At 47.0% G+C, this 71,553-nt stretch overlaps 1 protein-coding gene across 49 annotated transcripts; it reads left to right on the top strand.

Moving 5' to 3' along the window:
* The first annotated feature begins 29,423 nt into the window (after positions 1-29,423).
* Positions 29,424-60,293, top strand: LOC142906447 (uncharacterized). Of its 49 annotated transcripts, none has more exons than XR_012930276.1 (12): positions 31,840-31,917; positions 32,445-33,557; positions 35,016-35,118; positions 35,825-35,982; positions 50,883-51,014; positions 54,009-54,061; positions 54,719-54,792; positions 55,367-55,428; positions 55,668-56,274; positions 57,165-57,319; positions 58,365-58,484; positions 59,148-59,182. XR_012930276.1 is itself a non-coding variant. In XM_076054188.1 (11 exons), the coding sequence occupies exons 2-11, from the start codon at positions 31,849-31,851 to the stop codon at positions 59,318-59,320; spliced, it is 1,011 nt and encodes a 336-aa protein (XP_075910303.1). In that variant the 5' UTR covers positions 29,424-29,852; positions 31,840-31,848; the 3' UTR covers positions 59,321-60,293. The 49 variants fall into 49 exon arrangements, 17 of the variants coding, with proteins under 17 accessions (XP_075910303.1, XP_075910302.1, XP_075910305.1 ...); XR_012930275.1 differs by having other exon boundaries at positions 55,324-55,428; XR_012930260.1 differs by lacking the exons at positions 54,009-54,061; positions 55,367-55,428 and adding an exon at positions 53,669-53,745 and having other exon boundaries at positions 55,668-55,885; positions 56,202-56,274; positions 57,174-57,319.
* The last annotated feature ends 11,260 nt before the right edge of the window (positions 60,294-71,553 follow it).

The following is a 71,553-nucleotide window of genomic DNA, read 5'->3' as shown; positions in this document are numbered from 1 at the left end:
CCTGTTGCTCTCGTTCCCGATTGGAACTGCTCCTGAGCCGACCCACTGGTCGAACTCCCCGCATTCCGACCCCTCCGAGTCGAACTCCCCGAGTTCCGACCCCCCTGGTCGTACTCCCCGAGTTCCGACCCCCCCTGGTCGAACTCCCTCGAGTTGAACTCCTCCGAGTCGAACTGTCTCCCGAGAGTCGACCCCCCGGTCGAACTCTGGTGAGCCGACCCCCTCCGGTCGAACTCTGGTGAGCCGACCCCCTCCTGTCGAACTGTTCCGAGTTGCTCCTCCGAGTCGAACTGTCTCCCGAGAGTCGACCCCCCGGTCGAACTCTGGTGAGCCGACCCCCCCCCCCCCGGTCGAACTGAGGTTTCAATGCTCAGGATCCTCTTTTTATGCCCAAAAATCCATTCACTCGGATCCTGCCCACAAGGCGGGGTTTCTTTCGATTTTTGCTGTGTCAGGATTTGTCCGTATGTATCTGCGTCCATGTGTGTCCGTACATGTGTCAGTGTGTGTCATTGTGTGCATCACCCACGGTATATTCCGTTGTCATACTCCTACCATAAAACCCACAAGTAAAACAATCAAATGTTATAAATTGTCTCGAAGGCGCCTCTCTGTCTGGGTGCACAACCTGGAGGGAGGGGCGATATTCCCTCCGACTTTCACCGACGCACAAAGAAATGGTTAAAAAGTTTTAAGTTAACATTTCATTTAATCAGAGTTCCACAGTTATGATTCTGTATTAATCCAAGGTCTGGGTCAGCTTCCCGTTGTGGTGTTTGACTCGTGTTTCCCCGAGCGTATACACACTCCTACCCCGCGCTGCGGGGATACAAAGACGGCCGGGATCTTCCTTTCTCTCCGACCCTGGGTTTAACATCGCCCTTTGCTTACGTTGCAGTTTTGCTGTGCGCGTGCATTTCTTTTCCTCTCTTACTTTAACCCGGCTAATTATTTGCGTATGGGTGGATTAGAGCATTCATGTTGACTTAGGAAAACCTGATTGTTAGGCTTCGGGTCAAGTCGTATAGAAATTATTCAAATATGTAAATACATTTCATATTAAATTAATAGACGGGTGATGGTTACATTGACGTAGCTTGTGGCAGGGTTCAATTGAAGTGGGTGTGAAGATCAATAACTTTAGCCTACCCTGTCGTTAAATTCCGACTTTAAGTTACTTTAATAGTAATGCAGAACCAATTTAGCTTTTTTGACTTAACTAGATCTAGGCTAACGCAAACTCCCAGTGACCCTGGCTTTGTGTTTACGTCAGCCCCTTGCAATCCGCTGTGCTCTGCTCTCTATCTGCTCCCTCTGACCCTGGGAGGGCTCTGAATGTCAAAATTGTGTTAGTGGTTCAAGGTAAATATGACCTCCACATGCCATGCTGAGGCCTGGTTTGGTGTTTTTATTCATTATTAAAAGTAAAAGAAACAATGGAAATATGAATATATGTTTTGAAAAATTACATGTTAATATTAAGATGGAAAGGGGGGCATATACAACATCCACCCTTTTAAAAATGATCGGGGGTCATTTGGCCACAGGTCATTTTTAAAATAAAGAATATATGCACTTTTCCATAATGAATCATCAATATTACTCAAGTAATTTTTCCTTACAACGCGTGCACGTCACAACTTATGATTACATTTGAAATAAGAAAAGAAATACTAAAAGGAAGGTAAAACAAGGGAAAATTCTTTTACTGGCTACATGTTATAGGAGATGTCGTTATTCCATGTACCCACGTTCAATACTATCCGCAATCGGAATACATTTTCGGGTTTGACCAGTGGGAAATTCAACAAAAATGCCAGCTGTCTGGTCTGGGAGTCCCCATGTATGGGTGTGACTGTACCCATTTTAAAGGCAATTTGTGCCTGTGTTGTACTGATTGTTTCCAGGGATGCTGATGGTAGCACATTTTTTTTAGTGTTGGAGCTACCAGATATGAAGGAATTTGTCCTTGGAGAAGATCACTGATGCTGCCGCTGGTGCAATGCAACAAGTCTTTGGATCAACCATTGAATTGGCTGTCGAGTATTCTCTTCTTCGTACAGATCTCGGATTGCGAAACCCAATTCTTGGATTGTTAAGTTAACCATGGCGGAGTGCAGGTTAACGAGAACCACGGTGTCTCTCTGTCTTTCTCATGTTACCTCTCTGCCACCTTTGTACCAAGTCATTGATAACCTGACTGACTCTTTTAGTCACGAGTGTATCGTACCTCTCATGGCCAGGTATCTTAGAGTTACCTATGACCCTTCCATGCAACATCATCACATCGTCCTGGCTCATCGTCGTGATGGCTTTGGCCAAATGAGCACGGCTCACTGGTTCGTATCGGTAATTTCTTTTATCACTCCCTTTCCATGTGAGATTGTGTGGCGTGAAGTTATGCTGTGCGTAACCAGGATCAACATACACCACGAGTTTCCGTGCTCGACTGTTGGGGTCATTTGCATTCTCCGCAGCCCTGTGCACATCTGCTGCCTCTGGGAGTCGATTTGACTCTGGGCCACGATTCCCTTCTGTGCCACGATTCGATTCCGTGCCACGATTCGATTCTGGGTCACGATTCGATTCCGTGCTTTTGAGTGTGCTGTGTTTCAATACAATTCCCGATCCGTCACGGATATTCTTCTCCTCCACTTCAACACTCTGATCTCCATCCCTCCTTAGTGTGCCCGAGCACAATTTATCATCCAAAGGCTGATGTCTGCATTCATCTGCCTCTTCCACAGTACACTCACGCACTTCCGCGACACAAGGAGTGGCATTTCTATTTACCAGACAATCCTTCCCCTCCCTGCGGTTGGTTATCATCTCCTGTCGGATCACACTTTAATGCAGTTATGTTTCCCTGCTCGATAGGTGTGTCAATTACGGGATCAACACTTGCGCTCTCCACCACATCAGAACTGGTGCCCGACGCATTTATTTTTTCACAATCATTGGGACCCTCCTGGTTTACCTTGTCAACAGCAGCCTGCTTAATTTTTTTAACGGGTCCGTGATTTCCCTGCAGCTCCGCGGACACCGTTCTCACTGAAAGCTCCCTCTCAACCAATGTGATTGATTCATCACGTGCCCGTGTCATTTTTTGTGTCTCAGCCAAGCTCACGCCTGTCTCCCTATTTCTCATGCCTCTGCTCTCTCCTGGTAAAATTGGTGGGGGAATCGATCGGAAGTGGGCCGATTGTGTTGGATCCCTCGTGTGTCGTGGCATTGGGACCCGGCATGATTCTGCTCTTGGTCTACACACACCGCGATCCTCGCAAATATGCGTCCCTGCACGCTGCGATCACTCCCAGCCTGCGGGCCATTGCCTCGCTGGTGGTGCTGTGTTTCTGCTCACGTGATTTTTATTTCCCTCTGAAACGCTGGTTACATCATCCCTCTCCCTGGGTGTCGTAGAACTATTGTCTTTAGCTCTGTACAGCCAAGCTCTGTGCGCCTTATCCTCTATATGGTGTAAGGAGGCTGTTTCTGGATTCAAAACCATTCCCACAATTTCTGTAATCTCTGGACTCAAAGACACAAAAAACATAACTTTGAACCTTTTGTCACCTTCATGATACTGATCCACATCACCCGCGTAGTACGCTCTTTTAAACCGTAGGAGGTAATCTCGCGGATCCTCGTCTGTGCACTGGGTCATAGATTTTGCAGCGTTAAATCCCTCAGACCATGTTAAATATTCTCCAAACTTCCGAATCACTGCCAGGCTCAGCTTTTTGAAATCGTTCCGAATCTTGCATGATAGCGACTTTACCCATGGTATAGACTGCTCGTGCAAGCTTCGTCTCAGTAAACTGGCTTTCTCATTCGTTTTCCTCAAACCCCTGATCACTGCTTCTGCTCCTACCGTTGCGATGTGAGCGTGTATGTCTCTGTTCCTATCGTGTGGATCGAAGTAGGGAATTCTGACGAGAGCCTTGTCCATCAATTTCAGAGTTTTACTACTGAATGAGTATTCGGACAGTTGATCATCGTCAGAGGCGTCTGTTCCTGAGGAGTGCTCACTCGAGCTGTCACCATCACGGTGGCGCTGCTCAACATAACTTTTGTAGTGCCTCTTGCACCTGTAACGTGAGTCAACTTTGCTCGGTGACTCCTGCTTATCCCATGGCTCATGCTTGGGTGATGTGCATCTTCCTGGAAAGTAATCTCTGCCATAGGTTCCACGTCGGTCGTGCTTGCGTGGAATGTGTCTACCAAGTGAGCTGTCTCTGTCATGTCGCTCGTCTCGCCCCAGCTCCGCCCTTTTTTGCTCTATCAGTACAGAATATCCTGCTGACTTAGTGTTAATTTTTTTCCTCTCTACCCTCGAAGTTGTCAGTCCCATGTTTCCCTGTTTTCATCCGTATCTCTCCCTCCCCTCTCTCGAGTCGCGAGGGGCAATCTCTGTCAAAACCACTTTGATTGGTAGCCACACCTCCTGTGTGACCTGTCTCTGGTTTACGTCCGCGTGGCTCGGAGTGTGGTAAACTGTTACTCCCGTATGTGTTATATGTATCAACATCTGGGGGTTTCGCTGGTGCAGTTAGTGCTGACTCTTTCTCTCTCACGAGGGTGTGCAGACGCTCTACCTCCTCTATTAGGGGCAGTTTCTCCTTTCTTTCCCTTTCAAATTTTACCTCATTCCATAATCTTTCTCTGTATGTCTGTGTGAGGAGATATGAGTCTAACCTTACTATTTCTGCAATTTTTACATCACGTTCGGCTTTGTTACATGTCATCACGTCCTTAAGTAGTTTCCTCCTATGTGCCTTAACATCTTCTATATGTCTCCCCTCCCATACGTCTCTCTGCTCTGTCTGCTGTCTAGCAGTCCGTCCAGTACATTTTAACACAAATTCACGATATTGTTTTTCCATAGATTACATCTCCTCCTAGGAGGTCCCCTCTATATCGGTGTTATGCGTTGGGGTGTCAAACTCAGAATGTTGCGGGTCATGCCGTTCTCTATTATGTAGTGTAGTTAATAGACTTAAGAGTGTATCTTAATTCTAACATCTCATGTGCGGCGTGAGTTACTCTGGAATTCCACTTCAGAACACATATAAAAACATTTGTATCACAGGATGTCTTGGTTCAACTCGAGCAAATAATCTTACCCCCACTGTCTTTGTTATCCACTCCTACTCTGGTATTTTCCTTCAGAGTGCGTTTATTTGTTTGTTTTACATCGTTTACAGTCACAGGGCAATGTTAGTTCACAAAACCTTGATTAATACAACAGTGATTCGTTCCTTAATTTAAGCATAAACTGTCTGCGAGAGATCCCGGACTAGCCCCCAATTTGTTGAATATGTGGGTGTGTGAGAATTGATGAAAAATATTGAAAATTAAATGAAATTCGAAATTTGCATAATTAATCCGAAATTATGTTAATTCGTGTAATTATGCGTATAACTATGCTAATTAGAGAGGTAATCGTATTAATTTATACGAGTGGGTGTGGTTGTGTTAATGATAGCCTTTATGATAATCAGGCCCCGCCTCATTGACGAGGTGGGGTTATCAATCAGGATAACACAATCAATCGTGTGCAGTTACGCTAGTGTCAATTCGGCCTCGTTGTCTAACTTCGTATTATTGATCAGCATAATACAATGATTCTGACTTTAACACTCCCCGAGTGTTAATATTTTAGGTCCCAAGTTCATATCATTCGCTTTAGTTTAATGAGTGTGGATTGGTGTGTTTATATTTTAGGTTCCCGAGTTCATATCTCATCGCAGGATACAGGTCTTATGGAAAAATTTCAGGAAAGAATCCCATGACCACTTCTGTATTAATCAATTTATTTTCTAATTAAACCTTAACTATAATATGTATGTGAACTCTCAATCTCGGAACTTCAACACAGTATCCACACGGTATCAAGACAGTATCATCAACGACTGTACGTTTTCACTTTGATAACACATGGACCCCGCATAAAGCGATTGCTGTTAGTGAGAGAGAGAGTCAGAACATGCCAATGCTATGCTACACAAAAGCTTATACATTATAATATGAACGATCATTATGCTTGAAATGGTCAGCACATTATCACAGGCGATTGATTAACATGCAACAGTATTCATATAAAAAGACAATCAAACAGTTATTATTTCCAAAGGCATAAATGTAACAACAGATCCACCGGACAGACTATAAGATTACCGAAATGGCTTATGTGTGAGGGTGTGCGGCGGAACGTGTTATCTCACGGGAGATTAATTAATTCGTGAATAAGATTGTATGATCAGAAAATCGGTTTAGCACGATTCCTCCCCGGGAGCGTAGCTCCGTGGCGAAGGTGCCAAGGGTTAATTCGTACTGATGGATCGGTTGGTAACTTATGCGATTAGAAGTACAGTTCAAAACAAAATATCAAAGAGGAAAATTACGAATATACTTATAAACGACGGACTGTTATCACACGATCGATGCTTCCACAGCCAGATGGTTCACGGACTTGAGTGTTCGCTTCTGGTTAAGGACCCGTGTATGTTTGAGTGATATGAATTGTTTTGAATAGTCAGTGTTTGGAATTAATTCTTTGCGTTAACATACGCAGAAGTTGGCATCACTTGTAGGAGAAATAGACTTGCTCCCTTTAGAGCGGTGAGGTGTGTAGGAGTGCATCATACGTATCACCGCCCTCCTCCACGCGGCAGCCAGCCTCTGTCCACGGGGGAGAGTTGCTTAATCGCTCTTAGTGCTGCTCAGTGGACACCTCTCTCCACTGCTGGATGAGCTGCGCGATCACGCTCGTGCTGGTTCGCTGACAGCAGTTTCTCTCCGCTGCTGGATGAGCTACATCAGCACGCTCCCTCTCTCTGTGTGGAGAACTCGAAAGTACTCGTTGCTGGTTTGCTGAAAGCAGGTTTTTCTCCACTCCTGGATGACTCAAGTCGCACGTACTCTTGCTCTTGCTTGGTGCGTCGGTCGATCTGCAGCTGGACTCAATGTAAATTAAACTTTCAGCAATACTCTGTCTTTCAGCTCTTGGAAATCACACTCGGTGACGCCTCACTACCCTGCGAGTCTTGCCAACGTCTGTGAGTAGCGACGGGGCCACTTTGGCCTCTGCTCGCCGCCCCCTGCTCTGCAGCTCGCCGGCTGGCGACCTGTTGCTCTCGTTTCCAGTTTGAACTGCTGATGAGTCGAGCCGACTGGCCGAATTCCCCCGACTTCCAACCCCCTGGTCGAACTCCCCGAGTTCCGACCCCCCTGGTCGAACTCTCTCGAGGTGAACTCCTCCGAGTCGAACTCCCCGAGTTCCGACCCGCTGGTCGAACTCCCCGAGTTCCGACCTCCTCCGGGTCGAACTGTCTCCCGAGAGTCGACCCCCCGGTCGAACTCTGGTGAGCCGACCCCCCCCCCGGTCGAACTCTGGTGAGCCGACCCCCTCCTGTCGATCTGAGGTTTCAATGCTCAGGATCCTCTTTTTATGCCCAAAAATCCCTTCACTCGGATCCTGCCCACAAGGCGGGGTTTCTATCGATTTTTGCTGTCAGGATTTGTCCGTATGTATCTGCGTCCGTGTGTGTGTCCGTACATGTGTCAGTGTGTGTGGATCACCCACGGTATATTCCGTTGTCATACTCCTACCATAAAACCCACAAGTAAAACAATATAATGTTATGAATTGTCTTGAAGGCGCCTCTCTGTCTGGGTGCACAACCTGGAGGGAGGGGTGATATTCCCTCCGACTTTCACCGACGCACAAAGAAATGGTTAAAAAGTTTTAAGTTAACATTTCATTTCATCAGAGTTCCACAGTTATGATTCTGTATTTATCCAAGGTCTGGGTCAGCTTCCCGTTGTGGTCTTTGACTTGTGTTTCCCCAAGCGTATACACACTCCTACCCCGCGATGCGGGGATACAAAGACGGCCGGGATCTCCCTTTCTCTCCGACCCTGGGTTTAACATCGCCCTTTGCTTACGTTGCAGTTTTGCTGTGCGCTTGCATTTCTTTTCCTCTCTACTCTTACTTTAACCCGGCTTATTATTTGCGTATGGGTGGATTAGAGCATTCATGTTGACTTAGGAAAACCTGATTGTTAGGCTTCGGGTCAAGTCGTATAGAAATTATTAAAATATGTAAATACGTTTCATATTAAATTAATAGACGGGTGATGGTTACATTAACGTAGCTTGTGGCAGGGTTCAATTGAAGTGGGTGTGAAGATCAATAACTTTAGCCTACCCTGTCATTAAATTCCGACTTTAAGTTACTTTAATAGTAATGCAGAACCAATTAGCTTTTTTGACTTAACAAGATCTAGGCTAACGCAAACTCCCAGTGACCCTGGCTTTGTGTTTACGTCAGCCCCTTGCAATCCGCTGCGCTCTGCTCTCTATCTGCTCCCTCTGACCCTGGGAGGGCTCTGAACGTCAAAATCGTGTTAGTGGGTCAAGGTAAATATGACCTCCACATGCCATGCTGAGGCCTGGTTTGGTGTTTTTATTCATTATTAAAATTAAAAGAAACAATAGAAAAATGTATCTATATGTATTGAAAAATTACTTGTTAATATTAAGATGGATAGGGGGGCATATACAACAGTTAGTAGAATAATACATAGTGTAAATGGACTCGTCCGTCTGAACAAAGCTCGTCGCTCTCCGTGGTACTTATCCCTCACACCAACATCATGCTAATCCCCCAGTTACATGCTAATGTATATGTAAACTCCTCTCCCCCCTCCTCCGGTCCGAGCTCGTCGCTCTCCATGGTGCTCATCCCTCACACCAACATCATGCTAATCCCCCAGTTACATGCTAATGTATATGTAAAACTCCTTTGTCAAGGCGCTCTGTTCCTCCCACACAGCTTAAAAGACGCTTCCAAGCTTGGCAGGGTTCACTCAAGCACTGTCTTCCGGACAGTCCAGTTTCTTCACCTAAGGAAGGCTACTTGTGTTGTGGCCAAAACGTCGTGAGAATATGATTCTGTTATTATTATTTTTATTATTTTATCTCCATTCCACGTGACTTTACCGAAAGAACCCAGAAGATGAATCTCTGCAGTCACGAATGCTTTAAATAGAAATTTAAGCTCTAGCACTGGCTAGCGGGATGAGGGAAGACTGGTGAAACTTGCTGATGACTGGTCCAAGTGAGGCAGACTTGCACAGCTCTTCACTGGCTGCTGACACAGTCAGAATCAGAATATTAATGTATCCTGGAGGAATCCAATGATCTATAAAGTTCTTCACAGATGTCCAAAAGTGATGTGCACGCACAGCATTCAACCTTTTACTCTTAAATCACTGTGTATTATTTCTGAAGATATTTTTTTCATTTTTTTTGCAAAAATAGGAGGGCAGAAGGGGCCCTGCACGGTTGACTTCATTATAACGGAATTAGTTTCCCAGATGATTTGTTGACAGAGGTATCACTGTGTATCAATTGTAGTGTTGTATTTTAAAACTGTTTAAACCGATTACATTGTTGTATGTCTCAAGGTGGCTGCTTTTTTTGTTTCCACAGATATCCAGACTACTCCTTCTACCCCTCGGTCTGCTGTTGTTCCTTGTCCTTGTAGTTTACAATATTTCCATTGCCATTATAAACAAGGTGAATATTTTTCTCCATGTTTCATTTTTGTAACTATTTGACCAGATGGTGTCAGTAAATACAAGTGATAGCAAGGAACTCGCATAAAAAGGCAGATTTAGCCACTTCACAGAGCTTCATATAGGGAAAAAATACACCGCATTCCCATATTTATTTAATAGTGGACTGACCTATGTTTGGGAACTGGAAAAGTGGGTCAAGTCGGGGTTCCCACGGCAGTGGGGCACGAGGTCAAGAAAGCTGTGATCGGGCCACTCGACCTGCTTTAGCTAGGATGGAAACAGTGCTGACTTCATAGTAAACATTTTCAAAACATTGACAAACCAAACATAAGTTCTTTATATATTTTTTGTATGGATTGTTGCCTTCCAGCCATGCAGGGGATGGCAGGGAAGGGGTTTAATCCAAGTCAATCTTGGGAGAAGAACCAAGCCAATCAATTCCAGGAACAGCGCAGCTTGCGTCTCGTTTGTAATCGCAGAGACGTAGCATCAGTTTGCTTTTAGGACAGCGGTGAGGAACTTACGGCCTGTGGGCAACATATTGACCACAAATTAATTTTATATGGCTAGCAGCCACATGATGCTGACCACTTCAAAACTACCCACAAATCATACTTATCCATAACGGCAAGCATCTTAGCCTCACTTATCCGGTGCTGCAGGGGAATATTTTTGACCGGGAAACACTTTCTAATTCTAGCACACTCAATCAGTGCAGTCTTTGTTATGCTTGGTCAGCGTGCACTTTGTTTTCCCTGTTATTTTATATAGCTAAGGTGTGTGCTGATGTGTAGCCAGCCAAAGTTATTTGAGAGCTCTTAATTGGTGTTTCATAAAGAAAAGGTTCAATATGAAATCCAAATGTAGACCTTCAGGGTCGATATCAAGGCTTTTAATCTGTTTCTGGTCTATAACCAATTGCCTTGGATGCATCTGATCTCAGAAGCGAAGTAGTGTTGAGCCTGGTGGATAGTGCTTGAAAGAGCACCCACCACAGCAGGTTCTTTAGAAGAAGCTGGAGTGCTGCGTGATTTGCAGCAGAGGGCAGTGCAGCAACATCCATTTCCACGCTCCCACATCTATATACTGGAAGCCTTCACTAACCTGCACCGACTAGCCTGGTGAAGTATGGCCAATTAACTCACACGACCCCCACTTTGTGTGGAGGTCCTCATCCAGCAGAAAATATTGGAAAGGGTTACAAATCTATATTCATATTTTGTTGTATCCATGTTTATTACATGATAGTGCGTGCCCCATTCATGTTCAAACTGCATACTTTGGTAAACATGCAAATAAATGTGTTTCATCGCACAATTAATTCCATTGAGCAATGGCCATTTCACATCGGTAATTAAAAACTGTCCCGAATGTACCTTATTTAATACATACAGTACCTCATGGCTTTCAATGTGAACCGTTACAGGAAGAGCGCTTATGAAATGGATGAGAATTGTGATGAAATTCAGTCTTCAGCTACGTGCCAGAGCAACGATCTAAATTAGACCAATTTAATGAATGGCTGCAACTCTTTAAGGTAAGTTTATATCACTCCACGGGTCTCTTCTGACATAACTGTGGTGTTTATGAGCAGGGTGGTGTGTAAAGTTTTCGCATTTGGCTCATCCATTTCTCTGCATAAGCAACCACCCTTCTGTGGAGGGAGTCATATTTCATTCCCAATTGTGATGTTCACCTTTTATCCATACTTACATGTATTAAGCCAATCCACAGTTTCTGAATGAATGTATTTCTGTGGTTAATGACCAGCAAGGGTGCTTTCTTAATACTACGAGGGGAAGCTCCTATCTTTTACTGTTTTGGTATTCAAATTTGAACATCATAATGCGTCCGAAATATGTAAAAAACAATAAAAGATGAAACAATGGTTCTCGATTAAATGTTATTTGATGTTTAATGCTCTATCAAACGAAAAAAACCGCAATCTTATATTTTGAACGGTTTCTGAATGACAAACATTTTTAGGGGGTACTTTTATGGGGCCTTCAAATGAAAAATCTCAGATTCTCATATTTCCTGTCATTTGTCCTCAAAGCTACCTTTGTGCCTAATTTCAGATTTTTACCATGTCGAGAAGTACCCTCGAGGTTTTTGAGACAAGCAGATTAAGGTCTTTATATAGATATTTTAGTGCAATCATTGATCTCTAGGTTGCGACCATAAACTCACTACCTTGAGAACCTAGATTTAGTTAAAGGCATTAAAACCCAGGATCTGAGTGGTGTTAACTCAACACTAACATCTGAGTCATCTCGTTTTCTAATTTAATTTGTAAATTTCCTGAACATGATCCTTAATATCTACTCAGGAATGGTGCTCTGTAGCCATATATCTATCCATTTTCAATGAAGAGCATTACCAACATTGCTGTTGGATGCTCACGTTTTTCTTAAAGTAAAACATTGACAATTACTATGATTAGTTTTAGCACGTGCATTATTTTGCATGTCTTTAACGGTGCACTTAATATTTTATACCACAATTCACATTTCAAAGACCATTAATGAGTAAATAAAAAAAATGTTCTTTGCTTAGGTCCTTGGTTACCTTGAACACCTATGATCTGCTCGAAAGAATACTGCATGGTCTGGATACATCCTTAAGGGCAAAGCAACAATAACGTTGAGCAACGTTCAGAAGAATGAAAGTGGGGAATATATTTTCCAAATAACACTTCCAAAACCTTGCAGTGGTGAAAGATAATATAATTCTTGATGTAAATCCCAGAGGTGAGCAAAAACTCCTGCTTTATGACATAGGGGCTATTGTTATGTGCAGACTGTTGGGGAGAAGTTTTAATCATATGCAGTGGATTTATGAAAAAAACTGAATAGATGCAGAAATATTGGCATATAAACGGTACTTAATGTTTTAAAAAACTACACTGATTGTTAGTTTATAATTGTGATGGATAGTTTGTTGATGATCTTTAAAAAATGTGTCACTTTGGTATAAACGTTTTATTTCACATAAATGTATTTCGTCAACATTTGTCATCCAAACCTCCTCCAACTGCCCACGATGCCTCCCGGATACCCCTCAAACATACAGGCATGCCTTTTGGGAATGTCCAGACATTAACAAGTTTTTTCAAATCAACACTTGCTACTTTAACCACATTCACAAAACGAGCGTCTCACCCTCACCAGACACATCCCTATTGAGGTTGAAACCTCAAGGCCTTTCCAGGGGGGCAAATACATTACTGTGTATTCCAAATGTTCAATGTTATGGCAAAACGCACCATTACAGCCAACTGGAAAGAGCATGCTCCCCCAACAGTGCAGGAATGGGCCAATAAACTTTCAAAATTTGCCACTAGAGCATCTAAGTGCCAAACTAAGAAGCTTACCACCAACCATGGAACCCTTTCACGACCTCTCCTCCAGTAGGCATTGATTCTTAAGAGTATTCATTAGGACATTTAGGCACTTCCCCCCCTCCCTTTTTTTCCTACAGGGGTATCAGAGCTTAGGAAGACTGGGGTTGTCGATTTTATTTCAACATGCAGTTTAGACAGGTTTCCATTGAACTGTAATTCGTAACGTGTGTTTGTACTGGTGTCAACCCCCTTTCACATCCTCTGTACCTGATATCGTTTTGTTGATTAAATACTTTTGGGGGAAAAAAAATCGAGCCATCTACGCTCCTTCATACTGGGGTCAACAAGGGTCCCTGGCACAATCGGCAAATACGAAATCCACAAACTCTGAGGCATAAGACAAATAGGGTTTGATTTGTACTACGACAACTGCTCATTTTGTTTTATGTTACCCTACATTAACCCAACCATGGAGCGGGAAGTATTTATTTAAATGTAAAATATGATTAATGTGTTTTTAGTGTAATCTCTAGTGCTGTACTGTACACGCTAAAGTAAATATGAAAATTAAGATGAGGTTAATAACATGTACTTTTTTTTGCAGTTTAAAACATGAACTAAAAATACTTTTACATACTATGAAAGATGATTTCATGTGGTTTTCATGGTCTCATCATCGGGAGCAGTGCAGTTAGAGTATAGTACTTATTTATGATGCATAAAGGAATCTCATGGTCAACTGTGGATGGTCAAGCCGCAGGGGCACGATGGGCAAGCTATACCTCAATAAATTTGGCAACGGTCAAATCCGCGAAGGCTGAAATTAGAGTGGGCAAAGTAGCTCTTCGTTGGTGATGGAGCAATGCCTGTCATGTTGTACGCTTGCTGGCGAAATTTAATTCTTAATTTTATAGAGGGCCGAAGGCCCTGCAATCGAATCTGTATTTGTTAAACCATGCTATTGGATTTCAATAATTAAAATTTGGAGTCTTCCTTAAAGAAAACTATAGCTACTCTACAGTTCTCATCAAACTATTGACTACACTATCGATAGTTAAAATTTCTACTCATCGCATGTGTTTTGGTCATATTAAAATAGGATTTAAGAACTCCTTCCCTAGGGAGTCTTAAGATTGGCAAATAAAAGAAATCGGAGAGCTAAAACTTACCTGTGTGCATGCAACTTATAATCTGTTAATACATAGTGTGTGTATAGTAATACCTCGGTTAACGAAGTAAATGCATTCCATGACGTCACTTTGTTATCAGAAACGTCGTTACCAGAGTTAGGTATAACATCTGAGGCATAGGGGATGCGTTTCCGGACTTCAGAGAAGGGGTACAATAGCAAAACATTGCTGCACAGTCGCCTTCACTTCGTCTGCTTGGTTTAAAATGGTCCTGAAGGTGCACGGCACCAACCCCAACGAATGTGTCACTTCACTTTTCATCTTTCCCGCCTCTACCCCTCCTCTTTATGATCTGCATTTTCCTTTACAAATATGAATAACACAATTCATATGGCAATATATAGTTATCGTAATTGTATAGTGAATATACAGCAGTGTGGCATATAGTGGGGTTGATAAAATAAGACAGTGTAAAATTACAAGTCTAATATTTTATAGTCTAAAGTATAGGGCAGTGTAGAGTAACGCATTGTATAATTCAAAGGTGAATTTTTTGTCTATGGATATGATATTATACCATGTAGTTTAGATTGAAGGTATAATATTACATTGTATAGTAGTCCAGTTTATAGCATAGTTATTAACGCAATACAGGACAGAGCAGCGCACCTATCCTATTCCTTTTTTCTTTCCGTTTTTCTGTGTACCCGCCGCCACCCTCCCCCGATCTGGTGGTGCTGGTACTGGTAACATGCTAATTCATATGTTAATTCGGCCCACACAGCTTAAAAAGACGCGATCCAGGCTTTGCAATGTTCACTCGAGCGCTGTCTTCTGGACAGTCCTGTTTATTCACCTGAAGAAGGCTACTTGTTTCATGGCCGAAACGTCGTGAGAATCTTTTTTATTGTTTTATTTTTATTATTTTATTTCCATTCCAAATCCACCCATTTTTTCGCCATATAGCATTGTGATATATAACGACTTATTGTTGGTAGCTTAGCTGATTGGAGAATATAGAGTTTATTGATAACATTAAGGTAATTTATATTTTAGTTTTTTTATTGGTTCACTATATAGTACTGTGAATAGCTCAGATGTGTAGGCCTTGACTCAACATAGTCATTTCTGTGACCAGTCACTAGCTAATCACTCAGTTATTTCAATGCTAAATTCGCCTAGTTATTTCAATGCTAAATTCTCCTGTTTGATTTGTACTAAGTGCCTCGGTGAATGTGTATGCTCTGACTTTAACGTAGCTATTCCTGTGAGCAGTTACAAGCTAATCACTCAGCTATTTCAATGCTAAATTCTATGCTAATTCCATTGTCAAGGGGTGCCTCTGCGGATGTGTATGCTTTAACTTAGCTATTTCAATGCTAAATTCTATGCTAATCCCTTTAACAATGGGTGCCTCTGCGGGTGTGTATGCTTTAACTTTTAACATAGCTATTTCTGTGACCAGTCACAAGCTAATCATTCAGCCATTTCAATGCTAAATTATATGCTAATTCCTTTGTCAAGGCGCTTTGTTCCTCTCACACAGCTTAAAGGCCGTATCTGAACGTAGCTCTTTCACCCCAGCGCTGTCCTACCAGACAGTCTCGTCCCTTCACCTGATGAAGGCCGCTTGTGTTGTGGCCGAAACGTCGTGAGAATATTATTGTGTTATTTTATTTTATCAATTTATTATTTTATTCTCATTCTACGTGACTTTACCGAAAGAACCAAAGAAGGATGTGTGAGTGTTTGGGAACGTGTAGGCTTAGGTGTGAGTGTCGGGATAAAGGGGTCATCCTGTAACATTGTGAGCGCACCGTGTTGTCCCAGAGATACGCTACTGCGTGACAACTGGCAGGGTGGCTTGTCTAAAAATTTAAGACAGACCAACCCTATTGAATCGCCTCAGGTGAATGGGCACGACTGTTCTCACTAGACTTGACCCACAATACACAGGAGTGACTTGGCTTACCGAAAATATAATAGTAACACCGATAAAGGTGAGCCTGGAACAGCAGGCAAGAGACTAGGTGCCACACCTAATGCTGCGTATAATCAAAAATCCCTCACTGTCCACAAGACGGTATGCTTCTAGTCTATAATTAAGTTTCGGTGCCTCTAGCCGGTCAAGGATAGGGGTGTGCAGAGTGATCAAAGTTCTTGTCTGGGGTTTTGGTGATGGCATCCCACTAATCTGTCGGTTCCTTAAGAAATGCGACCAGGGGATGTTATAACTTGCCTGTACTTGCTCAAAGGATAACAACCCTACTTTTTCCACTCCTGCCACTTTCCAGCTGGGCCATTTGATGCCCTTACCCCTTATTCTCAACGAAGTGTTTACCCCATAGCGGGGATCATTACATCAGCCATACGAAAGAAGATGATATTACTGGTTTTTAAAAATCCAAAAAATGTATTTTTATTATTTTACGAGTGTTTTTAAGTCTGTACGCTCTCCCGTTTTATGTACGTTAACGAGAACGTACTCAACTTATTTATACCCTATCCCATTTTACGTACTGTGGCACGTTGCGATAACATACTCGAGATTTACGAACTTTACCATTTAGACCCAACATTGTTTACGCTGTTTAGCGACATTTACGTGCCAGGTGGCGCCGAAGCGTTCGCGTCCCTGACTGATCCACCATCCCATCTCTTTACTTCGATAAAATTTCTGGTTTTTAGGGATGCATCCTGGGCGTAAATCGGGGAATGTCTGTTTGTAAAAGTATGGTCTTAATTTTGCCGAAGTGCCTTAAACTTTGTGGATGACATGTGCTCGACAATAAAGATTTTAAAAATGTCGGACTTGTGTATTCACCCATTACTTAAAGGATACACAATACTGCATTACTTTGGCTGTTGAAAATCACTTGTTTTTCTTGTAAAGGATGATGGCCTATTTAGGTTGTTTTTCATGGAGTAGAGGGTAGCCCTGGCCTTTCTCCACTCTACTTACTGGTTGTTATTCCACCATTAGTGTCACCCTTGCTATGTTGCCCACCCTCAACAATCACCAGACATCATGGGACCTCCCTTGCCAGTATCAAAATATAAGAATAGGTTTTACCCTTTCTGGCAATAAAACAGGTGTTAAGATTTTGATTTAAAGCTTTCGTGACTACAGGAATTCATATAATAAAAGGTGTTAAGATGTTAAAACACCAAACTGAAACATTTTGCAAGCATCCATGTCTGCATCAAGCACATATACTTGTGGTGAGCATGCAAACAAACACGTGCTTTGATAGTATATGCATTGTCTTTGAAACGGATTGATCCACACCAGAGATCGCTTTCTTTAAAGCTAAGTCTCAAACAGTGTTAGACCAGAAGAAGCCAAAGGGCGAACAGCACAGAGACAATCAAAATATAAGAATTTGTTTTATTGCCAGAAAGGGTCAAACCTATTCTTATATTTTGATACTAGCAAGGGAGGTCCCATGATGTAGCTGCTCACCCCGAGCTCTCACTGTCCTCATAGTGGCATTGTCTTTGTGCTGTTCGCCTTTTTGCGTCCTCTGGTCTATCACTGAGATTTTGGTCTCCACTTCCATGCTGGGGCAGACATGTTGGAAGAGGTGGGAGTACCTCTCAGAAGCCAAATGGCACGGGGGCTTCCACAAACTCCTAACATTTCTGTCAGGCTGCGCCTATACAGCTGTGCAGTAAACTATAAAATTTCACATAATACCACCAGATTTGGGCATACATCACAATGCCTGACCACTTCCTACACAGTATACACTTTTATTATATGATACACTAGCTTTACTACCCGGCTTCGCTCGGGACTTGGATTCACCATGCCTGGCCGCCGTTGTCTCCCTACACCAGTAACTCGTTTGAGGCTGAGTCGACCTAGGGGAGGCCTAGGATCGGTTCAAATAATCGTCACCGGTGGTGGCCATGAACGGGAATTGAACTCAGGTCGCCGGGTTCGTAGCGCAGCGCGCTAACCATAGGTACACATAGACGCGCTTGCTGCAGACACACAACTTTCAGGGTGCATTCGGCAGTAAACGACTGAAATAATAAAGCAATGCTGCGCGAAGAACGCCTTAGACCTGCAACACATTTGGATTTCACTTCAGCCGCGATCAGCAGGCACACTCCGTTTCGCTTCCGCAGACGGGTCACATGACAGATGTGACATCACAGCTCACTTGCCGTGCAAAAAATATATGCATTATTGAGCCCCCCCCCCCCCCAAAATACAAAAGTCTGTTTTATACTTTTTGCATGGTGTACAGTCTGGAAAGTACCCACATGGCAAATTTAAAGTTTGTTGCATGTTGGGAAGTACACTAAACATTTTGAACAAACACACAATCACAAATTTCCCTTTTATATATATGGAGATTACAGCACTTAGGGTGAAGCAATACACAATCACAGTGCAAACTGGAGAAAAATACCAAGCTGGAACTAATGCCAAAGTTTCCAATTAAATAAACGGCAGCGACAGCAAGGCCATTTTCAATCCAGAAAAACGCATGTCAAAAATGTTATAAATTGATTTGCATTTTAATGAGGGAAATAAGTATTTGACTCCTCTGCAAAAGATGACTTAAAACATGAGTAATTGGTGACAAAACCCTTGTTGGCAATCACAGAGGTCAGACGTTTCTTGTAGATGGCCACCAGGTTTGCACAGATCTCAGGAGGGATTTTGTCCCACTCCTCTTTGCAGATCTTCTCCAAGTCATTAAGGTTTCGAGGCTGACGTTTGGCAACTCGAACCTTCAACTCCCTCCACAGATTTTCTATGGGATTAAGGTCTGGAGACTGGCTAGGCCACTCCAGGACCTTAATGTGCTTCTTGAGCCACTCTTTTGTTGCCTTGGCCGTGTGTTTTGGGTCATTGTCATGCTGGAATACCCATCCACGACCCATTTTCAATGCCCTGGCTGAGAGAAGGAGGTTTTCACCCAAGATTTGACGGTACATGGCCCCGTCCACGGCCCCATTGATGCGGTGAAGTTGTCCTGTCCCCTTAGCAGAAAAACACCCCCAAAGTATAATGTTTCCACCTCCATGTTTGACGGTGGGGATGGTGTTCTTGGGGTCATAGGCAGCATTCCTCCTCCTCCAAACACGGCGAGTTGACTTGATGCCAAAGAGCTCCATTTTGGTCTCATCTGACCACAACACTTTCACCCAGTTGTCCTCTGAATCATTCAGATGTTCACTGGCAAACTTCAGACGGGCATGTATATGTGCTTTCTTGAGCATGGGGACCTTGCGGGCGCTGCAGGAGTTCAGTCCTTCACGGCGTAGTGTGTTACCAATTGTTTTCTTGGTGACTATGGTTCCAGCTGCCTTGAGATCATTGACAAGATACTCCCGTGTAGTTCTGGGCTGACTCCTCACCGTTCTCATGATCATTGCAACTCCACGAGGTGAGATCTTGCATGGAGCCCAAGGCCGAGGGAGATTGACAGTTCTTTTGTGTTTCTTCCATTTGCGAATAATCGCACCAACTGTTGTCACCTTCTCACCAAGCTGCTTGGCAATGGTCTTGTAGCCCATTCCAGCCTTGTGTAGGTCTACAATCTTGTCCCTGACATCTTTCTGATTGAGAAGGGGTCAAATACTTATTTCCCTCATTAAAATGCAAATCAATTTATAACATTTTTGACATGCGTTTTTCTGGATTTTGTTGTTGTTATTCTGTCTCTCACTGTTCAATTAAACCTACCATTAAAATTATAGACTGATAATTTATTTGTCAGCGGGCAAACGTACAAAATCAGCAGGGGATCAAATACTTTTTTCCCTCACTTTTTTTCCCTTACTCGTTCAGCACACCGGTTGTGTGTTGGAGAGTAAACCCACACCATTAAAAAGTCGAGTACGACGTTTCGACAGTAATTACAACCATCCTTATCAGGTGACAGCCAGAATTGGCTGTGTTTTGTAAATAACATCGCATCAGTTCATCTTATATGATAAGTCATCTCGCCAGGTAGCAGAGCACCCATCCCACAACAGGCAGATAGATCATATGCTAGTCGGAAGTTGACTCAACCCATCGTCCATTCTGGGGTAAGACAAGTAAGGAGCACTTGGATAAGAATGAGTATCAGTGGCCCTTTGGAGAGACTATGTGGTGCCACAACAGCGAAGCCTCTCCGTCGGAGCCGTTCCTGCAACGCCACCACGGGAGAGCGTCCGGGCCGACACTGCTTCTCCCTCACCACCCCCCAAATGAGCACACACAACACCCACACCCCCACGTAGGACCTCGTGGGGAAGTCACCTGGCCTCCAGGTTTTCACCCAGGGGCCCTCTTTGTAGGGACATCCCCCACGGTTTCCTGGGGCCAGGGAATTGGACGACTTCCCCCAGGTTGAATTACACCGCGGAGCCATGAATTGACGTGCAATTGCATGGTCACGACGAGGCTACTCAGTTACCGCGGTTAGGTCCACACGAGCACCAGGGGAAGCATCCGATTGGCCGGAAAAGTATGTTTGCACGCCGTGGCCAATGGCAACGACCCAACGGCGGCCCCTGTTGATGGGTAGAGAGGGAAGCGGATGTCTGTGAAGGCACCGAGACGGGCACACCAGTGGCGGTGGGGTATCGTGGGTTAGCCGGGCAGACCTTTGATGTAGAGAAGGATACGCCTCACCAAAGAGAAGCAGTTCCAGCCATCACATTAGGGGGCGAGTTAATTAAATGTTTGACCAAATATAACAGGCTAATTTTAAGTTGATAATTTTGTATGGCCTGCGAATGATGTTATAAATATACAAATGGCCCTTGGCAGATAAAAGGTAACCCACCCCTGCCTTAGGTGAACGCAAATAGTGAGTGTGGAGTGAGTTGGAACCTTGCCTCATATAAATTAGCTCGAGTAGGATTTGCAGTTCCATTTATAAGGTGCTTGCCTCAGAAACTCGCATCTTCCATCTCATCTCAATCATTCCAATACTTAACTTTATTTTTAGCCCAGGGGAGCCCCTGATGGCAGCTGTCCCCATATGGCACAAGGTGAACACAGCCCCAGGCTGCAAGTAGGTAGCAGTTTGCCAGTTGCCCGAAATGTTTCAATGGGTTTTATCAATTGGGTAATCTGCAAATATTTGTATTTATTTGAACCATGACCCTAGTGCACGTGGCCTACTCTTTTTCCTAATCGCGTCACGGGATTTGTCACATCCACTGTGGAGCATACGGCATATATTTTCTGGTAATACACCCACAGCATTAACCAGGGTGGCCACGGGGATGAATCGTGAACCTTGCCAACGAGCGGCAATGCCACCGCCAACAACAACTTCTGTTGCTTCCACCGTTGCTGATCGGGGTGTGGATCATTCGTTGTCTTTGCTGTGCAGGTGTCCCAGTGCAGGAGCTGCAACAGGAAGTACCAGCCAGTGCCACGGGACAGGGAGTGGGGGAGTGGAGCGCTCTTCAACTGCACAACCTGCGATAACACCTTCAGGTTGACGGCGATAAAAGGGACAGCTTGTATGTGTGTATTGATGCATTGATTCGCAAAGTTTACGCGAGTTGTGCGCGAGTGCGCATGAGATACGGTGTTTTATAAATAAAAATGTATATCGTAATACGAGAGGAGCAAACCATTTAAAAGGATGTCGCCACTCAAATACATTTGCATAGTGATGTAGAGTATAAAGTGGGGGGTGTGAAAGCAAACTGAGAGCAAATCCTCTGGAACCACAAAAGCCGTGTTGAGGACAGATAGTGGCAGCAGGCAAGGAATGAAACGCATCTCAGAGAGTGTCCACTGCGGAGATGGAGCGACGACATCGGCTCGCGCACAGGTGCTCGTGTTCGGTGGATTATTAAATTGTTTGGGGGAGGCCTTCATCCGGCAGTGGATTGAACATTGCTGCTGATGATGAGAACGAAAATCATTGAAAATAATTAGCGCAATGTATTTTGTATACGATTACGAAAGTAGTAAATATAGAGTATTATCAAAATAAACAACAGATTAATAATGAAGACGTATCAAATAAACCTTCTGAAGTGATCACAAGCATGGAACAAATCGATGGGGTCGTCAAGACCTTCCCCAAGCATGGCACGTCTTCTGATGCCCTGGGCGCTCATGGTTCAGAAGGCCTTACCAACTATATATTGTTTGAAACTACCCCTAATTTGTCCTGCTGTCGTGTTTTTGTATTATTTGTGGTTGTAACGTTCTGATCCGCCCCTAACTGGACATCTGTGAAAAAGAGCTTCATAGCTCATGGGATTCCTCCAGTATAAATCAATATTCTGCTTGTTTGTGAGCAGCGGCTGGGGACAGATGGGCGTGCCCACATCGCCGTGCTACCGGTGCCAGGCGGCGTGTGGCCCACGCGCGTGCAGCGCCCCGACACGCACAGCGCTGCGCGCCCTTCCGGGCAGCAGCTCAGCTGCATGGCCGAGGACTGCTACAACCCCCAGGGTGAGCGCAGCTGGAGGGCCACAGCGCCACTCCGCCGACTCTCGCGATCGCCAGCCACGAGCATTAATAAGCGACGATCCAATTCTCTCTGTCTCGCAGACCCGCAGGAGTTTTGCGGGGGGGAGTGGGAGGGGGGGTGATGTTGCTGTGCATTTCTCCTAATGAGTGGCTTTTGCAGACAATTTGCACAATTTGGACCGTGACGCCGACATTCCCTCCCATCGTCTCTTTCCCAAGATCTTGTAACCTCGCTCAATGCAAGAAATATATTTTGTTTTTTTCAACTTCAGGAGTGCTGTTTGTTGATGGCCGATGGGCATTTTGGGCCTGTGCTAAGCAACTGTGATAGAAAAAAAGATTTGGGCAAGGCAGCATATTGTTCCGGGGGTAGTTACCGACAGCATCCCGATGAAGAAATTAACACTGCAGTAAAGCGCGTGAGTGAATCGACATAATTCTCTGATCCGTTCTCTATACCGCTATCGTTTTATCAGCATTATATAAACACAAACCTCACTTTAAGACATCATGACATGCATAAATAACCAACCCAATAAGTTTTGTTGCTGTAATTGTTTGGGTGGAGCAGTACAGTAGCATTAAACACGTACCACTGATGAAAACCCCGTGCCCCTAAGTTTGATTCTCAGCCAAGGCTAACGTGAGCGACACTTGAACCAATCCTATTTAGTTTGTTTTCCTACCCCCGCACCCCCGATTAGCACGTTCTCTACGTACGGCGTGAAAGAAGTTCAACATACATATTCATTGGGTAACAATGATTACGATGACAAGTCTCGGCAGATGGTTGACGTTGGATGACGATCGCGAGAGACGGAGATTGGCTGCCTCATCATGGGGGTGGTGAGGACGGATAGGAATTGGCTGACGACGATGGTGGTGAGTATCTTTGTAACGATGGCAGTGGTGAGGATAGTAGTAGAGACGTACGTACGTTGAACTTCTTTAGCACCGTACGTGGCCAACCGTAGACGACTGCGATACGCTGGTGGTAGTGTGGTGAGAGTCTCAGGTCGGTGTGCTTTTTGCACCGTGAGCACGCGTGGCAGGGCCCCCGGGTCCCCGGGACGCACTGTGTGCACGCGCGCACCCTGCACGTGACGAGGCTCGTCACGTGCTGTGTGCACGCGCGCACCCTGTACGTGACGAGGCGCGTCACGTGCTGCACGCGAGCGAGCCGCACGTCAGCAGCGCCTCCACGGTGGCCACGTGCATCAGCCAGGGCAGCCTCGTGGAGCACGAGGACGTCCTCATCGAGCAGGACCTCTTGGAGGAGGACGAGAATCGGCGCCACTGAGCGTGCCGCGAGCGAGGTTCCAACGCGAGTAACGCGCGAGCCTCCTCGGCGCCTTTGCGTTGGGTCGTGTTTTTAAATCGAGCTGTGAAAGTGCCTTGTTTTCTTCAGCTTTTAAAAAATAGCACTTGCCTAGAGTTGATTTGCGTTTAACCGAAGCACAATATTTACAATGCGTTTCTAAAGCCAACGATGACCCCTTGTTTATCGAAGATGGGGGTGGATGAACGGCGCGGTGGTTTTCGTGCATTGCGCTGTGAACCCAGCGAAGCAAGTTCGATCCCCGGCCACCGCTAAAAAGCAGTGCGGAGTGGTATCTGAACTGGTCCTGGATGCCCCCTTTGTTAAACAGCACTGACAAGCTGAGTGAAGTATGGTCAAACATCCCTCGTGAACAGCACTGCTTGAGGATATTTGACCATTTCTTTTTTGGCCCAAATTTTTATTCATGAAAAATATTTTATTCCACATCCTCCCTCGCATCATACATTGCAATATTTTGACACTCCGGGCAGCAGTTCCAAGGGGCATCTAAGGTATCGGGCATACCGGACTTATCGGGGCAGGCGGGAGGTTTTTTCCTCCTTTTTAAAGTGCTCTTGTAATTCATAATCTTAGCTCTTTCGGTAAAGTCACGTTGAAGGGAAACAATAAAACTGCCAAATCGCTGCGAAGGGCGCAAACGTTTTTTTTAAATAAATAAATAAATACACCGTTTAAAAATAAATACATTAATGCAAACCGACACACCTGATGATGACCGTTTGTGTTATGGTCGAAACGTCGTGAGAATTTTTATTGTTTTATATATATTTTATTGTTTCCCTTCAACGTGACTTTACCGAAAGAGCTAAGAATATGAATTACTGCAGTCACGAAAGCTTTAAATCAAAATTTGCTCTTGTAATTGTTTTGATTTTAACCGTATTTCGATTTAAAGCTTTCGTGACTGCAATGATTCATCTTCTCTGGTTCTTTCGGTAAAGTCACGTAGAATGAGAATAAAATAATAAATTGATAAAATAAAATAACAGAATAATATTCTCACTTATTCTCAAAACACAATAATATTCTCAAAACTAAAGTGAGAATATTATTGTGTTATTTAATTTTATCAATTTATTATTTTATTCTCATTCTACGTGACTTTACCGAAGGAACCAAAGAAGATTAACCGTGTTTTTTTTACTTTTGTGTTTATTCACATAAACAGTGATGCGCACGAGGTGAAAAATGTTACGAAAAAAGTATTTACAGTCGGCATGTGAGACGTGATAACAATGGCTCTTTCATGCATCATGCTATCGTGCTGTATAGTCAGAGGGAAATTCAGTAGGTACCTTGAAACACGCCCTAATTGTTTCTGAGGTGGTTTATTTGAAATGTATCGGTTAGTGGAGGTCCACTGGCCAACTGGAGGGCATCTACTCTATAAGTGGCTAATCTGTATGCTTGGCTGTACGTTTGTTTCTATAATCTCCACGAAATTCAATTAACAAGGAGTCATTTTAAAACTAAAGTAGTTTATATTATATTAAAACAATACAAATACTTTTTACCTGATCAATCTTCTAATTTGGCGTTTTGGGGCCCTCGGACTGCTTAGCTGCTCTATCATTTACAATAGCTTGGCATGTGATGGCAAGCTCTTGTAAATTCGTACAATAGATAGGGTTATAGAGGGCGGGGTGGCACAGAGAGCTGTTGAAACTCAATGGCTTCTCTTTAGTCTCCAATAAAACCACCTCCATAACAAGGATCAACAACTTATATACAGCACGGCATATCTCAATGTAAAATCAAATACACTTGTATGTACGTGTAGCGCAGGGACGTGCGGTCAGGGGAGGCACAGCCTCACCTGTCATACTCCAATGAGAATAGCTGTTACGAAAAAAAAGAATAATCAAATAAAAATTTAAATTTTCCCACTGATCTGTGTTATAAATGTCATTTCTGTACGATTCCAAACATTTTTATAGTCAAAGTCGCCAAATTTGCGGAGCTCCGCTGCAAATACAGGAAGAGACGAGAGGTGAGGCAGCGACGCGCTCAGCCTCCCCTCTGATTGCGCAACCCCTGTTCTGTAATGCTGCGTGTTTTCATAAGGCGAATTGGATATAATTCTATGAATGTATTAGGGAACACATTTTTATAACGCGCATACGAATTGGTTATAAAGCAATCGAGTGAACAGAACTACGTTGCGCGAGTAGGAACAAGCAGTTGTAAGGCGACCTCGGTGTAGCATCACACAAGGTGGGATGCTGCTGGATGCTCTTGATGCTACCCACACGCCTCAGTCTTTGTTCAGGCTGCGTACGCACATCACGTGTTATCGCAGACATTGCTTTACCCTATATTATGCAGGGTGCTTCAACATGTTTTTAACACTTATATGGGACTATCGTTTTTAATGGAAAAAGAACGGATAATACACTGTAACATGATAAAGAAATGTATGTTAATAGCTGCAAAAAGTCAAAGAGTCTCCACTTGCTCGCCATCATTGTCAACACATGCCTGGAATCTTCTCTAGGTGGTCTCCAGAGCCCGGAGGCACATTTCTTGTGGTATTGTTGCACATTCTCACAAGTATTAAAACAATTTAAGCACCCCGTACATTATTTATTGTAACGCGATTTTCCATAACGCGGTGTTCTTCAGGAACGCAACTACCGCGTTATAGGAAAATAGAACTGTATAATCATGCAGGGTCTCGAACTCAGGACACTAGAGGTCGAATAAATTTAAGCTCGATTTCAATTTCTAAGGAATATTTTAAAAAGTGATTCAATATAAAACTGCTACATCTTCCGTGTCGCCTCACAATGAGTTTATGGATAGGAAAGGGGTAGGGGCAAAACAATTTATGCTCGGGGTCACCAAATAGGCCAGCACCACCACTCAAGGGTGGGAAAACCCCGATTTTTTTTTGCCCGACAAATCGGGTTATTGGTTTTAATGGAATTAAACCCGATTTTGCCGATTAAAACCTGGTTGTATTATCGGCGTCTCGTGCACACTTCAATCCTGCTCGTCGTCGTCGTCCGCCGCCGCGTCGTCTTCGTCGTCGCTCTCGCCGCTGGACTCGGTGTTGTCGTGGCCATCGCCGGGCGTGGGGCAGTCGTAGAACGCGTTGAGGTTCGACTTAATGAAGACGAGCTTCTCGACTGTGCTGGGCGCCAGGCTGTTCCTCAACTTGGAGTGGATAAATCCCATCGTCGAGCAGTTTCGCTCAGACGCAGCAGCAGCGGCGGTCGACGTGGCCATGCCGCCGTGCGCGTGACTCACGCGCACGGCGGCTGAGCCCGGGCCCCGGCCCGAACGCTGCTAATAGGTGCGTGCGACTGAAATCCCGACTTCACTTTAATAAAACCGAATAAAACCGGATTTGGGCAGGATCCAGGTGCTCCGGTTTTATATAAAAAAACGATTAAAGCCCGAATGAATAAAACCGGGCCGTGCCAGCCTTGCAAACCACTGCCTGCATGTACCACGAGGAGACGTTTCCATGTCTTGCGCTCGCAGTCTCAGTCTCGCATACTAGACATGCCCCTCACCCATCGCCCACAAACACCGCCTTGTTGTGAAAGAGCCAACGCAAGAAGATCCCTAGGTTTGATCTTCCACGAAGCTCATGGTCCACCCTAAACTGTATCCACTGCACAAACCACGGCAGTAGATGCGGATACCTGATGCACAAGTGGAAAATTAAAAACTCCCCAGTAGTGTGTGACTGTGGTCATCCAGAACAGACCGTACAGCATATAACGACGCAACGCCCGATCCACAAATACGAAAGAGACATCACAGTGATGATACACTCCACTGCTCTTGGCGCGGTTGTCTGGCTTGACCACCTGAATGTGAGATTGCAGTTGTTGCTCTGCGTCTACATTAGCCAGCTTGAGGGCGGGGTGGGGTCTAAATCAGGAATTCACCATAAAAACACATGATTTCAGTAAAACAAATCCATATGATCTCGCAAGTGCGTGTCACATAACGGCATATCAAACACAATGTGACAACGAACTCACCTGCGATATAGCAAACTCAAGGTATCCGTGTGCTACCGATTTTGTCTTTATAGTACTGTATTCGCTATTCATGGTTTCCTGCTGCAACAAAAAAATGTTACAGCAATTGTTTTTACCTTTAGCTGGATCCAAGATAATGGATGGAGTGATGATGCAGTGGTTCATGCACTGCGTCATCTGAGTTTGATTCCTGGCCATGGCTGACATCGGTGACATCTGAACAGATCCTGTACCCCCCCCCCAACCCATACCGAGCAGCATGGTAAAGTATGGTCGAACAACAAAAATGACCGACACGGTGTGTGGAGGCCCTTGTACAGCAGTGGACTCGCAAATGAGCTGTCAGGTTTGCTTTTGTAAATGAAAGTGTATTTTGGCATAAACTGAAAAATCTGAGTCTTGCTGCTCCAAACGAGCATGGGCTGCAATGCCATTCTGTATGCAGCTCTCAGCAAGGTGGTCAATATTCCACTTTCCTTTGGGAGGGGGAAACTCGATGTAACCACCACTTCTGCTCCGCCCACCCTCGTCCTAGGCTCTGTGTTCGATGTGTTCAATACTCACGTGGGTCTCATTCCTTTGACATTTGATGGTGCTGTTTGTTGCTGGACGCTTGGCGTCTTTGGGACTCTGCACAGATCAACTTGAATATTTTGATTGTGTGGAATAACCTCCAATATTTGCAATTAATCAATTACACTAATATTCGATTCTGAAGATTGCAATTTAACCGCACTGTATAGCAGCACTTTCAAAACAATTTTGCAATATGACCCTATTTGAAGACAAAATTCCTATTAAACTGACAATAACCATAATTTAAAAACATTTCAAGTGACAGGATATTTCTGTACGTTCATTTTGTGTCGGTATTATAGAACAACAAATATGAATTTTTTTGATAAATAAATGAAGCAATAATTTGGACTCACCAGGTCGAGTGTCGAGACGCGTGTTGCTTGAGGCATGCGACACAGCTTCTCAAAATCTTGCGGTGTGGCTGACATTGCACATCCCACCTTCAGCGGTCACATCCAAAGTCAGTGCGCTCACTCACGTGTACACTACATGCTTGCAAAGGGTACCATCGGTTTCGAGGCACGCGTTAAGATGTCGGGGTTTGCGGATTCTCTCTTTTCCGTGAGAAAAAAAAACTCATCACGTGACATTTCAACGAGTTGTTTCGTTTCAGCCGCGGTCACATCCATTGTTTTAGGCTGGGCATTGAAATGGGTTTCGTGCCTAGTGACACCTTTTCACGTCGAAATCAGGGAAATTGGTTGCGAAGTGTGCGTCCAGGCAGCTGAGGTGGTGAGTCTTCGCCCAAGTGGAAAGACACTTTGGAAATTGAGTGGAGCCGGCAGTTCAACTTCAACAAACTCATCTTGCACACACCATCTCTCACGGATGCTGTGATTTGATCGCTCATTTGTATATTTGTGGTTTCATTGCAACATTTGCATTCACGTCGTTTCGTTTCCCAACCACAGGCGCGTCTCGCTTAACGAGCGTTCTCCTTCACGAGAGTCTGCTATAACTCTCAATTTGTTCGCAACACGAGAACATGTTCCCGAAACAAGCGGAGGCCGATCAACCAAACGCGTCCCGTGTTGGCAAGGGCCGCTACGCTACAACAATGGGATCGTATTACCACGTTCCCTACGCCCAGCCATCAGATTCTCAATCTCCTGTGCTGCGCGTGCCGCCGGAGCACGCGCCGCCTGAGCACGTGACCCAGGTGGGGGCCACGTGGTGTTGGTGGCGAAACTGTCATGGCGGCGCGTGGGGAGCTACTCGCGACTCCCGCTCACGGCCAACACGGGTGACGATTGTACGAGGTGGTCCTGGGACACTCCGAGGTCGACTCGGCATCAAATGAGTACGGTGTGTAAACATCGCCACCGGGGAGACAAAGGCGGCCGGGCGTGGTGTGAGCCACCCCACCCACACCCGAGGATCGGCGGGCAGGGCCGCCATCGCAAATTGCCAGCCCTCGCAAACAACAGCGGTCGGTAAGTAAGCTCTTGACTATGCATATATTATTGTTGTGTTACATATAGATTTTATATATCAGGTATGTAGTCTTCTCTTTGTGCCCGACGCTTAAGGGCTGCAGTTTTTGGTAGCGGCAAGTTTGAGTAAAACTCACGTGTACAGTATTTTGGCGGGACAAATGGAAATATCACAGAATCGTTTTGCGCGTTACCCCCTCCCCCCACCTAGAGGTTCACTCAATGTTTATTTTACTTTCTATCGAAAACAAGTGTTAAGATAAGCGTTTAAAAGTCAAACTTAACCAAGTCGTCAATTTAAGTGTCTTTTGTACATTTATGTTCGTAGGTTTGAATATATTCTGTCTAGATTCGTTTAAAAAGAATGCAACCTTCTCTGGCTACTATTAGCCCTTTTTTAGAATTGTGTTTCAACCGATTACCCTCGCTTGCCTGACCCATCACGGCTCTGAGAAATAAATGTATGACTAATGGACGTCAATGTTAACCAGTTGTCCATTTTGTGAGGTATCCCTAACTAGCCAGTAACTTGTAAGCGAATAAACAAATCAACGGCGTAATTTGTTCGCGCTCGCTGGTTACTTTTGGAAACAACATTGTTGATAATTTATTTAGAAAGGTCTTTTATACCGATCTAGGTCACGATATGGACTTCGATGTTAGCGTCGTAATTTTCTATTGGCAGATTCATACGTGATTATTCACCAGTGACTCATGTTTGCTATAATTTCACACATTTATAAATCACCTCACGTACTCCCCCCCCCCCCCGGTTGCGAACCACTGGCCTAGAGAAGCCATTAGTGACAGACATTACCATCACATCGACAGTGAGGATGGCTTTATGAGACCCAAGGCGACATGGAATGCACAAAAGACGTTTGAACTGCCAATGTGTTCTTTGCGCGGCATTGACCTGCAAGGCTGTGAGCCTGAAATCGGTGAACTAATGCAAAACGATCCCACCCAGTTGTGTCGCGTCATTGACAATGACCCTGAAGAAGAATGCAGTCGTGTATTTTGACGGTACAATATATGAAATGCACAATCGATGATTCATCTAGATGAAGGGTGAGCAGTCAGATTCATTCCCTCACCCATGTTAACAATTTTGGTCTACCGCACCGACTGTTTGCTCTCATGTACACACCGCACAGCGAATGACTTGGTGTTTCTACTTTGGCAGTGGTACACAAGCACAACAACAAATACATGGACGCATTCGTCAATAACACTGGCTTCTTCCAGGATAAAATATGGACAGTAAACCCTCTCAAACCACAAGGGTTATGTTCTTGAAAACGCGCGCGAATGTAGAAACCTTGTTGACCAGGAAAAATGGGGTTGCGTTCCTGGCACGAGTGAACATAGGGGGGAATAGTAAATGTTTAATACCACTGACTACAATAAATAATAAAATATGAATGACAATTCGTTTTTATTACCTTTCATGATGATTTGATGACAATGGAGATGGTGAGGAATTCAGGTGGACGACTCATCGGGAGATGCAGGTGTTTGATAACAACAACGCACAGTTATCATTTTAGCACTCGAGAGCACGTCTGTGATAGGCCGACATTTTGGCGTGGACTGTGAGATCCATCAAGAATGAGGCGAATGCAATCAGGGAAAGTGTTGCGGCTATCGCCCCCCAGTGCTGTGTTCTCTTATCAATAACTATCACATTTTTACTGTGAACAAGATTTCTACATATTCTTGGTTCTTTCGGTAAAGTCACGTTGAAGGGAAACAATAAAATATATATAAAAGAATAAAATTCTCGCGACGTTTCGACTGCAACACAAGGCTGTAACCCTCGTGAATAGAGAAGGTTTACTATATTGGCATAGTCACTCTGGTTTGTCAGTGCGTCGTCAACCGCGAGCCGGTGGGGAGTGTCAGGGAAAGCTGTCCCAGGTAGTCCAGGAAGCCGGTAACATGACTTCTATGATTTCATGGGTGCCACATTTCTATTTACAGCGATGTTCAATGTACTGCTGGATCACGGCTTTCCTACTAGAGCTCCTTCTACTGGAGGCCCCTTCCACCAACAGTGACGTGAGCAAGCAATTCCAGGGTTGCACCTTTACATTTTTAAAATTAATGTATTTATTTGGTAAGAGCGTGTGTGTGTGTGCGAGTGAGTATCAGAGCATGTGGATTCTGTATGTTCGCCCGCTATTCCGCAGTGTGAGTATGCAAGAGCTTGAGTGAGTGAATATAAGAGTGAGTATAAGAGAGCGTGGAGTTTGTATGTTCTCCCCCATTAACATTGCATTTTACTATATCAACATTGATAAATGGTAACATATATTACAATACAGTAGCCTCTTGACTATCCGTGCTAATGCCGAGGACAGCCATGGCTAATAAAAAATTGCGGACCATCCAAAAATATCCATTTTACGTGGATCTCTTTGCCAAAAACCACTAATATAGATATACATTATGTTTAAGTTAAGGAAATTGAGTTTGTTAATGAACAACATTTTTTTAGTAAAGAATGTATTGATCTTGTTTTTTGTTACAAAAGTATTTGATTTAGAACGAATGCTAACGATCGACCGAACGATGCACATGCTCAGGGATAACTTTCCTGCTCCCGCGCAGAAGACTCGGCCCACTAAGTGGACAGAAGCAGAGCCACGCCAATCAACATCAAACTCCGCCCACTGTTGTAAAGATATGCAACTAAAGTACCGTAGGGGCGATCACATGGATTTCAGATTAACCGGAGCACGTGACTTGTAATAAACATTTCCATGAATAAGTGTATCACTGTTTTTAGATTATTAATTTGGGATTAAGGGAAACATCCATGAGTTATTAATTTGTGTCAATATCAGGTGCGTGGTTAATCCTCAAATGGGATAAATCGCAAGCGGATAATTGAGTCAACTGTATTATGAACTAAATCGACATTAACAACATTGCATTCTTCTATATCAACATTGACAACCTTTATAACATTCTTAACATTGTTTAGAACAATAAACTATGATAAAATTAACAACATTGCATTCTACTTGATAAACAACGATAATATTTCGAAGGTGGTAACATTATTCATGACTATAATAAACTGTTATAACAATTTCTGTGCTCCCCTCTGTCACGCGCGCTCCTTTATGGCGTGCCTTCCTCTACTACTGCTGCCACTAAACACTGAGGGGTTAGCATCTTCATCATTAGACCTCCTTTGCCAGTACCAAAATATAATAATAGGGTTTTTCCCCTTTTTTTGGCAACGAAACTGAAACCTTTTTACAAGGATCCATGTCTGCATTAACCACAATACTTGCAGTCAAAATGCAAACAGGAAAACATACTATGATAATATATGCATTGTCCTTGAAACTGATTGGTCCACACCAAGGGACGGCTTTCTTTCGAGCCTCGACCCAATTGGTGCTCGACCAGACATGAATCCTTGTAAATAGGTTTCAGTTTCGGTGCCAGAAAAAAGGGGAAAAACCCTATTACACTGAGGGGTTGTTTTCATGGAGGTGGACACCACCTGCATCATGAACATGGCGAGTCCACCTCATCGGAAGCCAAGTTCACATTTCTTCCTGAGAAGTGGAGCTGCTTTGGCTGCATCTGCTGCTGCTGCTGCTATAGCAGACGGACAGAGAATACTACATCCGTGCAGGCCGCCCCGTCTGAAGCCACACTCGGGCACTGCAAGCCTTTCCTCGGTGTGTTTGGCGAGAGGGCGATGTTGAACATTTTTTTGCTAGGACCTTTCCCGGCACGCTGAGTAGGAAGATGCTCCGGTAGTACGGTCCCCCTTATAGAGGGGGACCACTAAGGTATCCTTCCAATCCTGCAGCACGTGTCCTCTGTGGTCCAGAAAGTTGTGATTATATCATATCGGGCAATCTGCAGACACACGCTACCTGGGAAAAGTGCTGTTCGAGAGCACCTGTGAAGGTCGACACATCACACGAGAGGGTGGGTGGCCAACACCACACCTGGCTTAGTCTCCCCAGTGCTGATGTTTTACACACAGCACCAGGTACATGTCGTCCCCGGGTTACGAAAGGGTTAGGTTCCTGAGAACGATCCGTAACCCGAATTTTCCATATGTCAGTAATTGAACAATTTGTCCCTGAATTAAAGCTAAAATCCAATAGCCAGAAATAGTTGTGCCTCCCCTACCTGAATACTAGTTCGTTTTCCCTCAGGACTGTATTGTGCTGTTTTCTATTGCTACCTATATTCTATTGCTCTACATACTCTGCACTTCATATTCGTTTTTCATTTAATCGAATAACACTACCCATAATTAAACTAATGGGACATATTCTGGATCCAATTGTTTATGAATACCACGAAACATTTTAATAAAAATCGTTAACAGAAAGCAGTCACTTCCGAATGTTTGTTTACCGTGCATTAGGCTAGGCCTAGACTTTACATACACACGCACACACATGCACGCACATTAAATACAGTAAAAACCTAACAATAGAAACATGGGGGAAAAGATAATTCGAAGCATAGAGAACAAACAATAATGTAATGGTATACAAAAATTACATTGCCCATAATCGTGGTGGGGCTTGGTGAAGGAGGCGTTTTGGTGGAGTGAGGCGTAAGGCGGCGTGCCTTATGCGTCCCTCCGCGGTATTCATCCGCAACCTCACCGCGCTGCACTATTTGCGCTTAACTTATGCAAACATTTCTGCATCTTAATTTTTTTATGCATTTATCAGAGCATTTTCATAAAACAATAAAATTCTCACTAAAAGAACCAAGAATATGAATCCCTGCAGTCACGAAAGCTTTAAATCAAATTTCATTTTCATAAAGTCGGGTCTTCCGTAACCCAGGAACTGCCTGTACTCATTTAAGGCTGATTTAGGGGAGGCTCGGAACAGGTTTGTATATTTGTCACTGATAATGGTCGTGAGCAGGAATAGAACTCGGTTCGCTGGGTTCACGCCACTACGCTACTGCTCCCCACTCGCAAACATTTGTACATTATCACACACTCAGACACGCTCCCAAACAGATATATACTCGCTCACACTCTACACTCTGCAAAAAAGGGAGACACCATACAAACTCAGCACGTGGTTTCAACTCGGCACTTGCCCCAACGTAGCATTGAGGCTATGGGGGAATCTTCGTGTTTGTTGTTGTTGTTCCAGGACCAGGACCCCCCGGTGGCGGAGAGTCGATCTGCACGATCGTCGCCGGTGCGTGGAGCCACCGGCTCACCGACTACTCCCAGAACGCGTGCGGGAAGGGCAGGTGGTGCACAGCGACACGTGATACATGTGCAGTGGATTCCTAAATATCAGCCTCTTGTCTCCACTTACACATGGCAGGTTTTCTCCCGGGGTCTCCGGTTTCCTCCCACATGATGCTAATCTGTGACGAGTAATGGAATTTGTCGTCAAACATCCAAATGTGGCGGCACCCGCCTCACGGTGTCTTAGTTCAATCGCCGGCATTGCTGTTACGATGCGATGCAGCCGTGGAGACAGGCGTCCTCATTATATGTTGTCTCGCTACTCGTGAAGCCGTCCCACCCCGATTGTCCCCGCCCACCAACACCGCCTTCCCCACAGTTCCTGCACGAGCTCCCAACACGTGGAGCAAGACGTCGCTCATCGTGCTGAACCACGCCTCGCGGCACGACCCAGAAACACACCTGTGAACCAGACACGATTCTTAAGTGTCCCAGAGTTGATTTTATGTCACCAGGTGAGGACTCGAGAGAGGAGCTTGGAAGCATTTGCAAGGGTGAAATAGAGCAAGAACAACCGTATCCTGTGAGGAATCAAGAATATTCCATGAACTCCCTGTGGTGGGAGTCTGCTCGGGCAGATCCTGATCCTGTTCCTCCCTCCTGCGCTCCCCCTCTGCACGTCGATGCGCTGCCACGTCGTCCACCCAGCAGCGAATCAATCGGCGAGCATCTGCTTCTCTCTGTGTCTGCCCCCCGCCCCTACAGCGCAGCTGGGGTCTGCACCCAGCTGTGGCGCGGCGAGTGTGGTGGGAACTCAACACCAGCGGCGCCACTCGCCTACCTGGAACTGCGCGCAGGTCCTGGCGCTCCCCGGGGCAGCTGGCATGGCTACAATGCAACGCAAACTCGCAGGGAAGAAACAGGTGAGTTTGTGGAGGGGAGTAGAGTAAGATGGAAGGGGAGTGTGTGGAGGAGAGTAGAGTGGGATGGGCGGGGACAGAGGAAGCAGAGTGTGTGGAGGGGCGTAGAGTGGGATTCCAGAGGAGCGACAGTGAGTGTGTGGAGGGGAGTACATTGAGATGAGGGGAGAGACTGGTGAGTGTAGAGCTGAGTAGAGTGAGATGAGCGGGGAGAGACGGGTGAGTTTGTGGAGGGGAGTAGAGTGGGATGAGAGAGGAGAGGCAGTTGAGTGTGTGGAGGAGAGTAGAGTGAGATGAGAGGAGACAGGTGATTTTTCTGAGGGGAGTAGAGGGGAATGAGAGGGGTGAGACAGGTGAGTGTGGAGCTGATTCGAGGGAGGTGAAAAGGGAGAGGCAGGGGAGTGTGTGGAGGGGTACAGTGAGATGAGAGGTAAGATACAATTGTGTGGATGGGAGTCTAGTGGGATTAGAGGGGAGCGACAGGTGAGTTTGTGGGGGCGAATCGAGTGGGATGAGAGGGGAGAGACAGGGGAGTGTGTGGAGAGGTGTCGAGTGGGACGAGAGTGGGTGACAGGTGAGTGTTTGGAGAGGAGTAGCGTAAGATAGAAGGGGAGAGTCAGGGAAGTGTGTGGAGGTGGAGTACAGTGGATGAGAGGGGACAGAGGAAGGAGAGTGTGTGGAGGGGCGTAGAGAGGGATGAGCGGGGAGAGAGGGATGAGTTTATTGAGGGGAATAGAGTGGGATGAGAGGGGGGGACAGGGCAGTGTGTTGTGAGGAGTAGTGAGATGAGAGGGGAGAGATAGGTGAGTGTGTGGAGAGGAGTACAGTGGATGATAGGGGACATAGGAAGCAGAGTGTGTGGAGGGGCGTAGAGTGGGATTCGAGAGGAGCGACAGTGAGTGTGTGGAGGTGAGTACATTGAAATGAGGGGAGAGACTGGTGAGTGTGGAGCAGAGTAGAGTTAGAAGAGAGGGGAGAGAGGCAGGATAGTGTGTGGAGAGGAGTAGAGAGAGATGCGCGGGGAGAGACGGGTGACTTTGTGGAGGGGAGTAGATTGGGATGAGAGGGGGAGACAGATGAGTATGTGGAGTGGAGTAGAGTGAGGTCAAAGGGGAGAGGCAGGGGAGTGTGTGAGGGGAGTACAGTGGGATGACAGGTTAGTGACTGTGAGTGTGTGGAGAGGAGTACATTGAGATGAGGGGAGAGACAGGTGAGTGTGGAGCGGATTTGAGTGAGATGAGAGGGGAGAGATGGGTGAGTTTGTGGAGGGGAGTAGAGTGGGATGAGAGGGGAGTGACAGTGAGTGTATGGAGAGGAGTAGTGAGATGAGATGGGAGATACAGATGAGTGTGAACTAGAGTGAGATGAGACGGGAGAGACAAGTGAGTTCGTGGAGGGGAGTAGAGTGGGATGAGAGGGGGAGACAGGTTAGTGTATGGTAGGGAGTAGAGTTAGATGAAAGGGGCGAGACATGCGAGTGTGTGGAGTGGAGTCGAGTGAGGTGAAAGGGTAGAGGCAGGGGAGTGTGGAGGGGACTGCAGTGGTATGAGAGGGGAGTGACAGTGAGTGTGGGGAGAGGAGTAGAATGAGATGAAGGAGAGAGACAGCTGAGTGTGACCTAGAGTGAGATGAGAGGGGAGAGAGACAGCTGAGTGTGGCCTCGAGTGAGATGAGAGGAGAGAGAGACAGCTGAGTGTGGCCTAGAGATGAGAGAGGAGAGAGACAGCTGAGTGTGGCCTCGAGTGAGATGAGAGGGGAGAGAGACAGCTGAGTGTGGCCTAGAGATGAGAGAGGAGAGAGACAGCTGAGTGCGGCCTAGAGTAAGATGAGAGGGGAGAGAGACAGCTGAGTGCGGCCTCGAGTGAGATGAGAGGAGAGAGAGACAGCTGAGTGTGGCCTCGAGTGAGATGAGAGAGGAGAGAGACAGCTGAGTGTGGCCTAGAGTGAGATGAGAGGAGAGAGACAGCTGAGTGTGGCCTAAAGTGAGATGAGGGGAGAGAGATGGATTGGTGTGTGAGGGGAGTAGAGTGAGATGAGAGGGGTGAGACAGGTGAGTGTGTGGAGGGGACTACAGTGGTATGAGAGGGGAGTGACAGTGAATGGGGAGAGGAGTAGAATGAGATGAAAGGAGAGAGACAGGTGATTGTGGCCTAGAGTGAGATGAGAGGGGGAGACAGGTTAGTGTATGGTAGGGAGTAGAGTTAGATAAAAGGGGCGAGACAGGTGAGTGTGTGGAGAGGAGTAGAGTAAGTTGGAAGTGGAGAGGAAGGTGAGTGTGTGAAGGAGAGTACAGTGGGATGAGAGAGGAGTGACTGAGTGTGTGGAGGGGAGAACATTAGGATGAGGGGAGAGACTGGTGAGTGTGGAGGGGAGTAGAGTGAGATGAGAGGGGAGAGACGGGTGAGTGTGTGAAGGTGAGTAGAGTGAGATGAGAGGGTCAGGTGAGTTTGTTGAGGGAGTAGAGTGGGATGAGAGGGGTTAGGTGAGTGTGGAGCGGAGTCGAGTGGTATGAGAGGAGGAGACACGTGAGTGTCGAGGGTAGTAGCGCTAGATGAAAGGGGAGAGGCAGGGGAGTAGAGTGGGATGAGAGGGGAGTGACAGTGAGTGTATGGAGAGGAGTAGTGAGATGAGATGGGAGATACAGATGAGTGTGGACTAGAGTGAGATGAGACGGGAGAGACAAGTGAGTTCGTGGAAGGGAGTAGAGTGGGATGAGAGGGGGAGACAGGTTAGTGTATGGTAGGGAGTAGAGTTAGATGAAAGAGGTGAGACAGGTGAGTGTGTGGAGTGGAGTCGAGTGAGGTGAAAGGGTAGAGGCAGGGGAGTGTGTGGAGGGGACTGCAGTGGTATGAGAGGGGAGTGACAGTGAGTGTGGGGAGAGGAGTAGAATGAGATGAGAGGAGAGAGAGACAGCTGAGTGTGGCCTCGAGTGAGATGAGAGAGAGACAGCTGAGTGTGGCCTAGAGTAAGATGAGAGGGGAGAGAGACAGCTGAGTGTGGCCTAGAGTGAGATGAGGGGAGAGAGATGGATTAGTGTGTGAGGGGAGTAGAGTGAGATGAAAGGGGAGAGACTAGTGAGTGTGGGGAGGGGAGCACAGTGGATGAGAGAGTACAGAGGAAGCGGAGTTTGTGGAGCGGCGTTGAGGGGGATTCAAGAGGAGCGACAGTGAGTGTGTGGAGGGGAGTACATGGAAATGAGGGGAGAGACTGGTGAGTGTGGAGTGTAGTATAGTTAGATGATAAGGGAGACACAGGTGAGTTTGTGGAGGGGAGTAGAGTTCAAAGAGAGGCAGGGGAGTGTGTGGAGAGTAGTACAGTTGGATAAGAGGGGAGTGACGGTGAGTGTGGGGAGGGGAGTACAGTGGGATGAGGGTAAAAACAGGCGAGTGTGGCCTAGAGTGAGATGAGAGGGTAGAGACAGGTTCTTGCATGTGATGGGGAGTAGAGTGAATGGGTTGATTGGGGAGAGACAAGTGAATTTATGGAGAGCAGTAGAGTGAGATGAGAGGTAGGAGGCAGAGGAGTGTGTGGAGGGGCATGGACTGGAATGAGGTGGGTGAGAAAGGTGAGTGTGTGGAGCGGAGTCGAGTGGGTTGAGAGGGGGAGACAGGTGAGTCTGGAGTGGAGAAGAGTGAGGTGAAAGGGAAGAGGCAGGGAAGTGTGTGGAGGTGGAGTACAGTGGATGAGAGGGGACAGAGGAAGCAGAGTGTGTGGAGGGGCGTAGAGGGGGATGAGCGGGGAGAGAGGGATGAGTTTATTAAGGGGAGTAGAATGGGATGAGAGGGGGAGACAGGGCAGTGTGTTGTGAGGAGTAGTGAGATGAGAGGGGAGAGATAGGTGAGTGTGTGGAGAGGAGTACAGTGGATGATAGGGGACATAGGAAGCAGAGTGTGTGGAGGGGCGTAGAGTGGGATTCGAGAGGAGCGACAGTGAGTGTGTGGAGGTGAGTACATTGAATTGAGGGGAGAGACTGGTGAGTGTGGAGCAGAGTGGAGTGAGAAGAGAGGGTAGAGACAGGTGAGTTTGTGGAGGGGAGTAGAGTTAGAGGAGAGGGGAGAGAGGCAGGATAGTGTGTGGAGAGGAGTAGAGAGAGATGAGCGGGGAGAGACGGGTGACTTTGTGGAGGGGAGTAGATTGGGATGCGAGGGGGAGACAGGTGAGTATGTGGAGTGGAGTAGAGTGAGGTCAAAGGGGAGAGGCAGGGGAGTGTGTTGGGGGGGGGGGGAGTACAGTGGGATGAGAGGTTAGTGACTGTGAGTGTGTGGAGAGGAGTACATTGAGATGAGGGGAGAGACAGGTGAGTGTGGAGCAGATTTGAGTGAGATGAGAGGGGAGAGATGGGTGAGTTTGTGGAGGGGAGTACAGTGGGATGAGAGGGGAGTGACAGTGAGTGTATGGAGAGGAGTAGTGAGATGAGATGGGAGATACAGATGAGTGTGGACTAGAGTGAGATGAGAGGGGAGAGACAAGTGAGTTCGTGGAGGGGAGTAGAGTGGGATGAGAGGGGGAGACAAGTTAGTGTATGGTAGGGATTAGAGTTAGATGAAAGGGGCGAGACAGGTGAGTGTGTGGAGTGGAGTCGAGTGAGGTGAAAGGGTAGAGGCAGGGGAGTGTGTGGAGGGGACTGCAGTGGTATGAGAGGGGAGTGACAGTGAATGTGGGGAGAGGTGTAGAATGAGATGAGAGGAGAGAGAGACAGCTGAGTGTGGCCTAGAGTGAGATGAGAGAGGAGAGAGACAGCTGAGTGCGGCCTCGAGTGAGATGAGAGAGGAGAGAGACAGCTGAGTGTGGCCTAAAGTGAGATGACGGGAGAGAGATGGATTAGTGTGTGGAGGCGAGTAGTGAGATGAAAGGGGAGAGCCTAGTGAGTGTGGGGTGGGGAGCACAGTGGATGAGAGAGTACAGAGGAAGCGGAGTTTGTGGAGCGGCGTAGAGGGGGATTCAAGAGGAGCGACAATGAGTGTGTGGAGGGGAGTACATGGAAATGAGGGGAGAGACTGGTGAGTATGGAGTGTAGTATAGTTAGACGATAAGGGAGAGACAGGTGAGTTTGTGGAGGGGAGTAGAGTTAGAAGAGAGGGGAGAGAGGCAGGATAGTGTGTGGAGGGTTTCGAGTGCAATGAGCAGGGAGAGATGGATGAGTGTATTGAGGTGAGCAGAGTGGGATGAGAGGGGTGAGACAGGTGAGTGTGTGGAGGGGACTACAGTGGTATGAGAGGGGAATGACAGTGAGTGGGGAGAGGAGTAGAATGAGATGAAAGGAGAGAGACAGGTGATTGTGGCCTAGAGTGAGATGAGAGGGGAGAAACAGGTTAGTGTATGGTAGGGAGTAGAGTTAGATAAAAGGGGCGAGACAGGTGAGTGTGTGGAGAGGAGTAGAGTAAGTTGGAAGTGGAGAGGCAGGTGAGTGTGTGGAGGAGAGTACAGTGGGATGAGAGAGGAGTGACTGAGTGTGTGGAGGGGAGAACATTAGGATGAGGGGAGAGACTGGTGAGTGTGGAGGGGAGTAGAGTGAGATGAGAGGGGAGAGACGGGTGAGTGTGTGAAGGTGAGTAGAGTGAGATGAGAGGGTCAGGTGAGTTTGTTGAGGGAGTAGAGTGGGATGAGAGGGGTTAGGTGAGTGTGGAGCGGAGTCGAGTGGTATGAGAGGAGGAGACACGTGAGTGTCGAGGGTAGTAGCGCTAGATGAAAGGGGAGAGGCAGGGGAGTAGAGTGGGATGAGAGGGGAGTGACAGTGAGTGTATGGAGAGGAGTAGTGAGATGAGATGGGAGATACAGATGAGTGTGGACTAGAGTGAGATGAGACGGGAGAGACAAGTGAGTTCGTGGAAGGGAGTAGAGTGGGATGAGAGGGGGAGACAGGTTAGTGTATGGTAGGGAGTAGAGTTAGATGAAAGAGGCGAGACAGGTGAGTGTGTGGAGTGGAGTCGAGTGAGGTGAAAGGGTAGAGGCAGGGGAGTGTGTGGAGGGGACTGCAGTGGTATGAGAGGGGAGTGACAGTGAGTGTGGGGAGAGGAGTAGAATGAGATGAGAGGAGAGAGAGACAGCTGAGTGTGGCCTCGAGTGAGATGAGAGGAGAGATAGACAGCTGAGTGTGGCCTAGAGTAAGATGAGAGGGGAGAGAGACAGCTGAATGTGGCCTAGAGTGAGATGAGGGGAGAGAGATGGATTAGTGTGTGAGGGGAGTAGAGTGAGATGAAAGGTGAGAGCCTAGTGAGTGTGGGGAGGGGAGCACAGTGGATGAGAGAGTACAGAGGAAGCGGAGTTTGTGGAGCGGCGTTGAGGGGGATTCAAGAGGAGCGACAGTGAGTGTGTGGAGGGGAGTACATGGAAATGAGGGGAGAGACTGGTGAGTGTGGAGTGTAGTATAGTTAGATGATAAGGGAGACACAGGTGAGTTTGTGGAGGGGAGTAGAGTTCAAAGAGAGGCAGGGGAGTGTGTGGAGAGTAGTACAGTTGGATAAGAGGGGAGTGACGGTGAGTGTGGGGAGGGGAGTACAGTGGGATGAGGGTAAAAACAGGCGAGTGTGGCCTAGAGTGAGATGAGAGGGTAGAGACAGGTTCTTGCATGTGATGGGGAGTAGAGTGAATGGGTTGATTGGGGAGAGACAAGTGAATTTATGGAGAGCAGTAGAGTGAGATGAGAGGTAGGAGGCAGAGGAGTGTGTGGAGGGGCATGGACTGGAATGAGGTGGGTGAGAAAGGTGAGTGTGTGGAGCGGAGTCGAGTGGGTTGAGAGGGGGAGACAGGTGAGTCTGGAGTGGAGAAGAGTGAGGTGAAAGGGAAGAGGCAGGGAAGTGTGTGGAGGTGGAGTACAGTGGATGAGAGGGGACAGAGGAAGCAGAGTGTGTGGAGGGGCGTAGAGGGGGATGAGCGGGGAGAGAGGGATGAGTTTATTAAGGGGAGTAGAATGGGATGAGAGGGGGAGACAGGGCAGTGTGTTGTGAGGAGTAGTGAGATGAGAGGGGAGAGATAGGTGAGTGTGTGGAGAGGAGTACAGTGGATGATAGGGGACATAGGAAGCAGAGTGTGTGGAGGGGCGTAGAGTGGGATTCGAGAGGAGCGACAGTGAGTGTGTGGAGGTGAGTACATTGAATTGAGGGGAGAGACTGGTGAGTGTGGAGCAGAGTGGAGTGAGAAGAGAGGGTAGAGACAGGTGAGTTTGTGGAGGGGAGTAGAGTTAGAGGAGAGGGGAGAGAGGCAGGATAGTGTGTGGAGAGGAGTAGAGAGAGATGAGCGGGGAGAGACGGGTGACTTTGTGGAGGGGAGTAGATTGGGATGCGAGGGGGAGACAGGTGAGTATGTGGAGTGGAGTAGAGTGAGGTCAAAGGGGAGAGGCAGGGGAGTGTGTTGGGGGGGGGGGGGGAGTACAGTGGGATGAGAGGTTAGTGACTGTGAGTGTGTGGAGAGGAGTACATTGAGATGAGGGGAGAGACAGGTGAGTGTGGAGCAGATTTGAGTGAGATGAGAGGGGAGAGATGGGTGAGTTTGTGGAGGGGAGTACAGTGGGATGAGAGGGGAGTGACAGTGAGTGTATGGAGAGGAGTAGTGAGATGAGATGGGAGATACAGATGAGTGTGGACTAGAGTGAGATGAGAGGGGAGAGACAAGTGAGTTCGTGGAGGGGAGTAGAGTGGGATGAGAGGGGGAGACAAGTTAGTGTATGGTAGGGATTAGAGTTAGATGAAAGGGGCGAGACAGGTGAGTGTGTGGAGTGGAGTCGAGTGAGGTGAAAGGGTAGAGGCAGGGGAGTGTGTGGAGGGGACTGCAGTGGTATGAGAGGGGAGTGACAGTGAATGTGGGGAGAGGTGTAGAATGAGATGAGAGGAGAGAGAGACAGCTGAGTGTGGCCTAGAGTGAGATGAGAGAGGAGAGAGACAGCTGAGTGCGGCCTCGAGTGAGATGAGAGAGGAGAGAGACAGCTGAGTGTGGCCTAAAGTGAGATGACGGGAGAGAGATGGATTAGTGTGTGGAGGCGAGTAGTGAGATGAAAGGGGAGAGCCTAGTGAGTGTGGGGTGGGGAGCACAGTGGATGAGAGAGTACAGAGGAAGCGGAGTTTGTGGAGCGGCGTAGAGGGGGATTCAAGAGGAGCGACAATGAGTGTGTGGAGGGGAGTACATGGAAATGAGGGGAGAGACTGGTGAGTATGGAGTGTAGTATAGTTAGACGATAAGGGAGAGACAGGTGAGTTTGTGGAGGGGAGTAGAGTTAGAAGAGAGGGGAGAGAGGCAGGATAGTGTGTGGAGGGTTTCGAGTGCAATGAGCAGGGAGAGATGGATGAGTGTATTGAGGTGAGCAGAGTGGGATGAGAGGGGTGAGACAGGTGAGTGTGTGGAGGGGACTACAGTGGTATGAGAGGGGAATGACAGTGAGTGGGGAGAGGAGTAGAATGAGATGAAAGGAGAGAGACAGGTGATTGTGGCCTAGAGTGAGATGAGAGGGGAGAAACAGGTTAGTGTATGGTAGGGAGTAGAGTTAGATAAAAGGGGCGAGACAGGTGAGTGTGTGGAGAGGAGTAGAGTAAGTTGGAAGTGGAGAGGCAGGTGAGTGTGTGGAGGAGAGTACAGTGGGATGAGAGAGGAGTGACTGAGTGTGTGGAGGGGAGAACATTAGGATGAGGGGAGAGACTGGTGAGTGTGGAGGGGAGTAGAGTGAGATGAGAGGGGAGAGACGGGTGAGTGTGTGAAGGTGAGTAGAGTGAGATGAGAGGGTCAGGTGAGTTTGTTGAGGGAGTAGAGTGGGATGAGAGGGGTTAGGTGAGTGTGGAGCGGAGTCGAGTGGTATGAGAGGAGGAGACACGTGAGTGTCGAGGGTAGTAGCGCTAGATGAAAGGGGAAGGCAGGGGAGTAGAGTGGGATGAGAGGGGAGTGACAGTGAGTGTATGGAGAGGAGTAGTGAGATGAGATGGGAGATACAGATGAGTGTGGACTAGAGTGAGATGAGACGGGAGAGACAAGTGAGTTCGTGGAAGGGAGTAGAGTGGGATGAGAGGGGGAGACAGGTTAGTGTATGGTAGGGAGTAGAGTTAGATGAAAGAGGCGAGACAGGTGAGTGTGTGGAGTGGAGTCGAGTGAGGTGAAAGGGTAGAGGCAGGGGAGTGTGTGGAGGGGACTGCAGTGGTATGAGAGGGGAGTGACAGTGAGTGTGGGGAGAGGAGTAGAATGAGATGAGAGGAGAGAGAGACAGCTGAGTGTGGCCTCGAGTGAGATGAGAGGAGAGATAGACAGCTGAGTGTGGCCTAGAGTAAGATGAGAGGGGAGAGAGACAGCTGAATGTGGCCTAGAGTGAGATGAGGGGAGAGAGATGGATTAGTGTGTGAGGGGAGTAGAGTGAGATGAAAGGTGAGAGCCTAGTGAGTGTGGGGAGGGGAGCACAGTGGATGAGAGAGTACAGAGGAAGCGGAGTTTGTGGAGCGGCGTTGAGGGGGATTCAAGAGGAGCGACAGTGAGTGTGTGGAGGGGAGTACATGGAAATGAGGGGAGAGACTGGTGAGTGTGGAGTGTAGTATAGTTAGATGATAAGGGAGACACAGGTGAGTTTGTGGAGGGGAGTAGAGTTCAAAGAGAGGCAGGGGAGTGTGTGGAGAGTAGTACAGTTGGATAAGAGGGGAGTGACGGTGAGTGTGGGGAGGGGAGTACAGTGGGATGAGGGTAAAAACAGGCGAGTGTGGCCTAGAGTGAGATGAGAGGGTAGAGACAGGTTCTTGCATGTGATGGGGAGTAGAGTGAATGGGTTGATTGGGGAGAGACAAGTGAATTTATGGAGAGCAGTAGAGTGAGATGAGAGGTAGGAGGCAGAGGAGTGTGTGGAGGGGCATGGACTGGAATGAGGTGGGTGAGAAAGGTGAGTGTGTGGAGCGGAGTCGAGTGGGTTGAGAGGGGGAGACAGGTGAGTCTGGAGTGGAGAAGAGTGAGGTGAAAGGGAAGAGGCAGGGAAGTGTGTGGAGGTGGAGTACAGTGGATGAGAGGGGACAGAGGAAGCAGAGTGTGTGGAGGGGCGTAGAGGGGGATGAGCGGGGAGAGAGGGATGAGTTTATTAAGGGGAGTAGAATGGGATGAGAGGGGGAGACAGGGCAGTGTGTTGTGAGGAGTAGTGAGATGAGAGGGGAGAGATAGGTGAGTGTGTGGAGAGGAGTACAGTGGATGATAGGGGACATAGGAAGCAGAGTGTGTGGAGGGGCGTAGAGTGGGATTCGAGAGGAGCGACAGTGAGTGTGTGGAGGTGAGTACATTGAATTGAGGGGAGAGACTGGTGAGTGTGGAGCAGAGTGGAGTGAGAAGAGAGGGTAGAGACAGGTGAGTTTGTGGAGGGGAGTAGAGTTAGAGGAGAGGGGAGAGAGGCAGGATAGTGTGTGGAGAGGAGTAGAGAGAGATGAGCGGGGAGAGACGGGTGACTTTGTGGAGGGGAGTAGATTGGGATGCGAGGGGGAGACAGGTGAGTATGTGGAGTGGAGTAGAGTGAGGTCAAAGGGGAGAGGCAGGGGAGTGTGTTGGGGGGGGGGGGGGGAGTACAGTGGGATGAGAGGTTAGTGACTGTGAGTGTGTGGAGAGGAGTACATTGAGATGAGGGGAGAGACAGGTGAGTGTGGAGCAGATTTGAGTGAGATGAGAGGGGAGAGATGGGTGAGTTTGTGGAGGGGAGTACAGTGGGATGAGAGGGGAGTGACAGTGAGTGTATGGAGAGGAGTAGTGAGATGAGATGGGAGATACAGATGAGTGTGGACTAGAGTGAGATGAGAGGGGAGAGACAAGTGAGTTCGTGGAGGGGAGTAGAGTGGGATGAGAGGGGGAGACAAGTTAGTGTATGGTAGGGATTAGAGTTAGATGAAAGGGGCGAGACAGGTGAGTGTGTGGAGTGGAGTCGAGTGAGGTGAAAGGGTAGAGGCAGGGGAGTGTGTGGAGGGGACTGCAGTGGTATGAGAGGGGAGTGACAGTGAATGTGGGGAGAGGTGTAGAATGAGATGAGAGGAGAGAGAGACAGCTGAGTGTGGCCTAGAGTGAGATGAGAGAGGAGAGAGACAGCTGAGTGCGGCCTCGAGTGAGATGAGAGAGGAGAGAGACAGCTGAGTGTGGCCTAAAGTGAGATGACGGGAGAGAGATGGATTAGTGTGTGGAGGCGAGTAGTGAGATGAAAGGGGAGAGCCTAGTGAGTGTGGGGTGGGGAGCACAGTGGATGAGAGAGTACAGAGGAAGCGGAGTTTGTGGAGCGGCGTAGAGGGGGATTCAAGAGGAGCGACAATGAGTGTGTGGAGGGGAGTACATGGAAATGAGGGGAGAGACTGGTGAGTATGGAGTGTAGTATAGTTAGACGATAAGGGAGAGACAGGTGAGTTTGTGGAGGGGAGTAGAGTTAGAAGAGAGGGGAGAGAGGCAGGATAGTGTGTGGAGGGTTTCGAGTGCAATGAGCAGGGAGAGATGGATGAGTGTATTGAGGTGAGCAGAGTGGGATGAGAGGGGTGAGACAGGTGAGTGTGTGGAGGGGACTACAGTGGTATGAGAGGGGAATGACAGTGAGTGGGGAGAGGAGTAGAATGAGATGAAAGGAGAGAGACAGGTGATTGTGGCCTAGAGTGAGATGAGAGGGGAGAAACAGGTTAGTGTATGGTAGGGAGTAGAGTTAGATAAAAGGGGCGAGACAGGTGAGTGTGTGGAGAGGAGTAGAGTAAGTTGGAAGTGGAGAGGCAGGTGAGTGTGTGGAGGAGAGTACAGTGGGATGAGAGAGGAGTGACTGAGTGTGTGGAGGGGAGAACATTAGGATGAGGGGAGAGACTGGTGAGTGTGGAGGGGAGTAGAGTGAGATGAGAGGGGAGAGACGGGTGAGTGTGTGAAGGTGAGTAGAGTGAGATGAGAGGGTCAGGTGAGTTTGTTGAGGGAGTAGAGTGGGATGAGAGGGGTTAGGTGAGTGTGGAGCGGAGTCGAGTGGTATGAGAGGAGACAGGTGAGTGTCGAGGGTAGTTGTGCTAGATGAAAGGGGAGAGGCAGGGGAGTAGAGTGGGATGAGAGGGGAGTGACAGTGAGTGTATGGAGAGGAGTAGTGAGATGAGATGGGAGATACAGATGAGTGTGGACTAGAGTGAAATGAGACGGGAGAGACAAGTGAGTTCGTGGAGGGGAGTAGAGTGGGATGAGAGGGGGAGACAGGTTAGTGTATGGTAGGGAGTAGAGTTAGATGAAAGAGGCGAGACAGGTGAGTGTGTGGAGTGGAGTCGAGTGAGGTGAAAGGGTAGAGGCAGGGGAGTGTGTGGAGGGGACTGCAGTGGTATGCGAGGGGAGTGACAGTGAGTGTGGGGAGAGGAGTAGAATGAGATGAGAGGAGAGAGAGACAGCTGAGTGTGGCCTCGAGTGAGAGGAGAGAGAGACAGCTGAGTGTGGCCTAGAGTAAGATGAGAGGGGAGAGAGACAGCTGAATGTGGCCTAGAGTGAGATGAGGGGAGAGAGATGGATTAGTGTGTGAGGGGAGTAGAGTGAGATGAAAGGTGAGAGCCTAGTGAGTGTGGGGAGGGGAGCACAGTGGATGAGAGAGTACAGAGGAAGCGGAGTTTGTGGAGCGGCGTAGAGGGGGATTCAAGAGGAGCGACAGTGAGTGTGTGGAGGGGAGTACATGGAAATGAGGGGAGAGACTGGTGAGTGTGGAGTGTAGTATAGTTAGACGATAAGGGAGAGACAGGTGAGTTTGTGGAGGGGAGTAGAGTTAGAAGAGAGGGGAGAGAGGCAGGATAGTGTGTGGAGGGTTTCGAGTGCGATGAGCGGGGAGAGATGGATGAGTGTATTGAGGTGAGCAGAGTGGGATGAGAGGTGTGAGACAGGTGAGTGTGTGGAGGGGACTACAGTGGTATGAGAGGGGAGTGACAGTGAGTGGGGAGACGAGTAGAATGAGATGAAAGGAGAGAGACAGGTGATTGTGGCCTAGAGTGAGATGAGGGGGAAGTGATTGTGTGTGTGGGGAGGGGAGTACAATGGGATGAGAGTGGACGATAGTTGTGTATGTGGAGTTGAGTAGAGTGAGATGAGAGGGGACAGGCAGCAGAGTATGTGGAGGGAGTAAAGTCGGATTAGAGGGGAGTGACAGTGAGTGTGTGGAGGGGCGTAGAGAGATGAAAGGGGAGAGACAGGTTAGTGTGAAGGGGAGTCGAGTAGGGTGAGTGGGGAGAGACGGATGAGTTTGTGGAGGGAAGTAGATTGAGGAGAGGGGAGAAACAGGTGAGCGTGTGGACTAGAGTGATATGAGAGGGGAGAGGTAGGTGAGTGGACGAGAGTGTTGAGCAATTGAGCAATCATTGGAAGGATGTTATTAACCAAGTTAAACTTTAACTGCCTTATAGTTTATATTCATATCTCAGGTCTTTTACTCCCAGCCTTACACACTACCATCACTATGAAATTTGACGTGCAATGTTTCAGTCGTGCAAATTTGTCCCTCATCCCACTCTCCCCCCCCCCCCATCCGTGGTACATGAGTACCATGCCCAGGAGCTTCTCTAATCTCCGTCCCCCAACACCCCCCCACCCTGCATCCATCCTCCCTGGCTCCTCCCCCCTTCTTACCCGATATAATCTCTTGTCACAAACAGCTCTCTCGACTCACCACAGTAATTTTGCTGTGACTGTTGCCACCTGATGACGGAAGCTTGTGCTGCCTCCGAAACGCCGTGATTTGATTTAGTTTTCACTTTTTGCTTTATTTTATTTTTTACCTACGTGACTTTACCGAAAGAACTAAAGAGTATGGATCTTTGCAGTCACGAAAACTTCAAATCTAGAATGGGAGACAAGTCACTTTGTGGAGGGGAGTAAAGTGAGATGAGAGACAGGTGAGTGTGTGGAGGGAGGTAGAGTGAGATGAGAGGGTACAGGCAGGAAGAGTGGTGCTGAAGGTCACATGTCAGACTTTTGTGCCATGGGGTTGACTGGTGGTGCCAGGCTATGTGCAGGATATCACAGGACACACCCAGGTGTCAAGGGGTTGACTTATGGTGCCAGACCAGGTGCAGGATGTAACTGGTAGATCCTTGTGCCATGGGGTTTATAGATTGTGCGAGGCTATGTGCAGGAGGTCACGCTACAGTCCCAGGTGTCAAGGTGTTAACTGGTGGTGCCAGGCTAAGTACCGGATGTCACAGGACAACCCCAGGTGCCAAGGGGTTGTTGAAAATGCCAGGCTATGTGCTGCAGAAGATCACAGGATAGACCCAGGTACTTTGGGTTGTCTGATTGTGACATGGTTGGTGTAGGAGGTCATTGGACAGACACATGTGCCAAGGGGTTTACTGATGATGCCAGGCAAGGTGCAGAAGGTCATTCTGCAGGCCCAGGTGCCACGGGTTTGAGTGATGGTGCCAGGCTAGGTGCAGGAGGTTTCGTGACAGACCTAGGTGTTATGGGTTAACTGATGTTACCAGGCAATGTGCAGCAGGTCATATGACAGACCCAGGTGCCAAGGGGTTTAATGATTGTGCCAGGCTAGGTGCAGGAGGTCACGGGGGAAACCCAGGTGCCATGAGGTTTACTGATGGTGCCAGGCTAGGTGCAGAAGGTCACGGGGGAAGCCTAGGTGCCATGAGGTTTACTGATGGTGCCAGGCTAGGTGCAGAAGGTCACGGGGGAAACCCAGGTGCCATGAGGTTTACTGATGGTGCCAGGCTAAGTAGAGGAGTCGTATCTCCAGAATAGTCTATTGTTCTTTACGTAAGTCATCGGTGATTGAGCTGAGACCATCAACTCACTGAAATGGAGGATCAGGTTTAATCACAACTCATTGGGAGTCTGTGTCTCTATGTGCGCTTATGGGTGTCTTGTGCGACACACTGGGTCTTGATGTAAATCATTGGTGGCTGTGCTGAAACCATGAAATCAATACAACTCGAGGATCCATTTTAATGACAACTCTGTCTATGTATGTGTAGGGTGTAGGTGGATTCCTGCTCACGGCCACCATCGGTGACAACTATCTTTGCCAGCCACACGATGGAGCTACGCGTGAGGGTGCACGACCTGCAGTGGCAGCCACAGCCTCGTGCCCGACCCCCCACGCAACGGTGAGAGGGACGCTGCCTTGCTCGCGACTCACGCGCTTGCTCACTCACCTTGGTCTGTCTCACTGTCACACTCACCTCTCTAGGGTTCCCTCTAGTTGAGGCCCTGCAGCCAGCAGTGGTTTCAGTCATACAGTTCAGGATTGTATCTCATCCTCCCTTAAACAATGTGTCTAATGCACTCTGCTTCCTGGTGTAGTGTTTAGTGAGTGCTGTGCGAGGGTTAATTGAGTTTTGTTTTTTGTGCCCGCTATGCCATTATATTTGATGAAGCACATGAGTGGACACTGTACACCAATATTCATTACGCTTGGGCTGCTGAGAAAGTTAGAACAATTTACCTTATTTATATGGGAACGTTTTAACCTCGGTGTAATGAGCTAAGATTGACAGTAATCGTAATGGAACAGCTGTACTTTCTGTACAGAATTAATCGTCAATGTACTGTATATGTAAATGTACATTGTCAACATCAGCCCTGGTATCTGCACTGCTGAATGAACAGATCCCCATGCCATCGGCATCCCTCATTGCCCTGCGCGGTGCCACAATCCATCGCGCTCTTGAACTAATCTCATCGCTCTGTCTTGCCCTTGTTTTCTTCTTTGGCTGCAATTCCGGCACCGGTTTTGTCCATCGGCTATCATCCCATCGAGTGGTGTCCAGCCTAAGCCCCTCCTTGCTTTTCTTAACAGTTTGATTGGCGTGGTTGGCTTTATACTGTACGAAAGAAGTTGTACATACATATGTAGTGTTTATAATGATAAATACACTTCTTATGAGGCACACTCTTTATTGTCTTCTCTTACACAGTCCTTAACACACAAAGGGGTATACGGTCCCCTCACCTAAGAAGGTACAGCCTCTAGACTTAGCGGGACCTACCCACAGGTCTCTTCCTAACCTAAGGAGGCACAGCCTCCAGACTTAGCGGGACCTACACACAGGTCTCTTGCTAACCTAAGGAGGCACAGCCTCCAGACTTAGCGGGACCTACCCACAGGTCTCTTCCTAACCTAAGGAGGCACAGCCTCCAGACTTAGCGGGACCTACACACAGGTCTCTTGCTAACCTAAGGAGGTACAGCCTCTAGACTTAGCGGGACCTACACAGGTCTCTTGCTAACCTAAGGAAGTACAGCTTCCTGTCTTGGCGGGACTTACTCTCGGGTCTACCGCTATCCTAGAGTCCTCCGGCTGGGACCTAGGGGAGGCTATCTGACCCACTGCTGGCCCGGTGGGTCTTGACCATTGGATACGCTGAGCCTTAGCCCTCAGAAGGGCTGGAAGGCTGGGTCCAGGGTCCTGGCTATCTTCAGCCCGGGCTTCGGTCTTCGTGTAGGGAGAGAACTCCCCGCGCTTCGCGCGCTCACCCTTCTTATACCCGTTTGTGGCCAGGTGTAACCAATCCCACATTCCCACGTGGAACTGTCTGATTGGTTGTTACCAAACTGTGGCTACGATCCAGTTCACCTCGTCTGACTCCAACCGTTATTCACACAGAGGTAGCGCTGCACTGCCCCTTTGATACCTAGTGGCAATGCAGGTTACCGAACAGTGAGTAGTTAGCACCTCTACATCTACAATAAGATTTCTCTGATTCTGTTTGTTCCCTGAATCACATGTTCCCCTATCTGTCTTTCACTGCAATCCCAAGAATGCAACTCTGTTCTTTGCATAAGTTTCAGCTTAGTGTCATTGTTTTCTGATCATTTTCACAGTGGGTAATGTGTACCGATTAGAAACAACCTTTATTATTCAGGCACTTTGTCGTGCTGCTTTTGATGATCAAATCGATATTCCAAAAGCACTATCTCCTGCCCTAATTGTCTTTATTTCATACTTTTATTCACAATTCACCTTAAATTTCCACACCTCCGATTAGCACAGTTGACTTTGAATGGTGCAAAAGAAGTTTCAACATACATACTTACACATGGTATTCTTTTTATTGGCAAATCAAGAAGAAGAGAGAAGAGCTGAGGATTATTACATCTGCTACTTTTGATATAGAGGTTTGAGTTGATTGTGTGGTTGATGCTAGCGTGGCTTTAAAATGCAAGTATCGATGCCGTGCTATTGCATGTGATGAGCAGGCCGTGTTGGTTCTCAGTGCTATGGTTATACTGACCCATGCTGCTTTGTTCCCATTATTGTAGGTCAACTCTGAGTAAAAGTAGTCGGTGGCTTCTGATGTATCAACAGGAGCGTTAATTTTGTTAGTTACCAAATACCTGTGGAATTTACGTAACGTCTTATTCTGTGGATTTCATTTAGTTGGCATGTTTATTTTAATGTCTAAATAAAACAGATGATGGGTTGACTAAAATGTTGCAGGTTATTGTAGACGAATACTAAACGAGTGAAATGCTGACGAAATCAACACTGATGATCACCAACCTCAGGAACACAAAGGCCTCGCCACTGCTTGGTGCACCAGCCACTGCACGGTCTCTCGAGTGGAGGCCCTTCTGCCAGCAGTGACACAAGCAAATAATTGTAGAACTGCACCATGACTTTCTACTTTTAATCCAGAAATTCCAAAGCTCTTCAACCACAAGTACACGAGCACCGTCCTAACCGTGGAGGGATGCAACCATCTCTCAGAGATGTTCTACAAGTACAGATGACTTCCCGACGATGTCTGCTTCTGCCCAGGCTAGGGGCACTTTGAGACCATGTGGAGTGACAGACTCACGGGCTGAACTCGTGCGAGTCCGATCCAAGTGTCACAGGTAAACATATCGGGTTGACCGGTAGTTGCGGTTACCTGGGTTCCCAACTATGTCAATGCAGTGGTTTGTAAGCGTTCATCGTAATTTTATTCGCAATTCACCTTCAAGTAGCACACTTTCCTTTAGTATGGTTGCCTAGATCAGTCTCTGAGTGCGGAGGAGTGCAACATTCCTTCCCATACAGATGGAACAGGTGGCGTCAAGATTTGTGCTGTGCTGCATTCTAACAAACATTTGTGTGACGCCAACTCTTGCCTCCACAGTACTGGATCACAGGCTTGCGCCACCTCTGCCTGGCTGAAGTGCAAAACCAAATGTAATGTTACATGTTGCATGACAACTCTTATCTCATTGCTCTTGTCCATCTCTTGTCGTTATAACCGAGGGTTGATGCCCAAGAACGATGCTCTTCATCTTTCGTGATCTTCAGGCTCTTCTCATGGAGAGTCCCGTCTAACTGTTCACATTTTTCCACCAACTGATCAGTTCCTCCCTCTTCCCCTTCTCCTTTCCATTTTTATTTGCAGCGTTATCTTCATCAAATCCCCAGCTGACCCAGGATATTTCCCACATTGCCAACTTTCTCATTATCTGCTCTTACCCGTGGACAAATACAGATAAGGCGAAAATTGAATCACAGATAATTGGATTTTAATTTTGATTTGAGTCTTTCGTGACTGCAGGAATCCATACTCTTTGGTTATTTCAGTGAAGTCACGTAGGTAGAAAATTAAAAAATATATATCACGTTTCGATCGCAACACAAGCGGTCGTCCTCAGGCAGAAAAAATAATCCAGCAGCGGAACTGCTGAAGCAGCGCTTGTGTTGCGATCCTAACGTCGTGATATATTATTTTTTGTTTTATTTTTCTGTCTTCGTGACTTTACTGAAAGAACCAAAGAATTGGATTTGAGTCACTAGTCCCAATGTGTGTGTTGTGTGTCTTGTTTTCCGCTCCATCTGCATGAGTAGGAGATGCCAACCCCGTGCATTGTGTCCGGTTTCTTCACCAATGCTGCCAAACTGCACCACAGTGAATCTTACAGGTGCAGTTTCTCCATCCTGCCTCATGTTTTAATGTGACGAAGTGGTCATGTGCCTTAGGGGTTTTTGAGATTATCGCGAAGGTTAGAGAGGTTAGACTTTGATGGTATGTGTTGAAAAGAGACAAAGGAGGTGTAAGGGAAAGTTGCTATGGAGATGCTACCGATGCAGCACCAAAGGAGTAGAGCGCGACCGAGGGGGAGATGGGAGGCTGCGGTGGCACGAGACACGAGGACGGTGGATATGACGAGAAAAGAGGCACGGAATGGAAGCTCACGGAGAAAGGAAATAGAAGCAGCTGACTACATGCAATAATGGAACGTTTGGCTTGGAATAAGAAAAGTTGGTTGTGTGGTTCAGGGCAATCAGAATGGCTATGTCCTACATGAAGTGAGCACTGCTGAGCTCCTGGATTAAGAGGGGTATCTACCTGCTGCTCTGAAAGAGTTCACAATGGCCAGGGTCAGATACACTACGCTGGCACTGTTGACACCTGAGGTTGGATCCCTGGTAATTTCTGTTTGTTTTTTCAGGGGTCTGAGTGTACGTGTGTAGAAATTGGCGTATGTGTTGCAGGAGGCTAGTGGCTACAAATCCAGCGACCAAAGTTTGATTCCGTGCCATGGCTCACATCAGTGGTGAGTGATATCTTAACCAATTCGAGTCTCCTGTATGTAGACTCAGCTCCAAATAAGTGCATGTTTCAGCGTGTATTAACATCAGCAAAGGGAGCTAGGCTTGGAACTGGCCCCACCACCCCCTTGTGCACATTGCCAGTCTTAATAGGCACATACCAGCAGCACTTGCCTGGCAGCCTGTATAAACGATGTGACTCTTTGTGTTTTTGTTTTGTGTGTGAGTGTACGTATGTGTGCAGTGGTGGGGAGTGGTATTGTAGCGCTTAGCGAGCTGCACTACGAACCTGGTGACCCGAGTTCGGTCCCGCTCATGGCCAACACCAGTGACGATTATCCGAACCGGTCTTCGGCCTCCTCTATGTCGACTCAACCTGAAATCAGTACCTGGTGCGGTGTGTAAACATACCCACTTGGGAGACGAAGGCGGCCGGGCGTGGTGCTGGCCACCCAGCTCCAAGTATGCCAGCCGGACTTCATGGGTTCTTGCAAAAACACCACTTGTTCCAAAAGTTTGGTAAAGGCTATATGGGGTATCTTTGTCTTTGTATGTGTACATGCTTCTGTGTCAGTGTCTTTGCCAGAGAAACTGATCTAACAGTACTGAGATTCTTCATGCTGTCCCCAGCTTTGACTGTCTCACTGGGTTCATCACGGCCATGTTGTAGACGTCGACAATTTCATGCAAATGTGTGTGTTATATATTTTTTGTTGATATTAATGGCAGTAGACGTCTGTTGACTAGTACTCTGATTTTACACTTTTTATTGGAACAGGAAGGTATGAGATGACTTTCAGCTCCACATCCACACCCACCTCCGTGCTCAATGCCAAGAAGCCACTGTATTGGTAATAAACCCGCAATGTTTTTTATTCGTAAACCTGCATTTTTTTCCATATTTTCCCAATTTACCGCGACTGTGCTCTCGCCATCATGTCATGGGTCCCCAAGTAGTCATTCGTGTCTTACAGAGCAATACAAGCCTTGTGTTAGATCATAGCCCACTAAATCTGATATCACAGAGCTACTTTGTACCCTTTAAATTGACCTTTTGTCCACATAGTAAAGGGCAGGACTTTCCCACCCGTTCCTCATATGGGAGTAATGTTAGTCGTAATAATGTTGTGACTTCTCATAGCTGGAAATATATCCCAATAAAGTGCAGAGTGACAGTAATGTGATGCATTATTTTGTGCAGTCAATGACGACCGGACTGAGACCATTAACTCACTCGATTTGAGAACCCGCTTTAATCACAGGCAGCTGCCTGGATTCAAACTCAGGTACTCGGTGGTGCCAGTTCAGTGCTCTGGCCTCTAAACACCCACGTGTTAAATACATAAGCAACCTTTTTAATTAGCAACATTCTTTGACCACTTTGCCAAAACAATTGGGATTGTGGAGCTGTGGCACAGTCATGATATTGCTTTTTCTCATGCCTCTGCTGGCAGAAAGAATTTCCACGAGGATGCTCGTGTGAGAGCCCCTTTACAAAATATTTGGTCTACTCTTCCACACTGGTCATATGTTTTACCGCTTGGTAGATAGGCAGGGGAATTTAAGATTACTTGACCATTTGTTTCAACTGCTGTGCCAGAGGGTCTAACGAGCAACCTCTCTGTTGCCAGGCCAGCGTGCTAGGCATTGCACCACAGCAGCCCCCTCCAGTATTTAATTCTAAACGAAGGTCACTCTCTGCGTGCTTTTGTGCACGCGCGTTTGGGTGGTGTTGAACGAGATGGTGCAGACGTCTCGCTTCTTCGTGAGGAAAGTGATGGCACTGGAGCCGGCCTGGCTCACGGGACTCGCTCCGCGCTTCTGGCAGAGCGCCGTCTGGAGGCTCCATTGTCGCCACTGCGCTCCGGTGACATTCACCGGGTCACGGTTCATTTGGTTCGTGAAATTAGTGGCGAAAACAAACGTCAACAAAGTGATTTGTTTTCATGCAAAGATAATGGGAGGTCGAAAATCAAATGGGCGGTGACCGCCTAGCAGTCGTGCGTTTGCCGCTTATTACGAAGGTGCGCGGTTAGAATCCAGCGGCTGCTCGGATTTGATACTGCGGGTTTATTAACTGTAAACATACACTCAGTCTGCTTCAGAGTGGACATTAAAGATCTTGTGACGTCATTCGCAAGGTTAGGCCATTGTGTGGCGGCATCATGAGTCATGTTATTCTCATGAACAATTGTGCCCGAATGATTCAATTGGGAATATACATAGCAATCGTAACCCCCTCCTGTGAGAACCTGGCAAGACTCTTCTGAAAAATAGTCACTGCTCAGTGACGCTTTGCTGGGTAAATCAGCATGATAACCACTGTGACATGAGCCTGTGAACCAGTGGTTTGTAGTTGGGGTTTGGTGGGATTTGTGGAGATGGAGCCATCGTGTTTGCTGGGGGCACGCGCCTGCAGGGTGATGGGATGGTACCTGTAGGATTTGGTACAGCAAGAATGCTTGACATAGAGTACGTTGCATGTTCGTCCTGATCAATTCACCGGCCACACCCAGTGCAGCATCTTTGCATGTATTGACTGTCATTGTATATAGATGTTCAGTCACATACAAACGTTTCACCGATATGCCTATACCACACTCCCCAGCAAGTCGGATATGCGACGTAGTACTGAATGACTTAGCTTGAGTGTTATCCCGTGGTTTCTGTGGGCTTTCTCTGGTTAATTTCCATACGTATAATATTCAAAGGGACAGATTGCAAACAAACATTGAAATGAAATGTTTTCCTTTTTAAACACAAAAAGTTTGTACAAAATTAGAGAAAGTCATGTTCAAATACTGCTTGCAATGTATATATTGTAGGAAGATTACTTTTACGGAATGTTTTGTTGCACTATACCCATAACAAAACTCTACTATTAAGAAAAAATGTTGTGGTAATCCGTCGTGAAACATTACTGTATGCTCTCAATCAGCAGCCATGATGGTCACTGATCAAGGCCACTTACCACCCTGCATTGTCCTGTGATGCCAGGACCCGTCCCCTGCACACAGCCCATCTCATCGTTCCATTTCCACCATGGGCAACTTCCTGCGTGGCGAGTTTTCTCCCCATTGAGTGTACATGACAACGTTGCAAGACCCATGCTGCAAATTTACATCTAAAATACAAGCACATACACTTTCATATGAAGTGTAACCTTCCGGCTACAGACAGGAGCAAATGTTCGGAATAGATTTAGGGGTAGGGTGGATAGTATGGTTATGAGTATTAGTTGTAATAATTGTGCCTTGTATGTATCCAAAGTAAACCATAAGGGAGGGCCAATTTAGGTTTGTATTAACTTAAGGCTGATTTGACCTAGGGGAGACCTAGTATAGGTTCAGACTAATTTAAGGCTGGGTTGACCTAAAGGTGAAAGCATGTTTCCTAAATTCACAGTGCCTGTCCACCCAGCAGTAAAATAGGCGCACTGCAACGAGTTTATCGGCAATACACATGTGGGTACTTCCTTTCCAAGACGCCTGTCCATCTTTAAAGATAATTGATAATCCTCGAGGAGCTCTCCAGAGCTCCCCCAGTTGAGTTCCTTCTGCCGGCAATGGTGTGAGCAATCAGCTGCATGTGGATATTTCTGAGATGAGCACTTACACTAAAACAATGTGAAGTTAAATGTACTTATTTTCACATTTCAAAAGAAAATTTGTGACCAAAGATGGAATTTTACTCATCGCCAATATTTGTTTTGTGATGCTGGCAGATTCGTATGTGGACGTCTCCGATTCCAAACAGTATTCCTCTTCTGTGAAGATGTGGACGACGGACTTGTCCCAGACCCCCATTCTCCACCGAGGACCACACGCGCTGCACACTTCGAGTGAACCCCAGCAGCGACGTCTCGATGTTCCTGCCTGCCCACTGAATGACACCTAGCAGCGCAACAACACTGGATTAGAGTTGCAGTGCACAGTAGTGCAGAGGCGGGTCTATAAACTTCGTAACGGGAGAGACGGTAGCGCCGACATTTTAAGCTGCTTAAAACACGTCTTACTGGTAAATATCAATAAAAGATTATTTGGGTCTTTTGGGAAAGCCACGTAGATAGAAGAAATAACACTAGAAAAGCTATTTTGGCGTCTCAAGGGGGATGCGATCACCCCCATCGCCTCACCCTTGGATGGAACCCGCACTAATGGCGTGATCACAAAGGTGTACAGCAAGCGCCGGGCATCTTAAAAGTGTTGAGCAGCCAGTCTATGCAGACGAGGGCTCTCCCATGTTCTCTGCAGCAGGGCTCGGTGCAGCCGCACGTGACCCTTGCGCCATTCCGGTTCCTTCAGAGGCTTGTCCATCTGAACCACTTGACAGTGGAGAGATTGAGATGGGGAAGCAGGGAGCATCTGTTTTAGTAAAGGAGACGGTATCCAATACAGTCCCTACACGTTTGTACTGTGATTGCTACTTTAAAGAAAGTCTCATGGTTTAAAAATGGAAGATGTTGCTCACGCACTATTCTCTCTCTCTTTTGTGTGGAAGAGGATGATGACGGCCCAAGATATCTGTTTTTGAAAGATGTTACATCCAGGTGCTCCAGCATTAACTAACATTATTTAGAACTGATTTAAGTACTTATTAGCATGGTTGGATATGTATGGTACGAAAGACGTTCCACATACGTCCAGCAACCTGCTGTGTCAGAATATTTCTTCAAATTCAGCCTAAAAAGTCAATAGTGCACACTTTCAATTGAGTATTAATTTTTTGAGAATTATGAATGTGGATTATGTGATATCCTATGGTTTGCATGTTGAAAGTTTTGTGCAACCCCGTAGTGAATTTGACTGATTTTGAATAAGGCTAGTCCTTAAAGGCAACACAGTTTTGTATAAAATTGTATTTCATCCAAGATGCTGTTTAGTGCAGTCCTAGTGGTACAGTACATGAGTTGGGGGAATCTTTGCATGTCTACATGTCTGTGTCAACCATACTACGTATGCGGATTATCTGGCGATTGCTTCCCACTGAGAAAGAGTTGCAGATCCTACTGCTGAACTTGGAGCATGCTACTTCAGAAATAGCGCCTTGCCATTGGCCCCACAAAAACAAAGTACCTGCCTGGGTATTTTATGTCATCACATGCTCCCCTCCATTAACTCCTCATAAGTGATGGGAGAGTTGTGGGGAGAGTAGAGAAGTCTCTGTACTTGGGCAGTGCGCTTATGACCAGCTCTGGTTTGGCAGCCGAGGTCTCTGAATCAGTCGAGCGACATCTTTTCATCAGCTGTGTAACGCTATGTAGAAGCTACCTGGCTTGTTATGCCCTCTATGCTTGTGAAACGTGTAGCCCTCTTAATGGAACATCTGCGTAACTTTTAAACCTTCAGGCTAGCCATACGATCCATTCTGGATTTAACCAGACTGGATTGTGCGAGGAACCCACAGAACCTTGAAAGATCTGGACACTTCCATCGGTGACATGTAGCCTGCATACCTAGCCACTGCATGCCAGCTTCTGTTTGGCCGGATAGATAGGGCTAAATGGGTGTGGCACATACTAGGGAGATGGAATACAGTGGTGCAGAAGGATGCGGAGCTGATTGGACTGCCGATTACTGGTACCAGCGGTGTCAAGATCGGCCACTGTGGAGGAGGTTCGTGAAGGACGCCGCTGGGGAGTTGGAGGCAGTCGCCCTCCAGTGACAACGAGCAGAGCGCTATACGGTTAAAACCCAGGTTAGCAGTTGGGACCATGGTGTGTCTTCCAGTCAGTCATCTCAGCCCACGGCACCTGGGTATGTTGTGCACTTCGCCGTTGTTATCGGCGCCGACACCTAGTGGTGAATGGCGGTAGTGCGTGCATCGTTTACTGGCGATGTTCATGAGCGGGCACGTGACCATTCCTCGAGTCGATGGGCGTGGCCTTGTTCACCACGCCCCCTTCCCTACTACGTCGCCTAGCAACAGAATGCACAACGGCGGAAGTTGCGGCAGCTGCGGCAGCACGAAGTCGTCTCGCCGCACGGACGCGGTTTTAAGCTCTGTCGACATTCGAAACGACAGACATCCAAGTGGCGGAGCAGATACGGGTGAGTACGTGTGAATCAGGTCACGTTGAAGGATACATAATCAATTACAAGTAGCTACAATTGCGCTACCACTGCGACTTATTGCGTTGTACGAATACACTACATTCTATACCGCTTAATCACGCCGTTTGCTATACCCGGCCGTTGCTAGGGACACCGTCGCTAAGGCTGGACCAACGGTCAAGCGACCGCCGGGCTCCGTACGTTACAGTCGTGTTTGTGTCACGTCTGCTCGTGTGGTTGTTGCGCTGCAACGTTTCGTACAGCGCCCTTTGCGTTTATGGGCGTGAAGGAAGGGGGCGACGTCTACCACGCCCTCTTATTACGTCGCGGCGGAGAGCGCCAAGTCTTTGGGCGTCTCTCCGCACGCACGCGGTTTGAGCCTCGAGTGGAGTCGACGGACATCGAGGGGCGGGTGAAAGTGCGGTGCGGGTCAAACTTAAGGCGACATCAATTTCAAGTTGGCTCAACTGCGCTCCGCCTCACGACTGCACTGTACCACAACACTACCACACGACTATTAACACGCTGTACACTTCCACCACGACCGCACAACTAGACACCGCTTTACCACAACATTTGCTATGGCCAGCCGATACTAGGAATGCCGGCGCTAAGGCTGTACACTCGTGTGAGTGTTTCACTCGTGTGAGTGTAACACTCGTGTGAGTGTAACACTCCTGTGAGTGTAACACTCGTGTGAGTGCTACACTCGTGTGAGTGTAACACTCGTGTGAGTGTAACACTCGTGTGAGTGCTACACTCGTGTGAGTGTAACACTAGTGTGAGTGTTTCATTCGTGTGAGTGCTACACTCGTGTGAGTGCTACACTCGTGTGAGTGCTACACTCGTGTGAGTGCTACACTCGTGTGAGTGTAACACTCGTGTGAGTGTAACACTCGTGTGAGTGTAACACTGGTGTGAGTGTTTCACTAGTGTGAGTGTTTCACTAGTGTGAGTGTTTCACTAGTGTGAGTGTTTCACTAGTGTGAGTGTTTCACTAGTGTGAGTGTTTCACTAGTGTGAGTGTTTCACTAGTGTGAGTGTTACACGAGTGTGAGTGTTACACGAGTGTGAGTGTTACACGAGTGTGAGTGTTACACGAGTGTGAGTGTTACACGAGTGTGAGTGTTACACTGGTGTGAGTGTAACACTAGTGTGAGTGTAGCACTCGTGTGAGTGTTTCATTCGTGTGAGTGCTGCACTCGTGTGAGTGTAACACTCGTGTGAGTGCTACACTCGTGTGAGTGCTACACTCGTGTGAGTGTAACACTAGTGTGAGTGTTTCATTCGTGTGAGTGCTACACTCGTGTGAGTGTAACACTAGTGTGAGTGTTTCATTCGTGTGAGTGCTACACTCGTGTGAGTGCTACACTCGTGTGAGTGTAACACTCGTGTGAGTGCTACACTCGTGTGAGTGTAACACTCGTGTGAGTGTAACACTCGTGTGAGAGTAACTCTCGTGTGAGAGTAACACTAGTGTGAGTGTTTCACTCGTGTGAGTGTTAGAGCGACTCGTGTGAGTGTTACACTCGTGTGAGTGTTTCACTTGTGTGAGTGTTTCACTTGTGTGAGTGTTTCACTCATGTGAGTGTTAGAGCGACTCGTGTGAGTGTTTCACTCGTGTGAGTGTTACACTCGTGTGAGTGTTTCAGTCGAGTGAGTGTTTCACTCGTGTGAGTGTTTCAGTCGAGTGAGTATTACACTTGTGTGAGTGTTTCACTATCGTGAGTGTTTCACTAGTGAGTGTTACACTCGTGCGAGTGCTACACTCGTGTGAGTGTAACACTCGTGTGAGTGTAAAACTAGTGTGAGTGTTACACTAGTGTGAGTGTTACACTCGTGTGAGTGTAACACTCGTGTGAGTGTAACACTCGTGTGAGTGTTTCACTCGTGTGAGTGTAACACTCGTGTGAGTGTAATGCTCGTGTGATTGCTACACTCGTGTGAGTGTAACACTCGTGTGAGTGCTACACTCGTGTGAGTGTAACACTCGTGTGAGTGTTTCACTCGTGTTTGTGTCACGTTCACTAGTGTGAGTTACACTCGTGCGAGTGTTACACTCGTGTGAGTGTAACACTCGTTTGAGTGTAACACTAGTGTGAGTGTTACACTAGTGTGAGTGTTACACTCGTGTGAGTGTAACACTCGTGTGAGTGTTTCACTCGTGTGAGTGTAACACTCATATGAGTGTAACACTCGTGTGAGTGCTACACTCGTGTGAGTGTAACACTAGTGTGAGTGTTTCATTCGTGTGAGTGCTACACTCGTGTGAGTGTAACACTAGTGTGAGTGTTTCATTCGTGTGAGTGCTACACTCGTGTGAGTGCTACACTCGTGTGAGTGTAACACTCGTGTGAGTGCTACACTCGTGTGAGTGTAACACTCGTGTGAGTGTAACACTCGTGTGAGTAACTCTTGTGTGAGTGCTACACTCGTGTGAGTGTAACACTAGTGTGAGTGTTTCACTCGTGTGAGTGTTTCAATCGTGTGAGTGCTACACTCGTGTGAGTGTAACACTAGTGTGAGTGTAAAACTAGGGTGAGTGTAACACTAGTGTGAGTGTTTCACTCGTGTGAGTGTTTCACTCGTGTGAGTGTAACACTCGTGTGAGTGCTACACTCGTGTGAGTGCTACACTCGTGTGAGTGTAACACTCGTGTAAGTGTTTCACTTGCGCGAGTGTTTCACTCGTGTGAGTGTAACACTCGTGTGAGTGTTACACTCGTGTGAGTGTAACACTCGTGTGAGTGTTTCACTCGTATGAGTGTAACACTCGTGTGAGTGTAACACTAGTGTGAGTGTTTCACTCGTGTGAGTGTTAGAGCGACTCGTGTGAGTGTTACACTCGTGTGAGTGTTTCACTTGTGTGAGTGTTTCACTTGTGTGAGTGTTTCACTCATGTGAGTGTTAGAGCGACTCGTGTGAGTGTTTCACTCGTGTGAGTGTTACACTCGTGTGAGTGTTTCAGTCGAGTGAGTGTTTCACTCGTGTGAGTGTTTCAGTCGAGTGAGTATTACACTTGTGTGAGTGTTTCACTATCGTGAGTGTTTCACTAGTGAGTGTTACACTCGTGCGAGTGCTACACTCGTGTGAGTGTAACACTCGTGTGAGTGTAAAACTAGTGTGAGTGTTACACTAGTGTGAGTGTTACACTCGTGTGAGTGTAACACTCGTGTGAGTGTTTCACTCGTGTGAGTGTAACACTCGTGTGAGTGTTTCACTCGTGTGAGTGTAATACTCGTGTGAGTGTAATGCTCGTGTGAGTGTAACACTCGTGTGATTGCTACACTCGTGTGAGTGTAACACTCGTGTGAGTGTAACACTCGTGTGAGTGCTACACTCGTGTGAGTAACACTCGTGTGAGTGTAACACTCGTGTGAGTGCTACACTCGTGTGAGTAACACTCGTGTGAGTGCTACACTCGTGTGAGTGTAACACTCGTGTGAGTGTTTCACTCGTGTTTGTGTCACGTTCACTAGTGTGAGTTACACTCGTGCGAGTGTTACACTCGTGTGAGTGTAACACTCGTTTGAGTGTAACACTAGTGTGAGTGTTACACTAGTGTGAGTGTTACACTCGTGTGAGTGTAACACTCGTGTGAGTGTTTCACTCGTGTGAGTGTAACACTCATATGAGTGTAACACTCGTGTGAGTGCTACACTCGTGTGAGTGTAACACTAGTGTGAGTGTTTCATTCGTGTGAGTGCTACACTCGTGTGAGTGCTACACTCGTGTGAGTGTAACACTCGTGTGAGTGCTACACTCGTGTGAGTGTAACACTCGTGTGAGTGTAACACTCGTGTGAGTAACTCTTGTGTGAGTGCTACACTCGTGTGAGTGTAACACTAGTGTGAGTGTTTCACTCGTGTGAGTGTTTCAATCGTGTGAGTGCTACACTCGTGTGAGTGTAACACTAGTGTGAGTGTAACACTAGGGTGAGTGTAACACTAGTGTGAGTGTTTCACTCGTGTGAGTGTTTCACTCGTGTGAGTGTAACACTCGTGTGAGTGCTACACTCGTGTGAGTGTAACACTCGTGTAAGTGTTTCACTTGCGCGAGTGTTTCACTCGTGTGAGTGTAACACTCGTGTGAGTGTTACACTCGTGTGAGTGTAACACTTGTGTGAGTGTTTCACTCGTGTTTGTGTCACGTTCACTAGTATGAGTGTTACACTCGTGCGAGTGTTACACTCGTGCGAGTGTTACACTCGTGCGAGTGTTACACTCGTGCGAGTGTTACACTCGTGCGAGTGTTACACTCGTGCGAGTGTTACACTAGTGTGAGTGTAACACTCGTGTGAGTGTTTCACTCGTGTGAGTGTAACACTCGTGTGAGTGTTACACTCGTGTGAGTGTTACACTCGTGTGAGTGTTTCACTTGTGTGAGTGTTTCACTTGTGTGAGTGTTTCACTCATGTGAGTGTTAGAGCGACTCTTGTGAGTGTTTCACTCGTGTGAGTGTTACACTCGTGTGAGTGTTTCAGTCGAGTGAGTGTTTCACTCGTGTGAGTGTTTCACTATCGTGAGTGTTTCACTAGTGAGTGTTTCACTAGTGAGTGTTACACTCGTGCGAGTGTTACACTCGTGTGAGTGTAACACTCGTGTGAGTGTTTCACTCGTGTGAGTGTAACACTCGTGTGAGTGTAACACTCGTGTGAGTGTAATGCTCGTGTGAGTGTAATGCTCGTGTGATTGTTACACTCGTGTGAGTGTTTCACTCGTGTGAGTGCTAGACTCGTGTGAGTGCTACACTCGTGTGAGTGCTACACTCGTGTGAGTGTAACACTCGTGTTAGTGCTACACTCGTGTGAGTGTAACACTCGTGTGAGTGTAACACTAGTGTGAGTGTTACACTAGTGTGAGTGTTACACTAGTGTGAGTGTTACACTGGTGTGAGTGTTTCACTAGTGAGTGTTACACTCATGTGAGTGTAACACTCGTGTGAGTGCTACACTCGTGTGAGTGTAACACTAGTGTGAGTGTTTCATTCGTGTGAGTGCTACACTCGTGTGAGTGTAACACTAGTGTGAGTGTTTCATTCGTGTGAGTGCTACACTCGTGTGAGTGCTACACTCGTGTGAGTGCTACACTCGTGTGAGTGTAACACTCGTGTGAGTAACTCTCGTGTGAGTGCTACACTCGTGTGAGTGTAACACTAGTGTGAGTGTTTCACTCGTGTGAGTGCTACACTCGTGTGAGTGTAACACTCGTGTGAGTGTAACACTCGTGTGAGTGTTTCACTTGCGCGAGTGTTTCACTCGTGTGAGTGTTACACTCGTGTGAGTATAACACTCGTGTGAGTGTTTCACTCGTATGAGTGTAACACTCGTGTGAGTGTAACACTAGTGTGAGTGTTTCACTCGTGTGAGTGTTAGAGCGACTCGTGTGAGTGTTACACTCGTGTGAGTGTTTCACTTGTGTGAGTGTTTCACTTGTGTGAGTGTTTCACTCATGTGAGTGTTAGAGCGACTCGTGTGAGTGTTTCACTCGTGTGAGTGTTACACTCGTGTGAGTGTTTCAGTCGAGTGAGTGTTTCACTCGTGTGAGTGTTTCAGTCGAGTGAGTGTTACACTTGTGTGAGTGTTTCACTATCGTGAGTGTTTCACTATCGTGAGTGTTTCACTAGTGAGTGTTACACTCGTGCGAGTGCTACACTCGTGTGAGTGTAACACTCGTGTGAGTGTAAAACTAGTGTGAGTGTTACACTAGTGTGAGTGTTACACTCGTGTGAGTGTAACACTCGTGTGAGTGTTTCACTCGTGTGAGTGTAACACTCGTGTGAGTGTTTCACTCGTGTGAGTGTAATACTCGTGTGAGTGTAATGCTCGTGTGATTGCTACACTCGTGTGAGTGTAACACTCGTGTGAGTGTAACACTCGTGTGAGTGCTACACTCGTGTGAGTGTAACACTCGTGTAAGTGTTTCACTCGTGTTTGTGTCACGTTCACTAGTGTGAGTGTTACACTCGTGCGAGTGTTACACTCGTGTGAGTGTTACACTAGTGTGAGTGTTTCACTCGTATGAGTGTAACACTCGTGTGAGTGTAACACTAGTGTGAGTGTTTCACTCGTGTGAGTGTTAGAGCGACTCGTGTGAGTGTTTCACTTGTGTGAGTGTTTCACTTGTGTGAGTGTTTCACTCATGTGAGTGTTAGAGCGACTCGTGTGAGTGTTTCACTCGTGTGAGTGTTACACTCGTGTGAGTGTTTCAGTCGAGTGAGTGTTTCACTATCGTGAGTGTTTCACTAGTGAGTGTTACACTCGTGCGAGTGCTACACTCGTGTGAGTGTAACACTCGTGTGAGTGTAAAACTAGTGTGAGTGTTACACTAGTGTGAGTGTTACACTCGTGTGAGTGTAACACTCGTGTGAGTGCTACACTCGTGTGAGTGTAACACTCGTGTGAGTGTAACACTAGTGTGAGTGTTACACTAGTGTGAGTGTTACACTCGTGTGAGTGTTACACTCGTGTGAGTGTAACACTCGTGTGAGTGTTTCACTCGTGTGAGTGTAACACTCATATGAGTGTAACACTCGTGTGAGTGTTTCACTCGTGTGAGTGCTGCACTCGTGTGAGTGTAACACTCGTGTGAGTGTAACACTCGTGTGAGTGTAACACTCGTGTGAGTGTAACACTAGTGTGAGTGTTTCATTCGTGTGAGTGCTACACTCGTGTGAGTGTAACACTAGTGTGAGTGTTTCACTCATGTGAGTGTTAGAGCGACTCGTGTGAGTGTTTCACTCGTGTGAGTGTTACACTCGTGTGAGTGTTTCAGTCGAGTGAGTGTTTCACTCGTGTGAGTGTTTCAGTCGAGTGAGTGTTACACTTGTGTGAGTGTTTCACTATCGTGAGTGTTTCACTAGTGAGTGTTACACTCGTGCGAGTGCTACACTCGTGTGAGTGTAACACTCGTGTGAGTGTAAAACTAGTGTGAGTGTTACACTAGTGTGAGTGTTACACTCGTGTGAGTGTAACACTCGTGTGAGTGTTTCACTCGTGTGAGTGTAACACTCGTGTGAGTGTTTCACTCGTGTGAGTGTAATACTCGTGTGAGTGTAATGCTCGTATGATTGCTACACTTGTGTGAGTGTAACACTCGTGTGAATGTAACACTCGTGTGAGTGCTACACTCGTGTGAGTGTAACACTCGTGTGAGTGTTTCACTCGTGTTTGTGTCACGTTCACTAGTGTGAGTGTTACACTCGTGCGAGTGTTACACTCGTGTGAGTGTTACACTAGTGTGAGTGTTTCACTCGTATGAGTGTAACACTCGTGTGAGTGTAACACTAGTGTGAGTGTTTCACTCGTGTGAGTGTTAGAGCGACTCGTGTGAGTGTTTCACTTGTGTGAGTGTTTCACTTGTGTGAGTGTTTCACTCATGTGAGTGTTAGAGCGACTCGTGTGATTGTTTCACTCGTGTGAGTGTTACACTCGTGTGAGTGTTTCAGTCGAGTGAGTGTTTCACTATCGTGAGTGTTTCACTAGTGAGTGTTACACTCGTGCGAGTGTTACACTCGTGTGAGTGTAACACTCGTGTGAGTGTTTCACTCGTGTGAGTGTAACACTCGTGTGAGTGTAACACTCGTGTGAGTGTAATACTCGTGTGAGTGTAATGCTCGTGTGATTGCTACACTCGTGTGAGTGTAACACTCGTGTGAGTGTAACACTCGTGTGAGTGCTACACTCGTGTGAGTGTAACACTAGTGTGAGTGTTTCATTCGTGTGAGTGCTACACTCGTGTGAGTGTAACACTCGTGTGAGTGCTACACTCGTGTGAGTGTAACACTCGTGTGAGTAACACTCGTGTGAGTGCTACACTCGTGTGAGTGTAACACTAGTGTGAGTGTTTCACTCGTGTGAGTGCTAGACTCGTGTGAGTGCTACACTCGTGTGAGTGTAACACTTGTGTTAGTGCTACACTCGTGTGAGTGTAACACTAGTGTGAGTGTAGCACTAGTGTGAGTGTTACACTAGTGTGAGTGTTACACTGGTGTGAGTGTTACACTGGTGTAAGTGTTACACTGGTGTGAGTGTTACACTGGTATGAGTGTTTCACTAGTGAGTGTTACACTCGTGTGAAAGTAACACTCGTGTGAGTGCTACACTCGTGTGAGTGTAACACTCGTGTGAGTGTAACACTAGTGTGAGTGTTACACTAGTGTGAGTGTTACACTCGTGTGAGTGTAACACTCGTGTGAGTGCTACACTCGTGTGAGGGTAACACTCGTGTGAGTGCTACACTCGTGTGAGTGTAACACTCGTGTGAGTGCTACACTCGTGTGAGTGTAACACTAGTGTGAGTGTTACACTAGTGTGAGTGTTACACTCGTGTGAGTGTAACACTCGTGTGAGTGTTTCACTCGTGTGAGTGTAACACTCGTGTGAGTGTAACACTCGTGTGAGTGCTACACTCGTGTGAGTGAAACACTAGTGTGAGTGTTTCATTCGTGTGAGTGCTACACTCGTGTGAGTGCTACACTCGTGTGAGTGCTACACTCGTGTAAGTGTAACACTAGTGTGAGTGTTTCATTCGTGTGAGTGCTACACTCGTGTGAGTGCTACACTCGTGTGAGTGTAACACTCGTGTGAGTGTAACACTCGTGTGAGTGTAACACTCGTGTGAGTAACACTCGTGTGAGTGTTTCACTAGTGTGAGTGTTACACTCGTGTGAGTGTTTCACTCGTGTGAGTGCTACACTCGTGTGAGTGTAACACTAGTATGAGTGTAACACTAGGGTGAGTGTAACACTAGTGTGAGTGTTTCACTAGTGAGTGTTACACTCGTGTGATTGCTACACTCGTGTGAGTGTAACACTCGTGTGAGTGTAAAACTAGTGTGAGTGTTACACTAGTGTGAGTGTTACACTCGTGTGATTGTAACACTCGTGTGAGTTTTTCACTCGTGAGTGTTACACTCATGTGAGTGTAACACTCGTGTGAGTGCTACACTCGTGTGAGTGCTACACTCGTGTGAGTGTAACACTCGTGTGAGTGTAACACTAGTGTGAGTGTTACACTAGTGTGAGTGTTACACTCGTGTGAGTGTAACACTCGTGTGAGTGTTTCACTCGTGTGAGTGTAACACTCATATGAGTGTAACACTCGTGTGAGTGTTTCACTCGTGTGAGTGCTGCACTCGTGTGAGTGTAACACTCGTGTGAGTGTAACACTCGTGTGAGTGCTACACTCGGGTGAGTGTAACACTAGTGTGAGTGTTTCATTCGTGTGAGTGCTACACTCGTGTGAGTGTAACACTAGTGTGAGTGTTTCATTCGTGTGAGTGCTACACTCGTGTGAGTGCTACACTCGTGTGAGTGTAACACTCGTGTGAGTGCTACACTCGTGTGAGTGTAACACTCGTGTGAGTGTAACACTCGTGTGAGTAACTCTCGTGTGAGTGCTACACTCGTGTGAGTGCTACACTCGTGTGAGTGTTTCACTCGTGTGAGTGTTAGAGCGACTCGTGTGAGTGTTACACTCGTGTGAGTGTTTCACTTGTGTGTGTTTCACTTGTGTGAGTGTTTCACTCATGTGAGTGTTAGAGCTACTCGTGTGAGTGTTTCACTCGTGTGAGTGTTACACTCGTGTGAGTGTTTCAGTCGAGTGAGTGTTTCACTCGTGTGAGTGTTTCACTAGTGAGTGTTACACTCGTGCGAGTGCTACACTCGTGTGAGTGTAACACTCGTGTGAGTGTAACACTCGTGTGAGTGTAACACTAGGGTGAGTGTAACACTAGTGTGAGTGTTTCACTCGTGTGAGTGTTTCACTCGTGTGAGTGTAACACTCGTGTGAGTGCTACACTCGTGTGAGTGTAACACTCGTGTAAGTGTTTAACTTGCGCGAGTGTTTCAATCGTGTGAGTGTAACACTCGTGTGAGTGTTACACTCGTGTGAGTGTAACACTCGTGTGAGTGTTTCACTCGTGTGAGTGTTAGAGCGACTCGTGTGAGTGTTACACTCGTGTGAGTGTTTCACTTGTGTGAGTGTTTCACTTGTGTGAGTGTTTCACTCATGTGAGTGTTAGAGCGACTCGTGTGAGTGTTTCACTCGTGTGAGTGTTACACTCGTGTGAGTGTTTCA

The sequence above is a fragment of the Petromyzon marinus genome, chromosome 64, assembly GCF_048934315.1.
Source record: "Petromyzon marinus isolate PM22_M1 ecotype Great Lakes invasive population chromosome 64, UKy_Petmar_22M1.pri1.0, whole genome shotgun sequence".
Classification (NCBI taxonomy): Eukaryota; Metazoa; Chordata; class Hyperoartia; order Petromyzontiformes; family Petromyzontidae; genus Petromyzon; species Petromyzon marinus.
Note: the sequence above shows the minus strand (reverse complement) of the source record. Positions and strands in the feature narration are given on the sequence as shown.

Bases quoted from the DNA above. Each gene is read 5' to 3' on its own strand.
- LOC142906447 (XM_076054184.1), top strand. From the start codon at position 33,360: ATGGAGGTGGACACCACCTGCATCATGAACATGGCGAGTCCACCTCAT. The intron at 35,983-50,882 runs GTGAGTTTGTGG...ATGTATGTGTAG, and splicing joins AACTCGCAGGGAAGAAACAG to GGTGTAGGTGGATTCCTGCT. The intron at 58,507-59,147 runs GTACATGACAAC...TGATGCTGGCAG, and splicing joins GAGTTTTCTCCCCATTGAGT to ATTCGTATGTGGACGTCTCC.